At 39.7% G+C, this 72089-nt stretch overlaps 6 protein-coding genes and 1 pseudogene across 6 annotated transcripts; all 7 read right to left on the minus strand.

Moving 5' to 3' along the window:
* Positions 1-3138: 3138 nt before the first annotated feature.
* Positions 3139-4095, minus strand: LOC139037221 (olfactory receptor 1L8-like). Its single transcript, XM_070473714.1, has one exon. The coding sequence runs from the start codon at positions 4081-4083 to the stop codon at positions 3139-3141; it is 945 nt and encodes a 314-aa protein (XP_070329815.1). The 5' UTR covers positions 4084-4095.
* A 7931-nt stretch (positions 4096-12026) lies between these two features.
* Positions 12027-12983, minus strand: LOC139037222 (olfactory receptor 1L8-like). The gene has a single exon (XM_070473717.1). It carries the CDS (start codon positions 12969-12971, stop codon positions 12027-12029), a length of 945 nt encoding a protein of 314 aa, XP_070329818.1. The 5' UTR covers positions 12972-12983.
* A 10006-nt stretch (positions 12984-22989) lies between these two features.
* On the minus strand, positions 22990-23931 carry LOC110146680 (olfactory receptor 1L8-like). The gene has a single exon (XM_020907617.2). The coding sequence runs from the start codon at positions 23917-23919 to the stop codon at positions 22990-22992; it is 930 nt and encodes a 309-aa protein (XP_020763276.2). The 5' UTR covers positions 23920-23931.
* Positions 23932-32670: 8739 nt separating this feature from the next.
* Positions 32671-33615, minus strand: LOC110146656 (olfactory receptor 1L8-like). Its single transcript, XM_020907581.2, has one exon. The coding sequence runs from the start codon at positions 33613-33615 to the stop codon at positions 32671-32673; it is 945 nt and encodes a 314-aa protein (XP_020763240.2).
* A 6739-nt stretch (positions 33616-40354) lies between these two features.
* Positions 40355-41299, minus strand: LOC110146678 (olfactory receptor 1L8-like). Its single transcript, XM_020907616.2, has one exon. The coding sequence runs from the start codon at positions 41285-41287 to the stop codon at positions 40355-40357; it is 933 nt and encodes a 310-aa protein (XP_020763275.2). The 5' UTR covers positions 41288-41299.
* Positions 41300-50647: 9348 nt separating this feature from the next.
* Positions 50648-51585, minus strand: LOC110146657 (olfactory receptor 1L8-like; annotated as a pseudogene).
* Positions 51586-69152: 17567 nt separating this feature from the next.
* LOC110146688 (olfactory receptor 1L8-like) lies at positions 69153-70085 on the minus strand. Its single transcript, XM_020907625.2, has one exon. The coding sequence runs from the start codon at positions 70083-70085 to the stop codon at positions 69153-69155; it is 933 nt and encodes a 310-aa protein (XP_020763284.2).
* Positions 70086-72089: the final 2004 nt, after the last annotated feature.

Consider the following 72089-nt stretch of genomic DNA (forward strand, 5'->3'; position numbering starts at 1 on the left):
AACCATTAGCAAGACTCATTAAGAAACAAAGGGAGAAGAACCAAATTAACAAAATTAGAAACGAAAATGGAGAGATCACAACAGACAACACTGAAATACAAAGGATCATAAGAGACTACTACCAGCAGCTCTATGCCAATAAAATGGACAACTTGGAAGAAATGGACAAGTTCTTAGAGAAGTATAACTTTCCAAAACTGAACCAGGAAGAAATAGAAGCTCTTAACAAACCCATCACAAGCAAGGAAATCGAAACTGTAATCAGAAATCTTCCAGCAAACAAAAGCCCAGGACCAGATGGCCTCACAGCTGAATTCTACCAAAAATTTAGAGAAGAGCTAACACCTATCTTACACAAACTCTTCCAGAAAATTGCAGAAGAAGGTAAACTTCCAAACTCATTCTATGAGGCCACCATCACCCTAATTCCAAAACCAGACAAAGATGCCACAAAAAAAGAAAACTACATGCCAATATCACTGATGAACATAGATGCAAAAATCCTTAACAAAATTCTAGCAAACAGAATCCAACAACATATTAAAAAAAATCATACACCATGACCAAGTGGGCTTTATCCCAGGAATGCAAGGATTCTTTAATATCCACAAATCAATCAATGTAATACACCACATTAACAAATTGAAAGATAAAAACCATATGATGATCTCAATAGATGCAGAAAAAGCCTTTGACAGAATTCAACATCCATTTATGATTAAAACTCTCCAGAAAGCAGGAATAGAAGGAACATACCTCAACATAATAAAAGCTATATATGACAAACCCACAGCAAGCATCACCCTCAATGGTGAAAAATTGAAAGCATTTTCCCCTGAAATCAGGAACAAGACAAGGGTGCCCACTCTCACCACTACTATTCAACATAGTTTTGGAAGTGTTGGCCACAGCAATCAGGGCAGAAAAAGAAGTAAAAGGAATCCAGATAGGAAAAGAAGAAGTGAAACTCTCGCTGTTTGCAGATGACATGATCCTCTACATAGAAAACCCTAAAGACTCTACCAGAAAATTACTAGAGCTAATCAACGAATACAGTAAAGTTGCAGGATATAAAATTAACACACAGAAATCTCTTGCATTCCTATACACTAACAATGAGAAAACAGAAAGAGAAATTAAGGAAACAATACCATTCACCATTGCAACAAAAAGAATAAAATACTTAGGAGTATAGCTACCTAAAGAAACAAAAGACCTATACATAGAAAACTATAAAACACTGATGAAAGAAATCAAAGAGGACACAAACAGATGGAGAAATATACCATGTTCATGGATTGGAAGAATCAATATTGTCAAAATGGCTATACTATCCAAAGCAATCTATAGATTCAATGCAATCCCTATCAAACTACCAACGGTATTTTTCACAGAACTAGAACAAACAATTTCACAATTTGTATGGAAATACAAAAAACCTCGAATAGCCAAAGTAACCTTGAGAAAGAAGAATGGAACTGGAGGAATCAACCTGCCTGACTTCAGACTATACTACAAAGCCACAGTCATCAAGACAGTATGGTACTGGCACAAAGACAGAAATATAGATCAATGGAACAGAATAGAAAGCCCAGAGATAAATCCACGAACCTATGGTCACCTTATCTTCGACAAAGGAGGCAAGGATATACAATGGAAAAAAGACAACCTCTTTAACAAGTGGTGCTGGGAAAACTGGTCAACCACCTGTAAAAGAATGAAACTAGAACACTTTCTAACACCATACACAAAAAGAAACTCAAAATGGATTAAAGATCTAAATGTAAGACCAGAAACTATCAAACTCCTAGAGGAGAACATAGGCAAAACACTCTTCGACATAAATCACAGCAGGATCCTCTATGACCCACATCCCAGAATTTTAGAAACAAAAGCAAAAACAAACAAATGGGACCTAATGAAAGTTAAAAGCTTTTGCACAACAAAGGAAACTATAAGCAAGGTGAAAAGACAGCCCTCAGATTGGGAGAAAATAATAGCAAACGAAGCAACAGACAAAGAATTAATCTCAAAAATATACAAGCAACTCCTCCAGCTCAACTCCAGAAAAATAAATGACCCAATCAAAAAATGGGCCAAAGAACTCAACAGACATTTCTCCAAGGAAGACATACAGATGGCTAACAAACACATGAAAAGATGCTCAACATCGCTCATTATCAGAGAAATGCAAATCAAAACCACAATGAGGTGCCATTATACGCCAGTCAGGATGGCTGCTATCCAAAAGTCTACAAGCAACAAATGCTGGAGAGGGTGTGGAGAAAAGGGAACCCTCTTACACTGTTGGTGGGAATGCAAATTAGTACAGCCACTATGGAAAATAGTGTGGAGATTTCTTAAAAAGCTGGAAATAGAACTGCCATATGACCCAGCAATCCCACTTCTGGGCATACACACCGAGGAAACCAGATCTGAAAGAGACACGTGCACCCCAATGTTCATCGCAGCACTGTTTATAATAGCCAGGACATGGAAGCAACCTAGATACCCATCAACAGACGAATGGATGAGGAAGCTGTGGTACATATACACCATGGAATATTACTCAGCCATTAAAAAGAATTCATTTGAATCAGTTCTAATGAGATGGATGAAACTGGAGCCCATTATACAGAGTGAAGTAAACCAGAAAGATAAAGACCATTACAGTATACTAACACATATATATGGACTTTAGAAAGATGGTAACGATAACCCTATATGCAAAACAGAAAAAGAGACTCAGATGTATGGAACAGACTTGTGGACTCTGGGAGAAGGCGAGGGTGGGATGTTTCAAGAGAACAGCATCGAAACATGTATATTATCTAGTGTGAAACAGATCACCAGCCCAGGTTGGGTGCATGAGACAAGTGCTCGGGCCTGGTGCACTGGGAAGACCCAGAGGGATCAGGTGGAGAGGGAGGTGGGAGGGGGGACCGGGATGGGGAATACATGTAAATCCATGGCTAATTCATTTCAGTGTATGACAAAAACCACTGCAATGATATAAAGTAATTAGCCTCCAACTAATAAAAATAAATGGAAAAAAAATGTTAATCTCCAAGAGCTTACTTGATCATCAAGAGCCAGCAGAAGCCAGATTCAAATGGGGACGATTCCTTTGTGTGTACATCAAGAGGGTGTTGTCTGGGGTTTCCTCCTGCCCAGCAGCTTCCTCAGACCCTGATTCAGGTCTTTGTTTCTTAGACTGTAGATAAAAGGATTGAGCATGGAGGACAGAACTGTGTAGACAATTGTAGCCACGTGGTCCCTGATGGTGTAGGTGGACACAGGCTGTAGATAGACATAGAAGATGCTTCCATAAAAGAGTGTTACCACAGTGAGGTGCGAGCCACACGTGGAGAAGGCTTTGCGTTTCCCAGAAGTTGAGGGAATTTTAAGAACTGCAATGAGGATCCGTATATAAGAGAAAGTAATGCATAGGAAAGGGGTCACTAAAATAAAAGATCCTTCTATCAATATCACAATTTCGTTGACAAATGTGGGGGAGCAGGACAGTTTTATTAGAGGGCTGAGGTCACAGAGAAAGTTATGGATAACATTAGAGTCACAGAAGGTGAGCTGATTCAGCAGAAGTGTGTGTAGGAGTGAGTGGAAGTGAGGCAATGAACAGGAGAAGGCCACCATCAGGACACAGCAGCGGTGGCTCATGGTGGTGACATAGTGGAAGGGGTCACAGATGGCCACATAGCGGTCAAAGGCCATGACTGCCAGAAGGCAGCTGTCAGTGTTGCCCAGAGCATATATAAAATACATCTGAGTCAGACACCCAGCATAGGAGATGGTCTTATGTGACAGGAAGTTCACCAGCATCCTGGGGACAATGGTTGTTGTGAAGCAAATGTCAGTGAAAGACAGGACACTCAAGAAGAAATACATGGGGGTGTGCAGTTGGGGGTCAGAGCAGATGGCCAGGATGATGAGCAGGTTCCCTGTTATGGTGACCAGGTACATTGTGAGGAAGAGGATGAAGAGTGGCTTCTGGTCGTCAGGCCGGGAGGAGAGTCCCAGGAGGATGAACTCAGAGACACTGCTGGTTTGGTTGAGTCTTTCCATTGACTCGGGTCTATTAATAGTTATATACAAGAAGGTTTATTATTTCACATGCTCCGATTCTGTATCCCAAATCATGATAACCCAGAAAGTCTTTGTTCTCTCTATTTGGTCACCATTAGTCACTCTGCAGGGAAAGCATGTTACCATTATTGTTCTTGATGTGATCCTTCCTTCCCAAATCCATGGGCATCCAAGAGCCTTATATTGCAAGCTGGAGGGACAGAAGAAGAGTTTTACTTTAACAAATATTGAGGTGAACTTCTTTGATTCTAGTTCCTTAATTCCTATTCTGGAAAATTCCTATTTCCTTCCTGGGAATATAGCGATAAAACAGATGTTTCTCTTGAGTTTGTTCATTTTGTATTTTGGGAGACAGATCATCAGCAGAGTAGGTAATATTATATCATGTAGGGATACATTTTTTTACAAAATACAAGAAGATGGAGGTGACTGGGGAATAGAGAGTATTTTAGATATTGAAGTCACAGTACCCTCATTCCTTATCAAAGCAAATTCAGTTGGTATACTAGGTCTTGGGTGGAAATAACCATTTTCCAAAATAACCAACAGGGCTAATCTCAAAGGAATGTTGAATACAGTGCAGTAGTGTTTTTTCCTCTTGTCTGCACACAGAATAAGAGGTTCTCCCTCCTTAGCTCGTGGGATATGACTGTCGTCTATGCAGGTCTTCCCTCTTTTGTAAATCAATTTTCCTTTTTTAAACTCCTATTGTAAATCACATGTGTATAGTACGGACATCCATTTTTGGCTCTTCAATGTATTTCCTTAAAAATTCCTCTTTCATATGTTTATCCAAAAATAGCTGTGAGAAACATGTCTACATACCTGGTTTTTTGGTCATATCTAGTCACCCAGCAATGGACATCAGAGCCTCTGTTTCTTACTACTGCAAAAGTTCTATAATGAGAGATCATGTATCTACAAAGTGCTCTAACAAAGCGCTTTAAATCAAGATTTCAGAGTCAGCATATCCCCTTATACCTTGTGAATAGACATATCCCTTAGGGAGTTTGATACGTTTTGAGACATTTGGGTATTTTTACATTCTTGGCTACAGTAAAAATCTCAACATACATACTTTCATATCATATATGACATGAAACACACAAATCATCAAAGTGTTTAAAATAATTTCTTTAGAGGCAGCATACCCTTTCAGACATTTTGAATGCACATTGGTGTAAAAGTACATTGATATATTATCATATTAATTAATTGAAAAAATAAGTGCTTACATTTTAGTTTTAAGTTGCCCCAAACATTTTTAAACCTCAGTTACTTCATGTATGATATTGGACAAAAACATCCACATTCTCATGAAGGGTTAGTGAGATAGCACATTTCAAATACCTCAAGACAACCATATTATGAACACTCAGGAGAAGCTGCTGATACTCATCAATCCCTGTGTCACCCTCCCTCATCTTCTATTTCTAGAAGGTCTCAAAATCAACTCGTTCACATGTGTAAAATATCACATTCTGCACTGCCAAATTTTCAGGCTAATTTTTTGATTTTGTAAGATTTTATGGAAGAAAGGAAAAGACCCTGATGCTGGGACAGATTGAGAGCAGGATGAGAAGGGGGTGACAGAGGATGAGAGGATTGGATAGCATCACTGACTCAATGGACATGAGTTTGAGCAAACTCAGGGAGACAGTGATGGACAGGGAAGCCTGGTGAGCTATAGCCCATGGGATTGCAAAGAGTCAGACACGACTTAGTGACTGAACAACAGCAATGGAAGAAATATTTGTTTTGTTTCAATGCATTGAGCTTTGAGTGCATCAGCATTTACAGTTAATTATAATAAATCAATATTTGTTGAAAATTTATTACATGTCAAGCTTATGACATTCATCTCACTAAATTTCATGATAAGAAATTGGGAAGCACGTGTTATTAAATGGGAGAATGAGGCTTATAGAGGTGAAGCAATTTGCTCAATGTCACTAAGGAATTGAATTGCAATCAGGATTTGGACATATTCAGATTTCTGACTCACTCTAAGCTCATGCTTTCAAGCGTTACACTACCCCTCCCCTGGGTTTGGTATATTTATCGTCTGTCACTGCTGCTGCTGCTAAGTCGCTTCAGTAATGTCTGACTCTATGAGACCCCATAGACAGCAGCCCACCAGGCTCCCCCGTCCCTGGGATTCTCCAGGCAAGAATAGTGGAGTGGGTTGCCATTTCCTTCTCCAATGCATGAAAGTGAAAGGTGAAAGTGAAGTCGCTCAGTCGTATCCAACTCTTTGTGACCCCAATGGACTGCCGCCTACCAGGCTCTTCCATCCATGGGATTTTCCAGGCAAGAGTACTGGAGTGGAGTGCCATTGCCTTCTCTGATTGTCTGTCACAATCAATCACAAACAATCAATCATGCACTATTTCCTTCATTTTGACAGTTTCCTAACATGAAATATCTCCCTATTGTCCTTAATCGACAAGCTTTCTTCTCCCGTGTTCTGAATCTATCCTTGTAGTTGCAAGAGAGGTGATCCAGCTTTCTTTGTTGCTGAGATGGTAGAATTTGAGTATTTGAATATTCACGATTAACTTACCAAAGTCATGGGCCTTTATGACTCTGATGTGTCTGGAGTATGGAGCTGTGGCCATGCAGTCACAGTACCCTGAAGACAAAAAGTGGGGTTTGATTTGCGCTGTGTTACCTGCTCACAAGCTGGTTTTTGATGTTTTAAGAATAACAAGGGAGACACCATGTCTGCAAAGCAGTTTGTCACACACAAATCAATATTCAAATATGAGTTGTTTGTGAAATGGCTCCCTGGGGGAATGTGGAATACAAAAATTAGTGGCAATTTGGTGAATTATTTAAATTGGATGCTCCAGGTCATAGACGTGAAGAACACTCAGGCTAGAAAAAAGGAGGAAGGTTTTGGATCTGAGAACCTGGGAGAATAGTTCTAAAAGCACAGTGTGAGTGGATCAGAATAGAAATACAATAGTTTTTTTTTTTCCTCTTGTTTTCTGCTGAAGCACTTTGCTTTCACCAAAACTTATGTTATAGGTAGCCTAATAGTCCAACAGGATGGACTTACAACCAAGTGCCACATGGTAGTTCTACTTGGACTTTATGACTTCTCAATCCATAAAATATTTGAAAGTATCCAAAGAGAAAACAGTAAGGTAATAAGCTGAGTTAGAGTATCCCAGTGGGTGGTCAGTTTCCTGAAGCTCACTTACATGTCCGGATGCTTTTCTTTCATTCCCAAACTCCCCAGAAGCTGATCTGCACCATGTCTGTTCATCAGGTCATAGATTGATTCTCAGCCAAAGCCACACTTCCTCATGTGTCTCCCATGAAATGGGAGATGCCCTGACTCAAGTAGGAGGACTCTCCTTGATTGTGGAAGCCTAGCCATCTTCTCATGAGTCTGAAGGCTGCTCTGCTAGCCTCTGGGGTGCTTGTTAGGTTGAGGAAGTTGTGGTGTGATGACTTCTCAGGGGATTTCATCCTGGAATCTCTGTAGGCAGAGAAAGCACAAAGAGAATCAGAGTTAGCCCAGCTGACTTCAAGGGGACAGGGGACCCCTGAGGCTTCCTGTTTAGCTGTTGGGACTAATCTCAGAGCTAATGAACCTCAATGCACCATCTCAAGGTCAGGCTTCAACTGTATTTTATCAAGGGTAGAAAAATATTCTTGTGGGTGAATATTTTCATTTTATTGAAAATAGGTGTGGACCAAGGTATATTCTAGAACCAGACAGATCATAGATAAATGAATATGCAGCATTTTCCAGTTTTAAGGGGGTCAATTGGTGGAGAGCAACGGTGTGTATGTGCTTTCCTGTATCTGGGGAGGCATGTGGATTAGATTTTTTTTTTTAAGTGTGGGATTAGGCTAATGTGAATTTACGTATGTTTAAAATCACCGGGTCAGGCAAATGTTGTCATATTTAGCAAAGGGGCTTTGAAAAACATGTATGTATTTAAGAGTTTAGGCTCAAATCAGTGATTTGAAGTTGTATTGAGGGAAATGAGATACTTATTAGAATGCTGAGTTGCTTTTAACAAGAGACTTAGCCTCTTTGAGCCTCACTTTCTTCATCTGAAAAATAGCAGTTCTTTCTGGCGCTAAAACCAGAAATAAAGTTTTCTTTTGAGCTTTATATAGACAATATTGTGTATTTTGTTAAACATCATCCACAAATATAGGAAATACAACACATTCTGCTACTGCTCTCAGGGTAAACCACTGTCTCACACAAAACATCTGCGTCTTCGTCCTTACCTTTGAGTAGAGAGTAGAAAGTTTAATCTACTTACCAAGAGTAAATTCTACTGAGGCAGAAACCCCTGGGTTTGAGTCCTGCATCCTGCACCTACTTTTCATGTGGCCTTCATCTTTCTCTTGTTTCTGTTCATTCACCCAACAAATATTTAATTATTATTTTCCAGCTTTATTGAGATGATTTACATATATCATTATGTAAGTTAAAGGTATACAACACAGTTGTTTGAGACTTATTTATTAAGCACAGTAATTACCACAATAATGTTAGTTAACACATCCATAACCTCACATAGCTACAACTTACTTGTTTTGGTGAGAGCATTTTCTCTTGCACAGTCTGGTAAATTTTCTTATTTTCCTTAAAAAATTTTTTTTATTAGAGTATATTTGATTTACAATATTGCATTAGTCAGATGTAAGCAGAATGAATCAGTTATGCATATACATATATCCACTCTGTTCTAGGTTCTTTTTCCATATAGGCCATTACAGTGTGCTGAGTAGAGTTCTATGTGCTATTGGTGGGAACTTTTGAATTTGCCCTCTCAGCAGCTGTCTTTCTTTAAAAGAAATTTAAAAACCGAGGTGTACTTGATGTGCAATGTGGTAAGTTTCAAGTGTACCATGTAGTGATTCTCATTTTTAAAGATTGTACTCCATTTATAGTTATTATAATATAAACTATATATATCTGTGCTGAACAATACATGCTTGTATAAATAGATCATTTGTTTTATACATGGTGGTTTGTACCTCTTAAACCTCTATCCCTATTTTGCCCTTTTTCTGCTCTGTCTCACTGTTAACCTAGAGTTTGTTCTCTATATCTGCTTTTTTTTTTTTTCTATTTTCAGTAGTTTCTTTTATTTCTACATTCTACATATAAGTGATATTATACAGTATTTGTCTTTCTCGGTTTTCTTTTTCTTAGTGGGAAGTTGTTTTACTTAGTTTTTCTTTGTTCATTCAATGAAAGAGTCTTTCAATTCTATAGTGCTTTACAATTTTCAAAAGTTTCACATACATGATTTCTTATAACCCCACAACTGCCCTTTTTAAAATTCCCTGCTCCTATATTCCCCTTCATGGATCACAGCCTTGTCATCACAAAGGGTTTTGTGTGACTCAAGAAATTATTAAAGAGATGGGACTACCAGGCCACCTTACCTGTCTCCTGAGAAATCTGAAAGCGGGTCAAGAAGCACCAGTTAGAACCAGACATGGAAGAGCAGACTGTTTCCACACTGGGAAAAGAGGACATCACAACTGTTCACTGTCACCCTGCTTACTTAACTTATATGCGGAGCCCATCATACGAAATGCCAGGCTGAATAAATCACAAGCTGGAATCAAGATTGGTGGGAGAAATGTCAACAACCTCAGCTATGCAGATGATACCACTCTAAAGGCAGAAAGTGAAGAGGAACTAAAGAGCCTCTTGATGAAGGTGAAAGAGGAGAGTGAAAAAGCTGGCTTGAAACTCAACATTCAGAAACCTAAGATCTTGGCATCTGATCCCATCACCTCATGGCAAATAGGAGGGGAAAAAGTGGAAGCAGTGATGGACTTTATTTTCTTGGGCTCCAAAATCATTGAGGATGATGACTGCAGCCATGAAATTAAAAGATGCTTGCTCTTTGGATGGATAATTACAACAAACTTAGACAGCCTATTAAAAAACAGAGATGTAACTTTGTTGACAAAGGTCTATATAGTCAAAGCTATGGTTTTTCCAGTAGTCAGGTATGAATCTGAGAACTGGACCATAAAGAAGGCAGAGTGCCGAAGAATTGATGCTTTCAAGTTGTAGTGTTGGAGAAGACTCTTGAGAGTCCCTTGGGTAGCAAGGAGATCAAAGCAGTCAATCCTAAAGGAAATCAACACTGAATATTCATTGAAGGGACTGCTGAAGCTGAAGCTCCAAAATTTTGGCCACCTGATGCAAAGAGCTGACTCACTGGAAAAGACCCTGATGCTGGGAAAGATTGAAGGCAAAAGGAGAAGGGAGTGACAGAGGATGAGATGGTTAGATAGCCTCACTGACTCAAGAGACATGAGTTTGAACAAACTCCAGGAAATAGTGGAGGCCAGAGGAGCCTGGCGTGCTGCAGTCCATGGGGTCGCAAAGAGTTAGACATGACTCAGTGACTGAACAACAACAAAAGGGAGGTGATCACATTAGAATGACCTCTTGATTCTCACTGAAAACACTTGATGCAGTAGAACAATCAGATATGTCCTTAATGTTCCAGAAGTTTTGATACCTAGAATGCTGTATCCTATCAAATTATGATTCAAGTGAAAGAGCTTGTTTGGATGTTTTTCATATTTGCAAGCACCTAAAAAGTTTCTCTTCAGCTGGTATTTTACAAACAGTCTTTCATCATTGCGTTGGTCATTTCATTTATTAATAGATTTCAATTCCATGAGCTATAAATATTTATTTATACAAATTTAGATGAATGTGTATAAAGAAGTGCAATTTCTCTCCCTCTGTGTCCCTCCCTACCCTTACACTTCCATTATTATTCCAGTGACTATATAGATATATAACATATTATTTTGGAAACTAAAATGAATTCATACTTTCATACTCAGGTCTACTTAATATTTCTATTTAATGACATTTCAAGAAAATAACAGAAACCTGCTTGATATTTTCTGCCTGCTGCATACTGTTATATTCAATAATTAGTCACAATTAGTTTCTCCATCCTTATTGATAGGATTTTACGTTTTTCCCAAATTTTTATCTTTTATAAAATTGATTGACAAAATTGTCTGGAATCAATATACACTTGTGATATTAATAATATACCTTCAAGTCAGACTCAAGCTGGAGTTTCTAAAATACAGTTTAAATCATGTATTTTAAACATGTAGGTTTAAGGTTAGACAGAAGTAAGAAATGTTTCAATATCCATACTATGCAATGGATAATTTTATGTTATCATTCATGATTCTCATTCTTTCTGGCCATTAGCATTTGGCAGTTGTGTGCTAAAAAGATAAGAAACTGGAAAGATATAAAACCATAGAAATATAGTAAATCAGGAGAAAGATAAGAGAATAGTAAAAGTGAAAACTTAATGTGTAAGCCAAGAAAAAGTTTTGGAAGAGAAAATTAAGGTGTTATAAAAAATCCTGATATTGAGATAATTAAATAAAATATACTCCATCTTCTCCTTTTCCTTTTCTCCATTCATTATCTTCTCTTTCAAACATTTTCAAAGACAATCAGCAGCTATAAATTAAGTAATTAATTTTAGCAATTTACTGAAATTTGAAGAATTTTGGAGGATAATTCTTTTTTTTAATGTGATAAAAGCAGGTAATTTTTCATTTATTATATAATTTTTACACACAGTAGGAATGATAAAAGACAGAAATTAGTCCAGGAAATATCTGTGAGAAAAGGCTTATCTCAAAGCAGTATTTCTAAGATGCAATGTGATGAATCTTCATAGAAAAGAGGAGAAATGGTGAGGGGGTGTATCATGATTTAAGCTGAGGCAGAGCCAATTGATGGGTCTTCATCAATGGATGTAACTGACCACAATTCCTATTCTCACATGGGTTAAAAATGCTAACCTCCAAGAGCTTGCTTGTTCACCAAAAACCAGGAGAAACCAGATTCAAATGGGGAAGATTTCCTTGTGTGTTCATCAAGAGGGTGTTGTCTGGGGTTTCCTCCTCCCCAGCAGCTTCCTCAGACCCCGATTCAGGTCTTTGTTTCTTAGGCTGTAGATAAAAGGATTGAGCATGGAGGACAGAACTGTGTAGACAATTGTAGCCACATGGTCCCTGATGGTGTAGGTGGACACAGGCTGTAGATAGACATAGAAGATGCTTCCATAAAAGAGTGTTACCACAGTGAGGTGCGAGCCGCACGTGGAGAAGGCTTTGTGTTTCCCGGAAGTTGAGGGAATTTTGAGAACCATGATGAGGATCCGTATATAAGAGAAAGTAATGCATAGAAAGGGGGTCACCAAAAGAACAGGTCCTTCTGTCATTATCACAATTTCATTGATTAATGTGGGGGAGCAGGACAATTTCATCAGAGGGCTGATGTCACAGAGAAAATGATGGACAACATTAGAGTCACAGAAGGTGAGCTGATTCAGCAGAAGTGTGTGTAGGAGGGAGTGGAGGTGAGGCAATGAACAGGAGAAGGTCACCATCAGGACACAGCGGCGGTGGCTCATGGTGGTGACATAGTGGAAGGGGTCACAGATGGCCACATAGCGGTCAAAGGCCATGACTGCCAGAAGGCAGCTGTCAGTGTTGCCCAGAGCATATATAAAATACATCTGGGTCAGACACCCAGCATAGGAGATGGTCTTATGTGACAGGAAGTTCACCAGCATCCTGGGGACAATGGTTGTTGTGAAGCAAATGTCAGTGAAAGACAGGACACTCAAGAAGAAATACATGGGGGTGTGCAGTTGGGGGTCAGAGCTGACAGCCAGGATGATGAACAGGTTCCCTATTACGGTGACCAGGAATATGATGAGGAAGAGGATAAAGAGTGGCTTCTGGTCCTCGGGCCGAGAGGAGAGTCCCAGGAGGATGAATTCAGAAACACTGCTGGTTTGGTTGAGTCTTTCCATTGGCTTGGGTCTGGGTAAATACAAGAAAGTCTGCTATTTCACATGCTATCATTCCATAGCCCAAATCATGATAACCCAGCAAGTCTTTATTTCCTCTATTTGGTCACCATTACCAGCTATTCAGGCATGGTTCTTGATGTGGACCTCCCTTCCCAAACCCATGGGCATCATAAGTGCTTTATGTTGAAAGTTGGAGGGAGAGAATAAGAGCTTTCCCTTAGAAGTCATCAGAGGTGGACCTATCTGATTCAAGTTCCTTAGATCCCAATCTGGGGAAAGCACTGTTTCCCTACTGGGAACATAGCAATTCAACTGAGAAATCTTTGCCTTTTGTGCCATTCATATTGTAGTTTGGGTGACAGATCATCAACAAACAGAATATGTAATATAATATTATGAAAAAACTCTACATCTGCAGAGTGTTTTAAAAAAGTGTTTTATGTCAACTTCTTAGAGTCAGCACATTCACCCCTGCCTTCTCTATAGACAAATTCCATAAGAATTTCAATCATTTTTAGATATTGGTTATTTATAGATGCTTGGTTACCATAAAAATCTCTACAGTGAACATATTGTATCAATAAAATGTTTAAAATCTTTTTTTTTAGAGGCAGCACACTCTTTCACACATTTTGAACATACATTGGTATACTGTGCACGCATGCTCAGTCACTTCAGTAGTGTCTGACTCTTTGAGACACTATGGACTATAGCCTGCCAGGTACCTCCATCCGTAGGGTTCTCCAGGTAAGAATATTGGAGTAGTTTGCCATTTCCTTCTCCATTGTCATAGTACATTGATGCATTAATATATTACTTCATTGAACAAATAGATACTTACACTTTAGTTGTAAGCTACTAAACAATTTTTAAACCTCAGTTACTTCATATGTAATATTGAACACAAATATCTACATTCTCATGGAAGTTTAGTGAGAGAAAGCAGTTAAAACACTTGGAAGAAAGACAAGCACATTGTAAACATCCACAAGAAGATGTTGATACTCATCAATCCCTGTGTCATCGTTCCTTATGTGCTATTTCCAGATGTTCTCATACTCAGTTAATTCACATGTATAAAATACCCCATTCTTCATTGCTGAATTGTCAGGCTAATTTCAGGATTTTCCAAGATTTTATGGAAGAACACCTTGCTTATGCCTTGAGCTTTGAGTGAATTAGTAGAATTAATAATAATATCCAATTATTTATTGAAAAGTTATTACATGCCACATTTATGCTAAGCACCTCACTACATCCCCCAGAAAGAGGAATGGAGAGGCATGTGTTTTTATCAGGAGACTGAGGCTTATGGAGGTGAAGTGGTTTGCCCAAGGTCATGAAGGAAGTGAGTAGGAATCAGGATTTGAATCCTACTCTGATTTCAGACACACTCTAAGCTCCCAAATGTTATGCTACCCTCCTCTAGTTTTGGTATACTTATTATCTGTCACAATTTGGCACAGGCACTGTTTTCCTCATTTTGAAAATTTCCTACATGAATTATCCTTCTACCCTTTTAAACTGACAGGTCTTTCTTCCTCCATGTTCTTATAGTCGCAAGAGAGTTGACCTATCTTTCTGTGTTGAAGAGATGGTGAAATTTGAAAATTGGAATATCCTTGATTAAAGAGCCCAAACAAGGCAGAAATAATGAGCCATGCTTGACTGGGGTGTGCCTGGTGTGTGGAGTTGTGACTGTGCCATGGACAGTACCCTGAAGACCAAAGTATGAATTTGATTTATCTTGCATCACCTGCTCACAAGCTGATTCCTGATGTTTTATGAATAGTCAGGGAATATCATGTGCCTAAAGAAGTTTATCACACACGGACCAGTATTCAAAAATGAGTCACTTGTGAAAGGTCTGCTTGGGGAATGTGGAATATTAAAAATCAGTGGTGATCTGCTGAATTAATAAGATTGGAGCCTCCAGGTTGTAGGTGTGAGGAACACCCAGGCTGATGACTAGAAAAAGAGGAAGATTTTGGATCTGAGAATCAGGAAGATTAGCTCTAAAAGGACAGGGTGTATGAATGATGCTGGGAATACAACTCTTTCTTTCGTCTTATTTCTATTGAAGGATTTTGCTTCCACCAAAACATATGGTATAGGTGCCTAGAAGTCCAGCTTGATGGATTTAAAACCAAGTGACATATGGAAATGTTACGTGGATCTTATGACTTCTCAATCCATAAAATATTTGAAAGTATCAGGGAGAAAAGAGTAAGGTGCCAAGCTGGGTTGGAGTAGCCAAGTGAGTGGCCAGCTTCTGAAGCTCACCTCGTTGTCCAGATGCTTTTCTTTCCTTCCCAGCCACTCCAGAAGATGATGTGCACCACATCTGCTCATCAGGTCAAATCTGCTTCTCAGCCAAAGTTTAGCTTCTGCATGTGTCTTCCACATACTTCTGGGCTGATTGACAAGGACAGAAGTAGGGATGGAGGAGGAGCTGACATACTACTCCAAAGGGATAACACATTTCCCTTTCCTGACTCAACCTCCATTTCTTCCCTAATGCCTGGCTCCTAGCATGATGCTTCTCCTCCCAGCTCCAGATCTCAGAAGGCAGAGATGCTCTGACTCAAATTGGAGGACTCTCCTATTTGTGGAAGCCCAGCCAGCTTCTCATGAGCCTGAGATCTTTTCTGCTGGTCTCTGTGGCATTTATTAGGCTGAGGGAGTCATGATGTGAGGACCTCTCAGAGGAGTTTGTCTTGAATCTCTGTAGACAGAGAAAGCAAATGGGAATCACAGCCAGCACTGCCGACTCCAAGGGGACAGAGGACCCCTGAGGCTTCCTGTTAAGGTGTTGGCACTAATCTCAGAGTTTCTGAGCCTCAGTACATCATCTCAAGACTATGCTTCAGTTTCACTATGGGCTTTCATGAGTGGATAAATATTTATGTGGGTGAGTACTTTTATTTCAGGGGATTCAGGTGTGGACCAAGGTGTAGTCTAGATTTGGCAGATCATAAGTCAGTATGGGAACACTGTACTTTTCAGGGGATTCAGTTGAGGGAGATCAATGGTGTGTATGTGCTTGCCAGAGTCTGCGGAGGCATGTGGATTAGATTTTTTCTGTGTGGGATTAGGTTAATATTAATGTATCTTTAATGCACAGGGTCAGGCAAAATTTATTGTCATATTTAACAAAGGAGCTTCAGAAAAAATATATGTATTTCAGAGTTCATGTGGTATGCATACAAAATAGAATATTACTCAGCCAGGAAAAATGAAATCTTGCCCCTGGCAACAACATGGATAGACCTAGAGCAGTGTTTTGAGGTTAAGTTCTTTATTTAATTTTTTTAAATTGAGGAATGGTTGATAAACAATATTATGTAAATTAGGGTATCCAACATAGTGAGTCACAATTTTTAAAGGTCATACTGCATTTACAGCTATTATAAAATATTGGGTATATTTTCTGTGCTGAACAATATGTCCTTGTAGCTTATTTATTTTCTACATAGTGGTTTGTACCTCTTAATTCTCTACCCCTATCTTGTCTCTTCCCTCTCTCTTTGTCTACTGCTAATCTATAGTTTGGTGTATGTATCTATGAGTCCGTCTTTTTAAAATTTTCAGTAGTTTGTCTTTTAATAGTCTATATATAAGTGATATCATATAGTATTTGTCTCTGTTGTTTTTTTAGGGAAATTGTTTCATTAAGTGTTTTTTTTTTTTAATTTTTATTAGTTGGAGGCTAATTACTTTACATCATTACAGTAGTTTTTGTTATACATTGATATGAATTAGCCATGGATTTACATGTACGCCCCATCCCAGTCCCCCTTCCCACCTCCCTCTCCACCCGATCCCTCTGGGTCTTCCCAGTGCACCAGGCCCGAGCACTTGTCTCATGTACCCAACCTGAGCTGGTTATCCGTTTCACCCTAGATAATATACATGTTTCAATGCTGTTCTCCTGAAACATCCCACCCTCGCCTTCTCCCAGAGTCCACAAGTCTGTTCCATACATCTGTGTCTCTTTTTCTGTTTTGCATATAGGGTTACCGTTACCATCTTTCTAAAGTCCATATATATGTGTTAGTATACTGTAATGGTCTTTATCTTTCTGGCTTACTTTGCTCTGTATAATGGGCTCCAGTTTCATCCATCTCATTAGAACTGATTCAAATGAATTCTTTTTAATGGCTGAGTAATATTCCATGGTGTATATGTACCACAGCTTCCTCATCCATTCGTCTGCTGATGGGCATCTGGGTTGCTTCCATGTCCTGGCTATTATAAACAGTGCTGCGATGAACATTGGGGTGCATGTGTCTCTTTCAGATCTGGTTTCCTTGGTGTGTATGCCCAGAAGTGGGATTGCTGGGTCATATGGCAGTTCTATTTCCAGCTTTTTAAGAAATCTCCACACTGTTCTCCATAGTGGCTGTACTAATTTGCATTCCCACCAATAGTGTAAGAGGGTTCCCTTTTCTCCACACCCTCTCCAGCATTTATTGCTTGTAGACTTTTGGATAGCAGCCATCCTGACTGGCATGTAATGGTACCTCATTGTGGTTTTGATTTGCATTTCTCTGATAATGAGTGATGTTGAGCATGTTTTCATGTGTTTGTTAGCCATCTGTATGTCTTCCTTGGAGAAATGTCTGTTGAGTTCTTTGGCCCATTTTTTGATTGGGTCATTTATTTTTCTGGAGTTGAGCTGGAGGAGTTGCTTGTATATTTTTGAGATTAATCCTTTGTCTGTTGCTTCGTTTGCTATTATTTTCTCCCAATCTGAGGGCTGTCTTTTCACCTTGCTTATAGTTTCCTTTGTTGTGCAAAAGCTTTTAAGTTTCATTAGGTCCCATTTGTTTATTTTTGCTTTTATTTCTGAAATTCTGGGATGTGGGTCATAGAGGATCCTGCTGTGATTTATGTCGGAGAGTGTTTTGCCTATGTTCTCCTCTAGGAGTTTGATAGTTTCTGGTCTTACATTTAGATCTTTAATCCATTTTGAGTTTATTTTTGTGTATGGTGTTAGAAAGTGTTCTAGTTTCATTCTTTTACAGGTGGTTGACCAGTTTTCCGAGCACCACTTGTTAAAGAGGTTATCTTTTTTCCATTGTATATCCTTGCCTCCTCAGTGATTCTTTAAATTCTATAGTGCTTTACAACTTTTAAAAGTTTCACTTACACAATTTCATATAATCCCACAGTAACCCTTTTTAACAAGTTCCCTACCCCTATGTTTCCCCTCCCCTTCTCCTTCTCCCCACTGGTAACTACTAGTTCTTTCTGTATACTTGTGAGTCTGTAACCATTTGTTCTATGCAAAGTTATTATAATAGTATTGACCTTATTTCTTAAGATGTACATCTCCACAAGTTATTTATTTATAACTAGAAGTTTGTATCTTTTAGTGCCCTTCAACTATACCCTCTCCCCTTCAAAGTCCATCTCCTCTGACTACCACCTGTCTCTTCTCTGTATATGTGAGACTTTTCATTTTGTTTTGCTTGTTTTGTTTTTGAGATTCCACATTAAAGTGAGATCATATGATATTTTTCTTTCTCTGTGTGATTATTTCACTTAGCATCATACCCTCTAAGTTCATCTGTGTTGTTGCAAATGGCAAGATACCATTTTTTTTTTCTGGCTGAGTAATATTCTATTTTGTATGCATACCACAGTGTTTTAAAATCTATTTATCTACTGATGGATACTTAATTAGCTTTCATATTTCCTCTATGGTAAACAATGCTTCAGTGAACTTTAGGGTGCACTTTTTTTTTTCCACTTAGTGTTTGCTTTCCTCAGGTAAATGATCAGAAGTGAAATTGCTGGATCATGTGTCAGTTCTATGTTTAACTCTTTGAGTTCCTTCCAGTATAATTTCCCACCCAATTTAAATCTGCTGTAGTTAAAAGACCAATTAGATTCCAACATATAGGGTGGAGGACCGCAGCATGTCTCTCTTGTACTCAGGTGCCTGCTTTAACCAAGGTGTCATCCTGGTTACAGAAACATAAAGCAGCAATTGCTCACTGACAGTCACAGTATGTCACTGATGTTCAAAGGCAGGTACCCTCTCTTAGTGCTACAGCAAATGTAACAGCAATATGTGACTAAAGTGATAATCCTAACTTACTATTGTCTAGGCAGGTCTTTAAGAAACTCATTAATATCTTCTCTCTAAATTGTATACAAAATGTCTTAGGAAATTATTATAGTTTGGCTTTGGCTCAATACTTCATCTCTTGGAAAAATGAACCCTGGAAACATTCTGTATTGGCCCTGACTCATCAGTACACATTCGAGAGGCAGTTAAAAGCACTACAATATTGTAAAGTAATTAGCCTCCAACTAATAAAAATAAATGGAAAAAAAAAACTTAAAAAAAACCCTACTATACTCTTGCTTTGACATAGTTATGTAATAAAGGTATATTGAATCCCTTTCCTGCCTTTATTTTTCATTAGGTGATCTCACTTCAGCTGCCTTAGTTCTTTCACTTTTTCCAATTACTACCTGTCCTAAAACTAAGATCATGGCATCCGGTCCCATCACTTCATGGCAAATAAATGGGGAAACAATGGAAACAGTGAGAGACTTTACTTTTTTGGGCTCCAAAATCACTGCAGATGGTGATTGCAGCCATGAAATTAAAAGACACTTGCTCCTTGAAAGAAAAACTGTGACCAATTTAGACAGCACATTAAAAAGCAGAGACATTACTTTGCCGACAAAGGTCTGTTTAGTCAAAGCTATGGTCTCCCCAGTAGTCATGAATGGGTGTGAGAGTTGGACTATAAAGAAACCTGAGCAGCAAAGAATTGATGATTTTGAACTGTGGTATTGGAGAAGACTCTTGAGAGTCCCTTGGACTGCAAGGAGTTCAAACTAGTCAGTCCTAAAGGACTAGGCAGCATATTAAAAAGTAGAGACATTACTTTGCTAGCAAAGATCCATTTAGTCAAAGCTATGGTTTTCCCAGTAGTCATGTATGGATGTGAGAGTTGGATTATAAAGAAAGCTGAGTGCCAAAGAATTGATGCTTTTGAACTCTGGTATTGGAGCATACTCTTGAGAGTCCCTTGGACAGCCAGGAGATCCAACCAGTCCATCCTAAAGGAAATCAGTCCTGAATATACACTGGAAGGTCTGATGCTGAAGCTGAAACTTCAATCCTTTGGCCAACTGATGCGAAAAACGGACTCATTGGAAAAGACCCTGATGCTGGGAAAGATTGAAGGCAGGAGGAGAAGGGGATGACAGAGGCTGAGATGGTTGGGTGGCATCACTTACTCAATGGACATGAGTTTGAGCAAGCTCCAGGAGTTGGTGATGGACAGGGAAGCCTGGCTTGCTGCAGTCCATGGGGTCACAAAAAGTTGGACACGGCTGAACGACTGAACAGAACTGAGCCTATTCTAACCCAGACCGCACCTCTCTGGATAATCAGCTCTGGTTCAACTCTACTGCCTTCTGTAGGCATGCAGAAAGATGAGGCTCTCCGGAGCTGCTTCTTTTGTCCATTTGTAGAAAGAAGTGCAACACTAGTGACTCATATGGTAAAGAATCTTCCTGCAATGCAGGAAACCCAAACTTGATCCCCAGGTTGAGGAGATCCCCTGGAGAAGGGAATGGCTACCCACTCCAGTATTCTTGCCTGGAGAATCCCATGGACAGAAGAACCAGGCAGGCTACAGTCCACGGGATCCCAAAGACTTGGACTTGACTGAGTGATTTCAAACCAGAAGACCAGAAGGAAGTAGAAAGACAAAGAATGATGGGATTTTCTCTAAATAGAGGGACTGAGGCATTACCCATGATCAGTCTTAATTTGGCCCAGCTAGAGGAAGTCATGCTCCAGAACATTTTTCCTTTAGAAGTAGGCACAGTCAAAATTTGTTGTTGTTGTTCAGTTGCTAAGTCATGTCTGACTCTTGGAGACCCCAAGGACTGTAGCACACCAGGCTCCTTTGTTCCTCATTATCTCCTGGAGTTTGCTCAAATTCATGTCCATTGAGTCAGTGATGCTAACTAGCTCATCCTCTGCTGACCGCTTCTCCTCTTGCCCTCAATCTTTCCCAGCATCAGGGCCTTTTCCAATGAGTCAGCTCTTTACATTAAGTAGCCAAAGTATTGGAGCTTCAGCTTCAGCACCAGTCCTTCCAATGAATGTTCAGAGTTGATTTCTTTTAGGATCGACAGATTTGATCTCCTTGCTGTCCAAGGGATTCTCAAGAGTCTTCTCCAGCACTGCAGTTCAAAAGCATCAATTCTGTGGTGTTCAGCCTTCTTTATGGTCCAACTCTCATGTCCATATGTGACTGCTGGAAAAACCATAACTTTGACTACACAGGCCTTGGCAGGCAAACTGGTTGGAATTTAAACATAATTTTCAGCAGCATTGTCTCCTTTGGTATGGACATGTAAATCATACCCTTAACTTAAATCAATTGGATTCCCAAGACAAAGAGTAAACTGGTGAAAGTGTTCATTGCTCAGTTGTGTCCAACCCTTTGTGACCCCATGGAACTGTAGCCCACCAGGCTCCTCTGTCCACGAAATTCTCCAGACAAGAATACTGGAGTGGGTTGCCATACCCTTCTCCAGGGATCTTCACAGGATCGAACCTGGGTCTCCTGCATTGCAGGTAGGTTCTTTACCGTCTGAGCCACCACATGAGACAAAGAGAAAGTTGGTGAGTTGAAGGTAAATTTTGTGAGGTGAAGGGTAACACTACCCTTGACCCTCTCATTCCCTTGTAGTCAGATGAAGCACACATTTGGCTGGTATTAATCTTTATTGTGCAACAGTGATGAATCATCCCCAAAGCCTTTGCTTATTATCCCCAGGTTCCCAGCTTTTTTTTTTTTAACTGATGCATCATTTTTATTTAGTAAAATGACAAATATTATGTGTACAGCTTTTTACTGATGACTTGGTCATCTATTTCTTATTGATGACCATTTAATTTGTGCTTAGTTTTTCCTAATATAAAATACTATGAATATTTTTGGGTTTTTAATAAATATAAAGTACATAAAATGCAGAATTTCCACACTGCTTTCTAAAGTGGTTGTGTAATTTTATATTACCGATCACTGCCTCTAGGTCATGAGGTTATGGTTATTTTTAAATTTTTACTTCAAAATTCTTTGTATTATGTTTCTATACTAAAAAAAGACTTGAAGTTTCTAGAAGAAATATTAAATTACATATTTTAAAAATATAGTGTAGGAAGAGATGGAGGAAAGAATGGTTTCAACATTCCTATTGTGGAATGGGTAATTTCTTGGTTTTTGTTCTTTCTGGTCATTAGCAATTTTTAATTGTTTGGAAAAAATGAGGAAATTGTAAAGAAAGAAAGACATAGCAATATAATAAAGGAGGAATGGAAAAGCAAGAGAAGAGAAAAAGTGAAAAGTTAAGTTTTAAACAAGAAAAAAATTTGAAAGAGAAAAATGAGGAATTATGAAAATCTTCAAATTGAAAATCAGCAAAAATGTATTTTCTCCTTCTCCTCCTCCTCCCTCTCTCCTTTCTTCCTTTCCCTTTTCAAATGTTCACAAAGGCATCCAAGAACTACAAATTAGGAAATTATTTTTAGCGATGTACTGAAATGTGATGAATGTTGGTGGATAAGTCTTGAAAAGAGAGCAATTTGTTCAGGAAGTACCCATGGGAAAAGGATTAGTTTAAAGCATCTCATTTGGAAGATTCAGTGTGATGACTCTTCATAGGAAAGAGGAAAAATAGAGAGGGAAAGTATCTTGATTAGGCAGAGGCAGAGCCAACTGAAGGATCATCATCACTAGATGTAATTATTCATAATGCCTCTTCTCACATGGGTTAAATAAATCCATGGCTGATTCATGTCAATGTATGACAAAAACCACTATAATATTGTAAAGTAATTAGCCTCCAACTAATAAAAATAAGTGGGGAAAAAAAAAAAGCTAACCTCCAAGAACTTTCTTGTTTACCAAGAATCGGCAGAAACCAGATTCAAGTGGAGCAGAATCCACACGTGTGTTCCTCACGCGGGTGCTGCCTATGGTTTCCTTCTAACCACCAGCTTCCTCAGGCCCTGTTTCAAGTCTGTGTTTCTCAGGCTGTAGATAAAGGGATTGAGGGTGGAAGTTAAAACTGTGTAGACAATTGTAGCCATGTGGTCCCTGACAGTGTAGGTGGATACAGGCTGTAAATAGACATAGAAGATGCTTCCGTAAAAGAGTGTTACCACAGTGAGGTGAGACCCACACGTGGAGAAGGCTTTGCGTTTCCCAGCAGCTGAGGGAATTTTGAGAACCGCAAGGAGGATTTGTATATAAGAAAAAGTAATGCATAGAAAAGGAGTCACCAAAAAAACAGATCCTTCTATCATCATAACCATTTCATTGATAAATGTGGAGGAGCAGGATAATTTCACCAGAGGGCTGAAGTCACAGAGGAAGTGGTGGATAATATTAGAGTCACAGAAAGTGACCTGATTCAGCAGAAGTGTGTGTAGGAGTGAGTGGAGGTGAGGCAATGAGCAGGAGAAGGTCACCATCAGGACACAGCAGCGGTGGCTCATGGTGGTGACATAGTGGAAGGGGTCACAGATGGCCACATAGCGGTCAAAGGCCATGACTACTAGAAGCCAACTGTCAGTGTTGCCCAAGGCATATATAAAATACATCTGGGTCAGACACCCAGCATAGGAGATGGTTTTATGTGACAGGAAGTTCACCAGCATCCTGGGGACAATGGTTGTTGTGAAGCAAATGTCAATGAAAGACAGGAAACTCAAGAAGAAATACATAGGGGTTTGGAGCTGGGAGTCAGAGTGGATGGCCAGGATGATGAGCAGGTTCCCTGTTATGGTGACCAGGTAAATGATGAGGAAGAGGATGAAGAGTGGCTTCTGGTCCTCAGGCCGGGAGGAGAGTCCCAGGAGGATGAACTCAGAGACACTGCTGGTTTGGTTGAGTCTTTCCATTGACTTGTGTCTAGTTATACACAAGAAGGTTTGTTATTTGTCCTGTTCCAATTCCACAGCCCAAATCATGAGACCCCAGCAAGTCTTTGTTTCCTCTATTTGGTCACTATTAGCAGCTGTGCTGGGAAAGCTTGTCCAGCTTATGGTCATTGATGTGGTCCTCCCTTCCCAAATCCATGGGCATCATAAGGGCCTAATATTGCAAGCTGGAGAAACAGAGGAAGAGTTTTCCTTTAGAAATTGCCAGAGGTGGTCCTCTTTGATTCAAGTTCCTTAGTTCCTATTTTGGGAAAAGTCCCATTTCCTTACTGGGAACATAGCAATAAAACTGAGCTATCTTTGCCTTTGTAGTTTATGTTGTACTTGGGAGATAGATAATCAGCAAACAAATACGTAATATAATATCAGGTAGGGATAAATTTTGTTAACCAAATACAGCAACATAAGAGAATGGAGCTGACTGTGGAGTGGAGGTGGAGGTATTTTAGATAGGGAAGTCAGAGGGCTCTCATTTTATATTAAAGCAAATTCTGTTACATAATTCTAAAGTTTTTCTTTGCATTGTTTTGGATAGAATAAGAACATTTGTGAAAATAACCAACAGGACAAATCTAGGAGGAATGGTGAATGTAGTTCAACAGTATTTTTTCCTCCTCTTGGCAGAGAATGAGAGGTTCATCCTTCTTAGCTCATGGGATGCTATCATCACCAGTCTGTGCAAGTTGTACAGAATTGTTCCTTTCTTTAATTTCCCTGTCCTAAATCTCATGCATACAGGATGGGCATCCTTTGTTGATTATTCATTTAAAAGATTCCTCTTTCATATGTTTATTCAGAAAACATATGAGAAACATATTTATATACATTTTTTTTTCAATCATATCCAGTTGTCCAGCAGTGGATATTGAAAAAGTCTGTTTCTTGGTAATGTAAAAAACTAGGTAATGAGAGATCTTACACCAGCAAAGTGCTTTAAATAAACTTTTTTAGAGTCATAATGTCCACCCATGCCTTGTGAATAGACATATTTCAAAGGGATTTTCAAGCATTTTGAGACATTGCTTGTATATTTTTGGTTACTGTAAAAATCTCTACAATACTTACTTACATTATCCCTCACTGTCAAATTATCAGGCTAATTTCAGATTTTTACAAGATTTTATGAAAGAAATGTTTGTTTAGGCATTTAGCTTTGAGTGAATCAGTATTTATTACTTAAAGCTCAATGCATAACCAATATTTCTTTCATAAAATCTTGTAAAAACCTGAACACGTCCTGATGGTTCAGTGGGTAATGAATCCTCTTGCAATGCAGGAGATGTAGGAGATGCGAATTCGATCTATAGTTTGAAAGATCCCCTGGAGAAGTAAATGGCAATGCACTCCAGCATTCTTGCCTGAAAAATCCCATGGGCAGAGCAACTTGGGGGGTTACAGTCCCCCCAAGTTTGCAGAGTCAACACGACTACTGAGCGACTAAGTGAGCAAATGAAGTGACTATTGTTATTAACCAATATGAAAAGTTTTTTAGATGTTGTGCTTATGCTAAACATCTCACTAAACCCCGCAATAAAGAATTGGGAGACATGTGTTGTTATCAGGTGCCTGAGTTTTATGGAGATGAAGCAATTTGCCCAAGGTCGCTAAGGAAGTGAATAGCCATCAGGATTTGAACTCCACTCTGATTTCAGACTCACTTTAAGTGTATACTCTCAAACTAAATCTCTTCTAGTTTTGGTATATTAATTTTCTATCGCAATCAGGCAAGGTTCTCTTTTATCATTTTGATAATTTCCTACATGAATGACCTTCCATTCCCCTTAACTGACAATGTTTCTTCTCCCATACTCACTTGCAAGAGAGGTGAGTTATCATTCTGTGTTGTAGAGATGGTGGAATTTGAAAATATGAATATCCATGATTAACTGGCCATAATCAGGCAGAAATAATTGGCCATGCATGACCGGGATGTGTCTGTATGTGGAGCTGTGGCCCTGTGGTGGACACTGCACTGGGTTGAAGACAAAAAGTAAGGGTTTGTTTTGTCCTGCATCACCTGCTCACAAGGTGTTTCCTGATGTTTTGTGAATAACAAGGGAGACACCTTGTTTTTGTCTGTAAAGCAGTTTATCACACACAAATCAATGTTTAAAAAAATGAGTCATTTGTGAAAGGGCTGCTTGGGGAATGTTCAATGAACAATTAGTGGAGATTGGGTGAATGCATGGGGTTGAGTGTTCCAGGTTGTAGATCTGAGGAACACTCAGGCTGATGACTAGAAAAAAGGAGGAAGGCTTTGGGTCTGAGAATCAGGAAGAACATTCTAAAGGCACAGGGTGAGTGAATGAGGCTGGGGGTACAATAGTTTTTGTCTTTATTCTACTTATGGGCTCTGCTTCCATTAAAACATGTGGTATAGGGAGACTTCTCTGGTGGCCCAGTGACTAAGACTTCATGCTGCCAGTGCAGGGGGCTTGGGTTTGATCATTGATCTGGGAACTAGATCCCACATGACATAATTAAGAATTCATATGCTACAACTAGGAGTCTGCATGCTGCAACTAAGACCTGGTGAAGCCAACATTTAAAAAAATGTGGTATATAATCAATTCATGTATTTTGATGAATTTGGCCATATGTATATCCCATGGTACCATCATCACAATCAAAGTAATAAACATATTTTTACATGTTAAGTGGCAAGAAGACAACATGGAATTTACCCTCTTAACAAGACTTTACGTACACAACACCATAATTTGTTAACTACAGGCATTATTCATCAGTGTAATTGATTATGTACAACTTTAAATATTAAATATTCCCCAATGAAAGTGAGCAAAAACAAACAAACAAAAAAACCTACATGCTTTTCTACCTTCTGTAACTTGTTTTTGCTTAACTTTTAGAGATCCATTCTATTGCTTGAAATTTAGTTTTGAAGCTTTCCAATAAAATTTGTTATGATTAAAAAAAAATAAAAAAATAAAAAATGTGGTATAGATAGCTTAGAAGTCCAACTGGATGGATTTAAAATGGCATATGGAAATTTTACTTGGACCTTATGATTTCTCAATCTATGAGATATTTGAAAGTATCTGGGAGGAAAGAGTAAGGTACCAAACTGGATTGGAGTAGCCAAGTGGGTGGCCAGTTTCCTGAAGCTCACCTCCATGTCCAGATGCTTTTCTTTCCTTCCCAGCCCCTCCAGAAGCTGATCTGCACCACTTCTGTGCATCAGGTCAAGTCTGCTTCTCACACAAAGCTCAGTTTCTTCATGAACTTCTGGGCTGATTGACAAGGAGAGAAGCTGTGATGGAGAAGGAGCTGATATGCTACTCCAAAGGGATAACACGTTTTCCTTCCCTGACTTCAACCCCCTTTTATTCCCTAACACCTGGTCCCTAGCTCACTGCTGCTTCTCCCAGCTCCAGGTCACAGAAGGCAGAGATGCTCTGGCTCAAGTGGGAGGACCCTCATGATTGTGGAAGCCCAGCCAGCTTCTCATGAGTCGGAGGTCTGCTCTCCTGGCCTCTGGGGCACTTGTTAGGCTGAGGGAGTTGAGGTGTGATGACCTCTCCAGGGAGTTTGTCCCCACAGAGGGAGTAGAGAGTAGGCAGAGAAAGCAGAATGGGACTCACAGTCAGCACTGCTGACTCCACGGGGACAGGGGGACCCCTGAGGCTTCCTGTTTAGATGTTAGGACTAATCTCAGAGCTTCCAAACCTCACTGCGACATCTCAAGGGCATGCTTCAGTTTCCTCTACTATGGATTATCAAGAGTGGACAAATATTTATGTGGGTGAATACTTTTATTTTTGGAGACTCGGATGTGGACCAAGGTGTATTCTAGGTGTTGGGAAGGCATAAGTCGATGTTAAAGGCTACCGTTTTCAGGGGTTTCTGTGGGGGTAGATCAATGGTGTGTGCATGCTTTCCACTGTCTGTCTGCATGTGGACTAAATATTTTACTAGGTGGGATTGCTGCTACTACTGCTAAGTCCCTTTAGTCATGTCCGACTCTGTGCGACCCTATAGACTGCAGCCCACCAGGCTCCCCTGTCCCTGGGATTCTCCAGGCAAGAACACTGGAGTGGGGTGCCATTGCCTTCTCCGTAGGTGGGATTAGGTCAACATTAATGTATATTTAAAGGGCAGGCTCTAGCAAAAGTTACTGTCACATTAAGCAAAGGAGCTTTGGAAAAAAATGTGTGTATTTCATAGTTTAGACCAAGAGCAGTGTTTTGAGGTTAAGTGTTGGGGAAAGGAGATATTTACTAGAATATTGGCTTTGTTACTTAGTAGTTGCTTTTAATAAGCTTCTTTGCCTCTATGAGCTAATCTGACAAATCAGTGTAACAATTCTGGCACCAAAACATGAAATGAAACTTCCTTTTGAGTTCTATACTGAGAATATTGTATATTAAAGTGAATAATACCTACAACAATATTATAGGAAATAAAACACATTCTGCTACCACCCTCAGAGTACCACTGCCTCACACAGAACATGTATCTTTTGAAGAATGATCACTACAGTAATGTTAGTTAACACGTCCATACACTTACATGGTTACAACTTATTGACTTGTTTTGGTGAGAACTTTTATATCTGCTCACTCAGAAATTTAAAAAAAAATTTTTTTCAAATTGAGGTATAGTTGATGTACAATATTATATAAGTTTGGGTATCCAACACAGTGATTCATAATTTTTAAAGTCATATTCCATTTATAGTTACTATAAAATAGTGTGTATATTCCATGTGCTTAACAATATGTCCTTGTAAGTTACTTATTTTCTGCATAGTGGTTGGTAACTCCTAATTCTCTACCCCTGTCTTGCCTCTTCCCTACTGCTAACCTATAGTTTGTTCATGTATCCATGAATCTGTGTCTTTTTTTCAGTAGTTTTTTTCAGCAGTTTATATATAAGTATTATCAGACAGTACTTGTCTTTCTCTGTTTTATTTTTTAAGGGGAAGTTGTTTTATTTAGATCCTTATTTTTATTCAATGAAAGATTCTTTAAATTATATAGTGCTTTACAATTTTGAGGTTTCACTTACATGATTTCATATAATTCCATAATAACCTTTAAAAAAATCCCTAACCCTATATTGCCCCTCCTCTCTTCCCTCTCACCAGTGGTAGCCACTAATTTGTTCTCTGTATCTGTGAGTCAGTAATCATCTGTCCTCATACAGAGTTATTACCTTATTATTGACCATACTTCTTATGATGTATATTGCATCTCTGCAGCTTATTTATTTATAACTGGAAGCTTGTATCTCTTAATCCCCTTCCACTTTCCCCCTTCCCTCCAAATCCCCTCTGGCTGTCACCCATTTGTTCTCTGTATTTATGAGTCTGTTTTCATTTTGTTTTGCTTTTTAGATTTCATATTAAAGTGATATCATATGGTATTTTTCTTTCTCTGTGTGACTTATTTCACTTAGCATAATATCCTCAAGTTCATCCATCTTGTTGCAAATGGCAAGATTTCATTTTTTATGGCTGAGTAATATTTCATTTTATATGCATGTTACCAAAAGATATGTAGGGTTTGGCTGCTCACCTCTCAAAAGTCAACAGACAGACCAGGTTGGTGGAAAGGAAAGTTTGCTTTATTTCAGGTGCTGGCAACAGCGGGGGAGGGTGGCCAACATCTGTCCAAAGGCCGACTTCCACCCCTCCCCCAACAAGCAGGGGGTGAGAGCTTTTACAGACTGAGTGGCAGGGGACTGGAGGGGTGGGAGGGGGTGGGGTGGGAGTGGGGTGGGGTGGGAGTGGGGGGTGCGGGAGTGGGGGTGAGCTACATATAGAAACAGCATAGTCATTTTCAAATTGGTCATCAATGGTCTGACCAGCATCATCTTGGTTGTCTTAGGTACAGTTAATCTTCAGTTTCAAGGTCCATATGTGCCCTTTTTTTCCCAGCCAGTTCTCAGAATTGTGGCTCCTCATGTTCTGGGTGCAGTCTGGTCATCAAGTAGTTAACTTCTCCCGGTGGTATTCTAGTATCCATAAGACAGCTCACAGGATGTGGCTCATAATATTATCTACAGCCCTCGAGAAAGAACTAAAGGTCCTTGACTTTAGTTCATGCTTAATGACCACATTATTATTTGGTCTCCTGTGACTGTTTTCTTTTGTTTCTGTGTTTCTTCTCTGATTAAACTTATTCTTTGATTAAATTTTTCCATAGACAAAAGGCAGGCAGAGGACATGGTGGTGGTGGGGGTGGGCACCTCCCAACAATAGCATCCTGCTCTGTTTCATGCATACCACATCTTGTTTAAAATCTATTCATCTACTGATGAGCACTGAGTTAGCTTTCATACCTTCTTTATTGTAAATAATGCCTCAGTGAACATCAGGGTGCATTTTTTTTTTTTTTTTGGATTAGTGTTTTTGTTTTATTCAGGTAAATACCCAGAAGTGAAATTGCTGGATCATGTAGCAGTTCCATTTTTAACTTTTTAAATTCCTTCCAGTATAGTTTTCCATTCACATTCAAATCTGGTGTAGTTAAAAGACCAAATTTGATTCCAATGTGTCAGGCAGAGGACAGTAATATGTCTCTCTCATAATCAAGTACTTGCTTTAACCAGGGTATTATTCTGGTTACAGAAACATAAAGTAGCAGTTACTACCTGACAGTCACAGTATGTCACAGAGGTTCAAAGGCAGGCATCCTCCTAACGTAATAGCAAATGTAATAATACGTGACTAAAGTGATAATCCCAAATTACTATAGTTTAGGCAGGTCTTTAAGGAACTCATTGACATCGTCTCTCTAAATTGTACGTAAATTGTATATAAAAGGTCTCAATGGACATGAATTTGAGCAAACTCCAGGAAATAGTGAAGAACAGAGAAGCCTGGCATGCTGCAGACCATGGGGTCTCAAAGAGTCAGACACAATTTGGCAACCTGAACAACAAAATAAAAGGTCTCAGAAAATTGTTTTAGTGCAGGTTTGGTCCAATTCTTCCTCTGATGGAAAAATGAATCCTGGAACATCTCTTGTATTGGCCATGACTCAGCACTACACATGAGATCAACAGTTAAGAACACTACACTCTTGCTTTGAGGTAGTTTTTAAGAAAGGAATATTGAATCCCTTTCCTGCCCATATTTTTCATTAGGTGATCTCTCTCAACTGCCTAAGTTCTTCCACCTTTTCAGATTATTACCTGTCCTAACCCAAACTGGGCTTCTCTGGATAATCAGCTCTGGTTCATCTCTACTGCCCTCTATAGTCATGCAGCAAGATGAGGCTACCAGAGTGCTTCTTTTGTCCATTTCTGCTGAAGAATTGATGCTTTCCAACTGTGGTGCTGGAGAAGACTCTTGAGAGTCCCTTGGATAGCAAGGAGATCAAACCAGTTAATCCTAAAGGAAATCAAACCTGAATATTCATTGGAAAGACTGATACTGATACTGAAGCTGAAGCTCCAACACTTGGCCAGCTGCTGTAAAGACCTGACTCACTGGAAAAAACTGATGTTGGGAAAGATGGAAGGCAGGAGGAGAATGGGGCAACAGAGGAAGAGAAGGTTGGGTGGCATCACCTACTCAATGGACATGGGTGTGAGCAAACACCAGGAGACAGTGAAGGACAGGGAAGCCTGACATGCTGCAGGTCATGGGGTGGCAGAGTTGAACATGAACAACAACAATTACCAAATAAGTCACTATCTGTCTGCTACTTGGGGTTTACACTGTTTTTATTATGATGGGTTGGAAAAGTTTTCTGCCTTGAAGATCAGACCTCTGGCTTTTTATGGATGCACACTAGTATTTGAAACACAAATATCTCCCATTCTCCTATCTATTACAGCCCTTACACATTAAAACAATAATGCAATTAATCATAATTGATTTATTTCCTATTAATAAGATTTTATGTTTTGGCCTATTTCTATATTAAAAACTGAGATTCACTCAAATAAAATCTCTATACTCAACATACAGTTATGGTAATATTTCTGTCAGTGAGATTCTAAAGACTTGAAGTTTCTAGAATAAGTATTAAATTATATGTTTTAAAGCATACTTTAGTGATAGATAGAGGGAGGAAAGATTTCAACATTCCCCTGGGGAATGGATAATTTCTTGGCTCTTATGCTTTCTGGTCATTAGCAATTTTTAGTTGTTTGGTTACAAAATGATGAAATTGAAAAGAAATAGAGTCATAACAATATAATGAGGGAGGAATAGAAAAACTAAGAGAAGAGAAAAAGTGAAAACTTAAGTTTTAAACACGAAAACATTTTTGAATGAGAAAAATGAGGAATTATAAAAATATTCAAAGTGAAAGTTAGCTAAAATGGGCTCTTTCTCCTCCTCCTTTCCTTCCATCACCCCTTTCAAATGTTTGCAAAGGCATCTAACAGCTACAAATTAAGTAATTATTTTTAGCCATATACTGAAATGTGAAGGATTTTTGAGGATAAGTCTTGAAAAGAGAAATTTGTTCAGGAAATATCTGTGGGAAAAAGATTGGTTTAGAGCATCTCATCTGGAAGATGCAATGTGATGAATCTTCATAGGAAAGAGGAGAAACAGTGAAGAACATCGTGATTTAAGCAGAAGCAAAGTCAAATAATGGGTCTTCATCAATGGATGTAATTGACCACAATTCCTATTCTCACATGGGTTAAAAATGCTAACCTCCAAGAGCTTGCTTGTTCACCAAGGGCCAGTAGAAACCAGATTCAAATGGGGAAGATTCCCTTGTGTGTACATCAAGGGGGTGCCACCTGGGGTTTCCTCCTGCCCAGCAGCTTCCTCAGACCCTGATTCAGGTCTTTGTTTCTTAGGCTGTAGATAAAAGGATTGAGCATGGAGGACAGAACTGTGTAGACAATTGTAGCCACATGGTCCCTGACGGTGTAGGTGGACACAGGCTGTAGATAGACATAGAAGATGCTTCCATAAAAGAGTGTTACCACAGTGAGGTGCGAGCCACATGTGGAGAAGGCTTTGCATTTCCCAGAAGTTGAGGGAATTTTGAGAACCGTGATGAGGATCCGTATGTAAGAAAAAGCAATGCATAGAAAAGGAGTCACCAAAAAGGCAGATGCTTCTGTCATTAACACAATTTCATTGACAAATGTGGGGGAGCAGGATAATTTCATCAGGGGGCTGAGGTCACAGAGAAAATGATGAATAATATTGGAGTCACAGAAGGTGAGCTGATTCAGTAGAAGTGTGTGTAGGAGTGAGTGGAAGTGAGGCAATGAGCAGGAGAAGGCCACCAGCAGGACACAGCAGCGGTGGCTCATGGTGGTGACATAGTGGAAGGGGTCACAGATGGCCACATAGCGGTCAAAGGCCATGACTACTAGAAGCCAACTGTCAGTGTTGCCCAGAGCATATATAAAATACATCTGGGTCAGACACCCAGCATAGGAGATGGTCTTATGTGACAGGAAGTTCACCAGCATCCTGGGGACAATGGTTGTTGTGAAGCAAATGTCAGTGAAAGACAGGACACTCAAGAAGAAATACATGGGGGTGTGCAGTTGGGGGTCAGAGCAGATGGCCAGGATGATGAGCAGGTTCCCTGTTATGGTGACCAGGTATATGATGAGGAAGAGGATGAAGAGTGGCTTCTGGTCCTCAGGCCGGGAGGAGAGTCCCAGGAGGATGAATTCAGAGACACTGCTGGTTTGGTTGAGTCTTTCCATTGACTTGGGTCTAAGTTATATGCAAACTGTTTTGTTATTTCACATGCTCCAGTTCCATTGTCCAAATCAGGAGAACCCAACAAGTCTTTATTTCCTCTTTTTGGTACCATTAGCAACTGTACTTTCCCAAAGCATCTGTCTGCAATGCAGGGGACCTGGGTTCAATTCCTGGGTTGGGACGAGTCCCTGGAGAAGGGAATGGCTACCCACTCCAGTATTCTTGCCTGATGAATTCCATGGACAGATGAGCCTGTTAGGCTACAGTCCCATGGTTCCACTAACACTTTCACTTTCACAGCAGGTGTGCAGAAAAAGCTTGTCATACTCATGGTCCATGATGTGGTCTTAGCTTCCCAAATCCATGGGCATCATAAGGACCTTATATTGCAAGCTGTAGGTACAGAAGGAGAGTTTTCCTGTAGAATCCATTAGAGTGGTCTTCTTTGATTCAAGTTGCTTAGTTCCTACGCTAGGGAAAACACTGTTTCCTTAATGGGAACATAGCAAAAAAATAATATTTGCTTTGTGTAGTATTTTGGGAGATAGATCATCGACAAACCGAATATATAATATTATACTAGGTAAAGAGAAGTTTTGTTAACAAAATAGGATATTATAAAGACAATGGAGATGGCTGGGGGGTGTGAATGGTGAAACACAGAAGTCACAGAACCATCATTCCTTCTAAAGCACATTCAGTTGTTATCCTATTGGATTTAACTTTGCATGTCTGGGAAACTGGTAAGGGTTTGCCGAAACAACCAACAGGGCAAGTCTAAGAAGAATGGTGGAGCTAGGTCAACGTTGTTTTATTTTCCTTGTTTGGGCACAGAATGGGAAGCTAATCCTCTTTATCTCATGGCATGGTATCATTTTGCAAGATTTTATGGAAGGAATAGTTGTTCATGCATCTAGTGATTTGAGTGTATCAGTAGTTAAAGCAAAAAGTAACAACCAGGGTTTACAAATACAAATACATATTCCCTATGAAACTGATGCTAAGCATTTGACTAAATCCCATGATAAGGAATTGTGAAGCATGCATTGTTTCAGGAAACTAAGGTTTGCAGAGGTGAAGCGGTTTGCTCATGGTTACTAAGGAGTTGAATAGCAATCAGGTATCGAACACCAAGCTTATGCTCTGAAGCTTTATGGTACCTCTCCTCTAGTTTTGGTATATTTACTGTCTATCACAGTCAGGCACAGACACTGTTTTCCTCATTTTGACAGTTTCCTATGTGAATTACCCTTCCATCTCCCTTAACTGACAATGTTTCTTCTTCCATGATCAGAATCCATCCTTGGAGTTGCAAAAGAGGTAGCCTATCTTTCTGTGAAGTAGTGATGGAGGAAGTTGAAATTTTGAATCTCCACGATAAACTGGCCAAAATCAGGTGGAAAAACTTGACTATGTGTGACCGCTGAGTGTCTAGTGATTGGAGTTGGGGTCCTGCAGGGGACAGTGCCCTGGACTGAAATTGAACTGTGGGAGTTTGATTTGTCCTCCATCACCTGTTCGCAAACACATTCTTGATGTTTAATGACTAGCAACTGAGATACTATGTCTGTAAAGCAGTGTATCACACACTGATCAATATTCAAAGGTGAAGTATTTATGGAAGGACTGACTGGGGAATGTGGAATACAAAAATTAGTGGATAGTTAAGTGAATTAATGGGATTGGGTGCTGCAGGTCACAGAGGTGGAGAACATATAGGTTGATGACTAGAAAAAAAGGAGGAAGGTTTTGGATCTGAGAATCAGGAAGAATAGTTCTAAAAACACAGGGTGAGTGGATCAGGCTGTAAATACAATGGGTTTTCTTTTCTTTCCCTTCTACTGGTGGGGTTTTACTTCCAGTAAAACAAATGGTATAAATGGGTTAGAGATCAAACCGGCTGAATTAAAGATCATAAGCCACATGGAAGTTCTGCTTGACTTATGCTGTCTCAATCTGTGAGATATTTGAAAGTATCTGGGAGAAAAAAAGTAAGGTACCAAACTGGGTTGGAGTAGCCAAGTGGGTGGCCAGCTTCTGAAGCTCACCTCTATGTCCAGATGCTTTTCTTTCTTCCTCAGCCTCTCCAGAAGCTGATGTGCACCATGTCCGTTCATCAAGTCGTGTCTGCTTCTCAGTCAAAGCTCAGCTTCCTCATGTGTCTCCCATGAAATTCAGGGCTGATTGATAAGGAGACAAGCAGGGATGGAGGAGGAGCTGATATACTACTCCAAAGGGGTAACATGTTTTCCTTCCCTGACCTCAACCCCCACCCTTCTTTCTTAACGCCTTGTCCCTAGCTAACTGCTGCTCTCCCAGCTCCAGATCTCAGAAGGCAGAGATGCTCTGACTCAAGTGGGAGGACTCTCTTGATTGTGGCAGCACAGCCAGCTTCTCACGAGTCTGAGGTCTGTTCTGTGGCCTCTCAGATGCTTTTTAGGCTAAGGATGTTGTGGTGTAATGACCTCTCCAGAGGGTTTGTCTCCAAGGGGACAGAGGACCCCTGAGGGTTCCTGTTTAGATGTTGGGACTGATCTTTGAGTTTCTTAACCTCTCTGTGACATCTCAAGGGCATGCTTCTGTTTTCCCAACTATGAGTTATGAGGGATGGACAGATATTTATGTAGGTGAATACTTCAATTTGGGGGGATTCGGATGTCGACCAACATGTATTCTAGATCTGGGGAAGACAAGTCAAAATGAGAAGGTTGCAATTTTTAGGATATTCAGTGAGGGGTAGTTCAATGGTGTGAGTATGCTTTTTAGTGTCTGGGGAGGCACATGGATTAGACATTTTTGTATGTGGGATTAGGCTAATGTAAGTTCATATATGTTTAAATCACAGGGTCAGGCAATCGTTATTGTCATATAGCAAAGGAATTTTGGATGAAGTAATGCATGTTTTTTCAGAGTTTACTCTCAGAGCTTTGGGGTTTAGCGATGAGGAAAAGAGATACTTATTAGAATGCTGATCTTGCCTCTTAGTAGTTGCTTTTGAGAAGTTACTTAGCCTCTATGAACCTCAGGTCCTTCCTCTGCTAAATGAAGATACAACTCTTCTTGGCACTGAAATCAGAGAGCAAATTTCCTTTTGGATTTTTTACAGAGAATACTTGTGTATTTGGTGAATATCATTCACAGCAAGGATATAGGGGAAAAAGTACATTCTGCTACTGCCCTCAGGATAAGCCAGTGCCTCATACAACACACGTGTATCTTTTTCCTTACTTGTGAGTTTAATTTAAAAATTTTGTCTACATATTAAGAGTAAATACTATAGAGGCAGAAAGTCCTGGGTTTGGGTCCTGCATCTTCTAATTACTATTCAGGTGGCTGTCTTTCTTTCTATTCATTTAATCTCTTGACAAATACTATCTATTTCCAGTTTATTGAGAAATAATGGACATAGAACATTGTTTAATATGTACAACACAGTGATTTGACAGATGTACTTATTGCAAAATGATGACCACAATAATGTTAGTTAACATATCCATAGTTTTGATTTCTGTAGTGACAACTATTAAAATCTACTGTCATAACAATTTTCAAATGTGCAGCAGTCTTGTTAAACCTAGTCACCTTGCTATATCTTTACTTGAACTATACAGATGATAGCAAATTGTTTCCCAAAGTGACTGTACCAATTTATATTGCTACTAACAGCATAATTTTATATTGCTTCATATTTTCTTAAACTTTTCATATTTATCCTCAGAATTCTAATTTTTGTTATCTGTTGGTTTGCAATGGCTTCCCATTGTGATTTAATTTGAATTTCTCTGATTATTAACATAACACATCATATTTTCATATGATTATTGGTCATTTAGATTTTATTCTCTTTTGTGAAATGTTTATTTAATTTTTTTCCTCGTCCCTCATCTCCCTCAGCCCCCAGCTTTGCCTGTTTTTCTTACTGATTTCTAGGGATCTTTATGTACTCTTAATCTGGATGTTTTAATTGGTTTTATGAATTTCAAATACCTTTTACTATTTTGTTATTTGTCTTTTTCTGCTATGATGTCTTTGATATTAACAGAGTCTAATTTGCAATTTTCTTTTATGATTAGTGCTTACTTTCTGTTTCTTATTAAAGAAATGTTTTCCTATCTTAAGGAGAAAAAGATATTCTCCTATATTACTTTCTAAAAATTTTTTGTTTTTGGTTTTCATATTTAAGTTTGTAATTCATCAGGAGTAAATTTTTGCATATGGTATGTGGTAAGAATCCAGTTTCATTTTTCCATGTGATTTGCCAGCTGTCTTAAGCTGCACTCAAGAAAAGATGTGCCTCATTCATGTCAAGTGTATACCCACAGTGGGCGGGGTGTCTGTGTTTCTGGGCTCTCTATTTTATAGCAGCTGTCGTGTTTGTCTAGTCTTTCACCAATATCCACATAGCCTTCACTACAATAGGTCTATAGTGGGTCTTGATATCTAGTAGACTAGTGATTCTCAAAGTATTTTTCTTAATCAGTATGTGGCATAACCTGAGGACTTGTTAGAAATGAAAATTCTTGGAATTCACTCAGACTGACTCAAGGGACATGGCCACAGCTCCGTGGCCATGCCCAGTCTTGCAGAAAAGTGTAAAGATCAGGATTTTCTCTTCCAAACCCAAAGTGTTGATAGCAAAAACCCTATGTTGTGTAGAAGTGCGATTGTTTCATGCATGGAGTGTTTCCTCCTTATCTAGTTCATCAAAATGAGAATCAGGACATTCAGTGGAGGGTCCCATTGGTGATCCGACCTCTTTTATACCAGCTCTTTCCTATCATGACATGATATTATTGCTACTTAAACAAAACTCAATGATGATGAAAAACAGGGCAATAGATTTTACACTGCTCTTAACAACTGGTGTTTATTTATACAAAAAAATATATGTCCCTGTCTAAAAGTTCTGATGTTAAAAATATGTGCAGACTTGAAAGTACACATTATTTCCTTCTAGTCTTTTGTATAGCGGTATATATATATATATATATATATATATATATATATATATATATATACGTGTGTGTGTGTGTGTGTGTGTGTGTGTGTGTAAGGGTGTATGTTTTCTTACTGGGTATATAATCTCAGCAGATACACAAAAATATACCCCCTCCCACACATATATGCTTTTCTTTTTCACCCTAACAGGTTTACTCATAGACATTTTGGTGTATATTCATAATGGCTTTTCAGGTCAGTCCTAGAAATATACCTCCTTACATATACCTATTACAGATTATTTCTCTCTATGGAAAAATTGAACCCTATTTATCTATTTCTCTATTGATGGGCATTTAGATTATTTTTAATTTTTCTAATTTTTTCTATTATGAAAAATGTTGCAATCAGTGAGTGTCTGTATACATGTAGATTATACACTTGATACATCATTACTGAAGGCATGAGTCCAGAAATACAAATAATGGGACATAGGGAGTGGTCGGGAATTTTCAGTCATGCAGCTTCCCACATAAAGACTAGGTTAGTCTTTTCAATGGGGGTGCTCCTTAAAATGCAAATTCACAGGCCCACATGAGACCTATTGAATAATAGCTCCAGGAAGAACATAGAAGAATAATAAATGATAAAATATTCAGATATAAAATAAAGTATAAAATCACCGAGTAATAATAGAGAATAAAGGAAGAAACAGAAGTGAACAGAATAAAGTCCTTGCCTAGATGACTCTACTTCCCAGAGCACTCAGTATGTCTCTGAATGGTTCTGGAAGTTCCTAGTTATATCTGCCTTTAATGTTCACATGTGGGTTTTAATACTCTCCTTAGAATCATTAATTCTAAGTACATAGAATTAATGTATGTATTTTCTCTGGGAAGAAGACAGATCTGGATGGTTATGATGGTGGCTATGGATAGGGGAATCTCTAGGGGGAACTAAAGCTGAGAGAGGAAACAAGACCAGTGCCTTGAGGCATATTTGAGGCACCAGATGACCAGTGTAGAGACTCAGAGGCAACTCAGCCTCATGCACACTGGCCTGATAATCAGGGCAGTTGTGTGCTGAACTACTAGGTCACCTAGCTAAGCGGGGCTAAGAGTTGGGCTTTTGTTCACTACAGAGCCCAGAACATTGTGCTGTCAAAAATATGGAAGAAGGAAGAGGCACAATCCCTGGATAGCTCTTGCACTAGACACAGTCCTTGTTTGGTGGAAGTTTCCATTTCTTTTTTTTTTTTTTTTTCACAGCCGGGTTCAGCCTCCATCATCACCCAAGTTTCCATTTCTTAAGAGTCTCAATCTTGTCACTCTCTCTCTGCTTCTTCTTTTCTGAATCACTGCAACAACTTTCAAAAAGCTAGTTTATTACAGAAATTACATCAAGAGCCAAATTTGATTAAGGGAATCAAAAGTTATTGAACAGATATATGTTAAGTTCTAGGAAATTTTGTGGGAAACAAAGGTTTCAACAGCATTTGGAGCAATGAAAAAGATGTGGTTTCCTGGAGCAGAGGAAGACAGGAAGAGAGATGCAGATATATGAAAACTGGAAGACAAGATTTTGGTAGACCTTGAGCCTATTACTGAATCATCATAAAGTCTCCATGGTTACTAGTTGTATGTGTAAAGAAGTGGACACAACCCAACATCCATGACACATGTGAGTCGTATCTGCTGACCTACAGGAGTTTATTACATGTATCGAGAACTAGCAGAAACAGGATCTAAGCCTCAGAGAAACCCATGAACATATCCCCAAAAGACTAGGATTTCCTCCTTCTGGCTAGGATTTCCTCCTGCCCATCAGCTTCCCTAGGCCCCTCTTCATGTCTTTGTTTCTCAGACTGTAAATGAAAGGGTTGAGCATGGAGGACAGGACCGTGTAGACAAGTGTAGCCACTCGGTCCCGAACAGTGTAGCTGGACAAAGGCTGTAAATAGACATAGAAGATGCTTCCATAAAACAGGATCACCACAGTGAAGTGGGAGCCACAGGTGGAGAAGGCTTTGTGTCTCCCTGCAGCCGAGGGGATCCTGAGAACTGCTACGAGGATTCGCACGTACGAGAAAACAATGCATAGGAAGGGGGTCACCCAAAACGCCAGTCCTTCCGTCTTTATTGTGAGATCGTTGACAAATATGGAGGAGCAGGACAATTTCAGCAGAGGGTTGATGTCACAGAGGAAGTGGTGGACAACATTGGAGTTGCAGAAAGTGAGCTGATTCAGCAGAAGTATGTGTAGGAGTGAGTGAAAGTGAGGCAATGAGCAGGAGATGGCCACCAGCAGGACACAGGTGCGGCGGCTCATGATGGTGACATAGTGGAAGGGATCACAGATGGCCACATAGCGGTCATAGGCCATGGCTGCCAGAAGACAATTATCAGTGTTGCCCAAAGCACAGAAAAAATACATCTGGGTCAGACACCCAGCATAGGAGATGGTCTTCTTCTCCAACAAGAAGTTCACCAGCATCCTGGGGACAATGGTTGTTGTATACCAAATGTCAATGAAAGACAGGACACTCAAGAAGACATACATGGGGATGTGCAGTTGGGGGTTGGAGTGGATGGCCAGGATGATGAGCACATTCCCTGTTATGGTGACCAGGTATATGATGAGGAAGAGGATAAAGAGTGGCTTCTGGTCCTCTGGCCGCGAGGAAAGTCCCAGGAGTATGAACTCAGAGACACTGCTGGTTTGGTTGAGTCTTTCCATTGCCTTGTGTCTAGTTATGTACAATAAGGTTTGTTATTTATCATGCTCCAATTCCATAACCCAAATTACAAGAACCCAGCAAGTCTTTGTTGTCCTCTATTTAGGCACTATTAGCAGTTGTGCTGGGAAAGCTTGCTACTCTCATAGTCCCTTGATGTGGTCCTTCCTTCCCAAATCCATGTCATCATAAGGGCCTTATGCTGAAATCTGAAGGAACAGAAGAAGAGTTTTCCTTTAGAAACCATCACAGCTGGACCCGTTGATTCAAGTTCTTTAGTTCCTAGTCAGTGAAATCTGTGTCCCTGCTGGGAATACAGCAATAGAACAAAAATTCTTGCCCTTGTGTAATTCATGTAGCTTGGGTGATAAGTCAGAAGATCACAAACAGTATATGTAGTATAATATCAGGTAGCGATACATATATGTAGCTGTACAGAATACTTCAAGGATGTATATTGTCACCCTGATTATTTAACTTATATTAAGATTACACCATGCAAAATGCCAGGGTGGATGAAGCATTAGCTGGAATCAAGACTGCTGGGAGAAATACCAATAACCTCAGATGCCAAGATGATGCAACCTTTATGGCAGAAGGTGAAGAGAAACTAAATGGCCTCTTGATGAAATTGAAACAAGAGAGTGAAAAATCTGACTTAAAACTCAACATTCAAAGAATTAAGATCATGGTATCCAGTCCCATCACTTTATGGAAAATAGATGGGGAAACAATGGAAACAGTGGAAGACTTAATTTTCTTGACTTCCAAAATCACTGTAGATGGTGATTGCAGCCATGAAATGAAAAGATGCTCGCTCCTTGGAAGAAAAGCTATGACCAATCTAGACAGCATATTAAAAAGCTGAGACATTACTTTACTAGGTCCATCTAGTCAAAGGTATCGTTTTTCCAGTAATCATATATGGATGTTAGAGTTGGACTATAAAGAAAGCTGAGCACCAAAGTATTGATGTTTTTGAACTGTGGTGTTGGAGAAGACTCTTGAGAGTCCCTTGGACTTCAAGAAGATCAAACCAGTCCATCCTAAAGGAAATCAGTTCTGAATTTGGAATGACTGATGCTGAAGATGAAACTCCAATACTTTGGCCACCTGATGTGAAGAACTGACTCATTGGAAAAGACTCTCTTGCTGGGAAAGACTGAAGGCAGGCAGAGAAGTGGACAACAGAGGATTAGATGGTTGGATACTGTTACCGACTGGATGGAGATGAGTTTGAGCAAGCTCTGGGTGTTGGAGATGGACAGGGAAGCCTGGCATGCTGCAGTCCATAGGGTTGTAAAGAGTTGGACATGACAGAGCAACTGAACTGAACTGAACTGAGTGATACATTTGTTAAAAATAGAGTATTATTAGTATAAGCAGATAGAGATCATTGGAGGTGGGGAGAATTTCAGATATTGAAGTCACAGGACCCACATTCTTTACAACGGCAAATTCAGTTGTTATAAAACTAGACTTTGCATGTCTTCGATAGAAATAAGCATTTGCCAAAATAATCAACAGTGAATATCTGAGAGGAATATTGAATCCAATTCAACAGTGTTTTTTCCTTGTTGTACACAGAATGAAAGGTTCTTAACCTTTGAAAGGTTAAGCCCCCCTTAACTCATGGCATGCTACTTACATCAGTCTGTGCAAGTCTCCCCTCTTTCGTAAATGATTCATCCCTTCATTAATCCCCTGTCCTAAACCACTTTTGTACAGAAGGGCATCCATTGTTAACTATACAATTCCTGTTTTAAAATTTCTTCTCTCATATATTTATTCAAAGAAACCTGAGAAACATGTAAATATGTGTCTTCCAGTCATACCCAGGTCATCAAGCCTTATGTGTGTGTGTGTGTGCTCAGTCGTTCACTCATGTTCAACTCATTGAGGTCCCAAGGACTATAGCCTGCCAGGCTCCTTTGCCCACGGAATTTCCCAGGCAAGAATACTGGGGTGAGGTGCCATTCCCTTCTCTGGGCGATCATCCCAGGGATTGAATGCTTGTCTCTTACAACTCCTACACTGGCAGGCAGATCCTTTACCACTAGCACAACCTGGGAAGGCCTTAAAGTCTTTTATTATATATTAATTTATTTATTGATATATTAATTTATTTAACATTGTTAAATTAATATATTCCTTCATTTACAATTAACTGCTCATATTTTTATTTGTTATTAAACATCTTTAAGCCACAAGTACTTCACGTGTAATATAGGACACAAATATTCACATTCTCATGAAGATTTGGAGAGATAATGCATGAAAACACTTAGAAGAGAGAAAAGCATATTGTCAGCATGCAGGAGAAGCTGTTGATCCTCATCAGTCCCTGTGTCACCTCCCTTTATCTTCTATTTCTTGATGTTCTCAAAATCAATTAATTTATGTACGTAACATATCACATCCCTCACTGCCAAATTGTCTGGCTAATTTCAGGATTTGGCAGGTTTTTATGGAAGGAATATTTGTTTATGCCTCAAGTAATTGGATGAATCATAATTAAAGCTAATAACAATAACCAATACTTATGAGTAAGTATTATGTACCAAGCTTATGCTAAACATGCCACTAAATCCCAAGGAATTATGAAGCATTTCAGGAGACTAAGGCTTACAGAGGTGAAGTGGTTTGCTGAAGTTCACTAAGGACGTGAGAAGCAGTCATGATTGGAACTCCAAGCTGGCTCACTCTGAGTTTATGCTCTCCGGTGTTAGGCTTCCCCTCCTCTAGTTATGGTATGTTAATCGTCTATCACCATCAACAAAGGCACTGGTTTTATTGTTCTAAAAATTTCCTACTAGAATTGCCCTTATACTCTCTGACACACTTCTCCATATTCAGAATTTACCTTTTTATTTGCTAGAGAGGTGGCCTATCTTTCTGTGTTGTAGAGATGGTGGAATTTGAAAATTTGTGTATCCATGATTAACAGGCCAAATCGGGTGGAAATATTGGCCATGTATGACTGTGGCATGCCTGGTGTGGGGAGCTGGTGTCGTGCAGTGACAGCGCCCTCTGCTGAAGACAAAAAGTGAGGGGTTTGATTTATCCTGCATCACCTGCTCACAAGCTGGTTCCTGATGTTTTATGAATAACAAGGGAGACACCATGTCTGTAAAGCAGTACATCACACGCAGATCAATATTCAAAAGTGAGTCATTTGTGAAAGGGCTGCCTGGGGAATGTGCGATACAAAAATTAGCGGAGATTTGGTGAATTAATGGAATTGATTCTCTAGCTCAGAGAAGTGAGGAACACCCAGGTTGATGACTAGAAGCAGTAGGAGGATTTCTGATGGGAGAATCAGGAAGAGCACTCTAAAAGCAGAGGGTGAGTGGATCAGGTGAAGATTGCAATCTTTTTTTCTCTCTCTCTTTTCTTTCTATTGCTGGGGTTTTGTTTCCATAAAAACAAATGGTATATATGGCCTAGAAGTCCAACAGGCTGGACTTAAAACCAAATTCCAAAAGGAAGTTTTACCACCATGGACCTATGACTTCTCAATCCATGAAATATTTGAAAGTATCAGGGAGAAAAGAGTAAGGTACCAAACTGGGTTGGAGTAGCCAAGTGAGTGGCTAACTTCTGAAGCTCACCTCCACATCGAGATGCTTTTCTTTCCTTCCCAGCCACTCCAGAAGATGATGTGCACCACATCTGTTAATCAAGTCGACTCTGCTTCTCAGCCAAAGTTCAGCTTTGGCATGTGTCTCCCATGTACTTCTGGACTGATTGCCAAGGAGAGAAGCAGGGATGGAAGAGGAGCTTCTAAACCAAAGTGATAACAGGTTTCCCTTCCCTGACCACAACCGCCACTTTCCTAACATCTGGTCCCTAGCTCACTGCTGCTTCTGCCAGCTCCAGATCTCAGAAGGCAGAGATGCTCTGACTCCAGTGGGAGGACTCCCCTGACTGAGGAAACCCAGCCAGCTTCTCACGAGTCTGGGGTCTGCTCTACTGGCCTCTGGGGTGCTTGTTAGCCTGAGGGAGTTGAGGTGTGATGACCTCTCTAGAGAGGTTGTCCTGGGATCTCTGTAGGCAGAGAAAGCAGAATGGAAATCACAGCCAGCACTGCTGACTCCGAGGGGAGAGGGGACCCTTGAGATTTCCTGTTTAGATGTTGGGACTAATCTCAGATCTTCTGAACCTCAGTGCACTATCTTATGGGCATGCCTCAGTTTTCCCAACTATGTTTTATATGGACAAATACTCATTGGGGTGAATATTTTTATTTTAGGACATTCAAATGTGTGTATTCTAGATCCTGGCAGGTCATAGGTTAACATATTGGAAGGTTAAAGCTTTCAGGGAATGCGGTGGTAGATCTATGTGCTCTCAGGGTCTGTGCTTCCCAGTATCTGGGTTGGCGTGTGGACTAGACATTTCTCCATGTGGTATGCAGTTAATGTTTATGTATGTTTAATGCCCAGAGCCATGCAAAGGATATTGTCATATGTAGCAAATGGGTGTTGGATCAAAATGCATGTGTTTTCAGAGTTTATTCTCAGAGCAGTGTTTGAAGTTTAGTGTCGAGGAAAAGAGATATTTATTAGAATACTGCCTTTTTCTGTTAGTAGTTATGTTTAAGAAGTTACTTAGCCTATAGAAGCCTAAAATTCTTCCTTTACTAAATGAGGATAACACCACTTCTTGGCATGAAAATAGGAGAGAAAATTTTATTTTGAATTTTATGTAGAAAACATGGTGTATTTTGGTGACCATCATCCATAGCAAAGTTACAGGAAACAAAGTACATTTGGCTACTGCCCTCAAAATAAACCACTGCCTCATGCAATACCCATGAGTCCTTTTCCTTAGTGGTGAGTTTATTTTTTAAAACTTGAGTCTACATATTAAGAGTAAATAATGTAGAGACAGAAAGTCTTGGCTTTGGGTCTTGTCTCCTCCACTTACTATTCATGTGTCTGTCTTTCTTTCTATTCATTTATCTTCTTGACAAGTATTATTTATTTTTTCCAGCTTTATTGACATATAATGGACACATAACACTGTTTATGGTGTCTAACACAGTGATTTGATAGATGTTTTTATTACAAAATGGTTATCACAGTAAAGATAGTTAACATACATAGTTATGATTTTTGTAGTGACAACTTTTAAAATCCATTGTCATAACAACTTCAGATATACAATACAGTCTTGTTAATTCAAGTCACCATGCTGTATCCTTACCTATACTACAAAGATGATAACAAATTGTTTCCCAAATTGACTGTACCAATTTATATTTCTACTTCCCTGGTGGATCAGATGGTAAAGAATCTGCCTGCAGTGCAGGAGACCAAAGTTCAATCCCTGGGTCAGGGAGATCCCCTGGAGAAGGCAATGGCTACCCACTCCAGTGTTCTTGCCTGGAAAATTCCATGGGCAAAGTAGACTGATGGGTTTCAGTCCATGGGGCCATGAAGAGTTGCACAGGACTGAGCGACTAACACACACACATATTCCTACTAGACCACAAATTTATATTACTAAATATTTTCTTAAACCCTTAATAGTTATCCTCAGAATTCTAATTTTTGTTATCTATTGGTGTGCAATGACTTCCCATTGTGATTCAATTTAAATTTCTCTTGATTATTAATGAAATGCAGCATCTTTTCATGATTATTGGTCATTTAGATTTCCTTCTCTTTTGTGAAATGTTTATTCAATTCTTTTTTCATGGATGCCCATTCCCCTCAACTCCTGGCTTTGCCTGCTTTTCTTACTGATTTCTTGGGGTATTTACGTACTCTTAATCTGAGTGTTTTGTTGGTTTTGTGAATTTCAAATATCATCTACCATTCTGTCATTTGTCTTTTTCTTCTATAACATCCTTTGATTTTAACACAATTTACTATTTTCTTTTATGGTTAGTGCTTGCTTTCTGTTTCTTATTGAATAAATATTTTTCTATCTTAAGGAGACAAAGATAGTCTCCTATATTGTTTTCTCAAATTATCTAGGGTGAAACAGATCACCAGCCCAGGCTGGATGCATGAGACTAGTGCTCGGGCCTGGTGCACTGGGAAAACCCAGAGGAATCGGGTGGAGAGGGAGGTGGGAGAGGGGATCGGGATGGGGAAAACATGTAAATCCATGGCTGATTCATGTCAATGTATGACAAAAACCACTACAATATTGTAAAGTAATTAGCCTCCAACTAATAAAAATAAGTGAAAAAAAAACCTAATAGCTTTTGGTTTTCATATGTAAGTTTGTAATTCATCAGGAGTTCAGTCTGGCACACAGTGTGTGGTAGAAATCCAGTTTTATTTTCCCATGTGAAGGTCCAACACTCTTGGCTCCATTCATGAAAAGATGCTCTTCAGTGCCTCCTTCATAAGTCAAGTGTATACCAACGTGTAGGTGTATTTCTGGGTTCTCGATCATATGCTCGCTGTCTTGTTGTCTAGCACTTCACCAGTATCCACAGAGCCTTAATGACCATAGGTATATAGTGAGCCTTGATGTCTGGCAGACTAGTGATTCTCACAGTATTGTTTCTAAGTATGTCACATCACTTGAGGACTTGTTAGAAATGAAAATTCTTGGACCTCACTCAAACTGACTCAAGGGACGTAGTCATAGGTCCATGGTCATGCTTAGTCTTGAGGAAAAGTGTTAAGATCAAGATTTTCTCTTCCAAAGTCAAAGTGTTGATGTTGATAACTCTGCGTTGTGTAGAGTTGCGATTGCTTCATGCACCGAGTGTTTCCTCTTTCTCTAGTTCCTTCCAGTATGAGAATCAGGACACTGAGTGGAGGGTCCCTTTGCTGATCTGACCTTCTTTCTATCTCCTCTTTCCTCTGCTGACATGACATTCTTGCTGTTTAAATTAAATACTGCAATAAATACTACAAAGACACAGTCATCAAGACAGTATGGTCCTGGCACAAAGACAGAAATATAGATCAATGGAACAAAATAGGAAGCCCAGAAATAAACCCATACACCTATGGACACCTTACCTTTGACAAAGGAAGCAAGAATATTAAATGGAGAAAAGACAATCTCTTTAACAAGTGGTGCTGGGAAAACTGGTCAACCACTTGTAAAAGAATGAAACTAGAACACTTTCTAACACCATACAGAAAAATAAACTCAAAATTGATTAAACAAAATAAAAATGCTGAAGATGAACAAAAAAGCAGCAGATTTTGTTACAATTGTCTTAGTGATTAATGCTTTAATTAGACAAAAAATACATCTCCCCTCAATAAATTCCAACAATACAAATATGCACAAAGTAAAAAGCAAACATTATTTCCTTCTTTCTTAGTCCATTGTTCTTTCCTAGATTTAAATATTTTATTTAAAAATTTAATACAGGTTATTAATTTACATTTTATCCACAAACAGGGAAACACTATATTTAAACATTAAGTCCAACAACATACCTCATACACAATTTTATGGTGTTGAGTTAACTATTTTTAATGGGATGACTTTTTCCTTAATATATTAATAACATATATTGATAATCTCACCAGTAACATTTATATATACTCAAGTGTATATTCACATTCACATATATTTATCTTAGCAAGCGTTCTCTTAAACATTTTGCTTTGTATTCATAAGAGCTTTTCAGGTCAGTGATAGATATACATCTCATTATTTGTAATTATTACATATTCTTTCTATGGAAGAAAGTCACCATTATTTATCTAATTCCCTATTGATGGACATATGGTTGTTTCTAATTTTTCTAATTTTTTACTTTCATAAACAATGCTGGAAGCAGTGAGTGTCTCTTTACATGTAGCTTTATACAGTTCATGGAGTATTAATAGAGGCATGGGTTTAAGAAATTCAAACAATGGGACATAAGGAGTGATCAGAAATTTTCAGTCATGAAGCTTCTCACATAAAGACCAGTTTAGGGTTTTCCTTGGTGGTTCCCGTGGTTAAGAATCCATCTGCCAAGGCAGGGGACACGGGTTTGATTCCTGGTCTGAGAAGATTCCACATGCTGCGGAGCAACAGAGACCGTGCTCTACGATTACTGAACCCACGTGCTCTAGAGCCTGTGTTCTGCAACAAGAGAAGCCACTGCAATGAGAAGCCTGTGTGCAGAGGAAGAGTAGTCCTATTCACAGCAGCTGGAGAAAGCCCATGCAGCTATGAAGACCCAGCACAACCAAAAATAAACAAATAAAATAAATACATCTAAAAAAAAGTCCTGGTTAGTTTTTTCTAGGAATTGCTTATTAAAGTGAAGATTCACAAACCCCACATGTGACCTACTGAATAGTAACCCTGGGAAGAATGTAGGAGAATAGTATTAATAAATGATAAAATACTCTTATGAAATAAAGCCTAACATCACAGAGTAAATAATGGAGAATAAAGGATGAAACAAAAATGAAGAGAATAAAGTCCTTGCCTAGATGACTCTCTACTTCCCAGATCAGCCTAATATATCTCTGCATGGTACTGAGAGCTCTGAGTTATATCTGCCTTCAGTGTTCACATATGAGTTGTAAATCTCAGCTCAAAGCTACTGAGAATAATTCTAAGTACATGTAATTCTTTCCCTGGGAAGAAGACAGATGTGGATGGTTATGATGGTGGAAATAGGGGAATCTCTAAGGGGAACTGAAGCTAAGAGAGGGCACAAGATCAGTGCCTTGAGGCAAAGATACCAGATGATTAGAGACCCAGAGGCAACTCAGCCTCATGCACACTGGCCTGATTATCAGGGCAGTTGTGTGCTGAACTAATAGGTCACTTGACTAAGCAGGGCTAAGAGTTGAACTTTTGTTCACTACAGAGCCCAGAACACTTTGCAGTCAAAAATATGGAAGAAGGAAGAAGCACAATCCCTTGTATAACTGTTGGACCAGACACATTCCTCACTTGATGGAAGTTTAAGTTTTATAAGAATCTCAATCTTGTCACTCTCTGTCTAACTGCTTCTCTTTACTAAATCACTTCAATGATTTTCAAAAAATTAGTTCAACACAGAAATTTACCTAAAAGCAGAAGGATATTAAGGGAATCAAAAGTCATTGAACAGATGTAAATCAGTCACAGGAAATTTGGGGTAAAGAGAAAGGTTTCAACAGCACTTAAGCAAATAAAGATGTGGTTTACTGAAGAAGAGGAAGGTAGGAAGACAGATGCAGATATATGAAAACTGGAAGTCAAGATTCTGAAAGACCTGGATCCTATTACTGAATCATCATAAAGTCTCCATGGTTGATAGTTGTATGTGTAAACAAGTGGACACATTTCAACATCTATGCCACATGTGAGTCATACTTGATGACTTATAAGAGTTTGTTATGTATATCAGAAACCAGCAGCAAAACCCATGAACATGTCCAGGAAGCTTCTGGCTAGGATTTCCTCCTGCCAATCAGCTTCCCCAGGCCCCTCTTCATGTCTTTGTTTCTCAAACTATAGATGAAAGGGTTGAGCATGGAGGACAGGACCATGTAGACTATTGTAGCCACTCAGTCCCGAACAGTGTAGCTGGACAAGGGCTGTAAATAGACATAGAAGATGCTTCCATAAAACAGGATCACCACAGTGAAGTGGGAGCCACAGGTGGAGAAGGCTTTGTGTTTCCCAGCAGCTGAGGGGATCCTGAGAACTGCAAGAAGGATTCACACATAAGAGAAAACATGCATAGGAAGGGGGTCACCAAAACAACTAGTCCTTCTGTCTTTATTGTGAGATCATTGACAAATATGGAGGAGCAGGACAATTTCAGCAGAGGGTTGATGTCACAGAGGAAGTGGTGGATAACAGTGGAGTCACAGAAGATGAGCTGATTCAGCAAAAGTATGTGTAGAAGGGAGTGGAGGTGAGGCAATGAGCAGGAGAAGGCCACTAGCAGGACACAGCGGCAGCGACTCATGATGGTGACATAGTGGAAGGGGTCACAGATGGCCACATAGCGGTCAAAGGCCATGCCTGCCAGAAGGCAGCTGTCAATGTTACCACAGGCATATGTAAAATACATCTGGGTCAGACATCCAGCATAGGAGATGGTCTTCTTCTCTGACAGGAAGTCAACTAGCATCTTGGGGACAATGGTTGTTGTGAAGCAAATGTCAGTGAAAGACAGGACACTCAAGAAGAAATACATGGGGGTATGCAGATGGGGGTCAGAGTGGATGGCCAGAATGGTGAGCAGGTTCCCTGTTATGGTGACCAGGTATATGATGAAGAAGAGGATGAAGAGTGGCTTCTGGTCCTCAGGCCAGGAGGAGAGTCCCAGGAGGATGAACTCAGAGACACTGCTGGTTTGGTTGAGTCTTTCCATGATCATGGAGCCAACTAAAGTAGAGAAGATTGCTACAGTGTAACACACATCTCCATGACTAAAACCACAAACAAGCCAACAAGTCTGTGCTTCTTCCTACCTTCACTTTCTACCTATAGGTTTGTGACTAGCTGCCACATAGGCAACTTGTCACCTTTGTGGTCCTTGAACTTGCCCTTCCTTCTCAACTCTAAGACTTCTCATGCTTCTTGTGTTGATAGCAAGAACTTTTGAGGAAGAGCAGAGTTCAACCTTCATTAATTTACTTTTAAATCTAGAAACAATTGTTTACTGAAGACCTATTCTGCCAAAAATATTCTGGGAGTGGGGAAACAATTGTGAACATGACATAGTCAGGCCTGTTTTTGGGTCTGGTTTCCTAAGGGAAGATCTATCTGTCTGTATATCCATTTATCTTTCTATCTATCTATGGATCTATCTATCTATCATCAGCTATTTCTGCATTTTATAAAGAGAGATAAAGCCACATAAGGGTATAGAGATAGACAGAAATAAGGTGGGGAATTTATTATTTCAGATAAGGTGGTTTGATTTTTCTCTATATATAAAATCAAATTTTCAGTGGTGGCACATTAAAATTTATCTTTGAATTTCCTTTCCAAACAGGGGGCTTGGTAAAAATAATTAACAGGTAAATCAAAGGAACAATAGACCTCAGCCAACAAAGTTTTACTGTTGTGCTTGTTTTACCCTCAGAGGCACTTATATAGAAGCTACTACTTCTTAGTGAACATCCAATTATACTACCAGTCCATACAAATCTTTATTCTTATATTGACGTTGTTACTTAATTTTCCCTCAAGCTTCTTAAACTTAATCATGTGCTCACATCTTGGGCCCCCAACTGTTAAGCAAGCACGTCCTTAAATGCCATCAACCACCTGTTTCTTGATCTGTGTTTATAGCTTGAAAGGGCTTCCCTAGTGGCTCAGATTATAAAGACTATGCCTGCAATGCCGGAGATGAAGGAGACTTGGATTTGGTCCCTGGGTTGGAGAGATCCCCCAGTGGAAAAAATGGCAACCCATTCCAGTATTCTTGCCTGGGAAACGCTACAGACAGAGGAGCCTGGTGGGCTATAGTCCATGGGGTTGCAAAGAGTCAGACACAACAGAAGCAACTGAACACACACAGGCATCTCCTTGTAAAACATACACTATTGCTTTATATGTGTGCTTTTATTCCATTTACTTTAATAATGCTGTGGCATGTATCTCATTCTGTTTTTCTCTCTTTATACACAGTTTTTTTTGGGGAGAACTATCTATGTTCTGGTTCTTTAAGATTATTTTCATTGTAGATATGCAGCACACTTGATTTAACACATTTCTCTAGATGTCTATGTCCATGCTACAGTGAAAAATGTTTATTCAAATACCCTCATGTTCACAAAGTGTTTCAAATGTTTCATCCAGAAAGTGAGAAAGGGCTCATTGGATAGGTATTTTTTAATAGTAGTTCCAGAAATCATCCATCCATCCATTCATTCATGCAACAATTAAATGCTTACTTTCCAGCTGGTTATTATCAGGCAAGTTATTAAATATCCTGAAACTTCAGTTTTCTCATTGTAAATAGAACATACTAATATTTACCCTGTGGATCTCCCAGGTGGTGTTAGTGTAAAGAATCTGCCCGCCAATCCAGCAAGTGCAGTAAACATGGTTTTGATCCCTGTGTTGGGAAGATTCTCTGGAGAAGGAAATGGCAACCCACTCAAGTATTCTTGCCAGGAGAATCCCATGAACAGAGGAGCCTGGAAGGCTACAGTCCATGGGGTTGCAAAGAGTTGGATATGACTGAGCATCTTAGCACACAGAACAATAGTTAGTTTATAAGATTTTTATGAGGTTTTCACAATAGCTTGTGCTTAAAGCACTTACAATGGTGCCAGGGACACAGTAAACATGTGATACCACTGTCTTCTCCCCATTGTCATCATTGCCAGTGACTTTGTCCCCAACCAAGCATTTGTTCATGTTCTCAAAATCAATGAATCTGATAATTAAAATGACCCTAGCTCTCACACTCTAATGCTCGAATGGTCAAATGAACTTGGTTATGAGTTTACAACACCTTTTTAGATGGTACTTTTGTTCATGCTTTGAATAATCTGAGAGTGAACTGTAATCAAGCCCTTCCTTTGTATAGGATGTACTTTAATTCTCATGACAACCTTGTCAGGCATAAACTATTATTCTTCTCATTTTGTTTCCAATGAGGAAACAGGTATAGAGACAAAGTAATAGGCCATACATCAAGTATATAGGAGACATAGGAATCAAACTCTAAATTAACTGTAAGTCTCAAAACTTAACCACTATGCCATTTTTTTCATATTTTCATAAAACTAAATTGATAGGGCCTACATGGGGGCTCATTGTTAACATGGCTCATTATGTTAACCTTGCAAACAAAGATTCAAATCACAGTGATCCTTGAGATTGACGGAATTGCCCAAAGGACATTCTCTTTTCCCACTGGCAGCTCCCTTCTCAGGGCTATGAGACCACTGGATCCCAAACCTCTGGCTAAGTGGCTGCAGACTCAGCTACAAGCTAAAAATTAACCATCCCTTCAAAGAATTTTTCATTGGCAGCGTATAAGAAAGACCCCATCAGAAAGGGAGGATGCTGGTTCCCCTTAAGGGCCAGTCACTCTCATTTCCCTCTAATCAATTTCCCTTTTCTTGCCGGACTGCCCGGCTCACTCTCTATTTCTCCACACTTGCCTTACATATACAAGTATATATCTGAAACAGTCATGCTTAAGATCAATTTTTCCCGGTTTAGTTATTTTCTGTTTTGACATATACACATTTTTTTTCTTTAAATGTTTTTTGTCCCACATTAAGAACATGTCTTTGCTGTTACAATGGGAAACCTATGTTTTCTGTGTTGGGCAGATTGTAGCATTTGATAATTCTAATAAGCAGGATTCATTGACAACAATAAGGGAGAATTTGGTCTTTGATGGCTGGAACATTAAATGTGTATATGATTGAGGGTTTAGTAGAAAGTGCACTGAACTTAGGAGCAGAAGGTGGGGTTTTGTGTGGACTTTCATTACTTACTCACTGAGCAATCTTAGGTATTCTAAAGAGATAATAATATAGCATGTATAAGTGCAGTTTATAAAACATACATCCTCAAAAAATGTTGTTTGTGAAGGAAATGCCTGGGGGGTGTGAGATGAAGAAGATTCAAAATGGTGAAGTAAGATTGGCTCTCCCGTGCTGAGTACTTTAAAAAACTGAAATGAAATTTTGAAAGTGAGAATTTGAGGAAATCATTCTAAAAGCCTGGGATGTGTCTGTGAGGGGAAACTTTTTTTTTCTACTGAGTTCCCCTTATCCACTTATTGGGGACCTGCTTCCTCAAGAACCACAGGATAACAACAGACCCTGGCCCAGTAGTCATATGGGGTGGTCATAACATACAAAGTTAGTCTTACATGTTAGGCTGAACTCTGTTTTATACAGTGTCCATGTGATTTTGGGGAATGGAATTAAATTCAAAACTGAATATTGAAGCTGAAATAAGTACCTGATTGAGGCGAATGTTTAGGCGGGTAGTCAGTCTACTGATGTTCACTTTCCATATCCAGATATCTTCTCATCTTGCCCAGTATTTTTTAAAAAAAATCTGGTCTTCTTTCTGTACCAAATTGGTTAAATTCACATATCAGAAAGGTGATCTTTTTGACCTCTAGCCAGTGATATGCCACAAGAGTTGAGAGGAAGGACAAGAGCAGATTGCTCTAGGTTCTAAACTGGTCAAGCATTTTCCTGATACTGCCTCACATCCCTGCTTCTTTCTTGGCCTCTGTCTCAGTACTTTTCTGATTTCTCTGTTTCCCATTGCAGAAGGCAGAACTGCCCAGACTCGCCTGTGGCAGGAACTCTCTTGGTTGGGGAAGCCTGTCTGCTAGCCTCTCAGGGGTTTGAGCCAGCTCTCCTTGGCCTTTTCTGGGTCCCTGCTGGTAAGGGAGCTATGATGTGCTTATTACAGCCTGCCTCCCTAAAAGAGTCTGCTCTGTGACTTCGCTAGATCCAGAAATCCCAGGGGGCAGCAAAATTGAGTTCAACTGCCCTAAAGGAGTCAGGGGACTCCTGAGGAGTCCTTCTGAAGACAGAGGCTATTTTCAGAGCCTTTTAAGCTTAGCATGAAGTCTCCAGGACATGCTTTAAGTAAAGTGTTAGTCACTCTGCCATCTGATTCTTTACTATCTGAGCCATCAGGGAAGCCCATAGTTTCCTCAACTGTGGGTAATCAGAGGTCATATAATGTTGTGTGTGTGTGTGTGTGTGTGTGTGTGTGTGTGTGTGCGGTGAATAGGAAATGGGTTATATAGGAAGGAGACTTTGAGATGGAGATTAGCATGGAGAATGTTTATTAGGGAGTGCTTTTGGGTGGGGCTTTCCAGGTGACACAGTAGGAAAGAATCCAACTGCCAGTGCAGGAGATGTGAGTTCAATTCCTGTGTTGGGAAGATCCCTTGGAGTAGGAAATGGAAACCCACTCCAGTACTCTTGTCTGAAAAAATCTAATGGACAGAGGAGCTGGTGGGTTACAGACTATGGAGTCATAAAGCATTGGACACAACTGAGCGACTGGGCATGCACACTCTTGCATTAGCTTTTTAATCTTTTCTTTTGGCCACATCACAAGGCATGCAGAATCCTAGTTTCCTGACCAGTGATGGAACTGGCATCTCTGCAATGGAAGCATAGAATCATCCGCTGGACTGCCAGGGAAGTCCTTTGGGGGTGCTCTTGGGATCGACATCTGTGGTTGACTAGAGGTTGAAGTTGTGTTGTGATGAAGTCCCACTGAAGATCCCAGCTGACCCTACTGGGAACTCTGGAGCTAGGATGTCAAGGAGTATGGTTCTTTAGCTGACAAGATGTAGACTGTCCTGGAAGGAAGCATTTCCTTTGGTGAAGCAATTTCTTTCAGCCAAGATCATCTCTAGAGAAAGCTTAAAGCTGAGGACTCTCTTACAAAGCAACTGTTGATGAGCTACAGTTAGTCATTGTTCATTTTTGACCTGCCCTTACAAGGCGAGCTGACCCACTTGCAAACCATATTCAGGCTTTCTCCTTTCTGTCAGCTGGTCATAGGGAATACTCTCTGAGGCCATAGATTTCTGATTCTTCTCTTAGATCATAGGTCCTAAAAATGACACTGATGTGAAGGGTTCCCCTTATTTTTGTAGTGTTTATCTCCCACCTTCAGGATTGTATGTGTCTTGCTAAAGCTCCAAAGTGTTAGCAAATTCCTGATTTTCTGGCCCATTACCATGGTGTCAGTGATGTAGTGGGACAGTATTATCTTCTGCATAATATCCAGATTGTCTACGTCTTTTCAAAGTATATAGTATACATAATATATGTGTTGTTGTTGTTCAGTCACTAAGTCATGTCTGACTCTTTGCAATCCCACGGAGTGCAGCTTGCCAGGCTTCCCTGTTCTTCACCATGTTCCAGAATTTGCTCTAACTCACGTCCATTGTGTCAATGATGCCATCCAACTATCTCATTTTCTATTGCCCCCTTCTCTTCTTGCCCTCAGTCTTATTCAGCATCAGGGTCTGTTTCAAAGAATCAACTCTTCACATCAGGTAGCCAAAGTATTGAAGTTCAGCTTCAGCACCACTCTGTCCAATGAATATTCAGGGTCAATCCTTTAGGATTTATTGGTTTTATCTCCTTTAAGTCCAAGGGACTCTCAAGAGTCTTCTCCAACACCACAGTTCAAAGTCATCAATTCTCGGCCCTCAGACGTTTTTATGGTCCAACTCTCACATCCATACGTGACTACTGGAAAAACCATAGCTTTGATTATATGGACTTTTGTCTGCAAATTGATGTCTCTGCTTTTTAGTACACTCTCTAAGCTTGTCATAGCTGTTCTTCCAAGGAGCAAGTGTCTGTTAATTTCATGGCTGCAGTCATTGTCTGCACTGATTTTGGAGCCCAAGAAAATGAAATCTGATATTGTATGATCAGTATGCTACTGAAAATCCACATTTTCCTCATCTATTTGCCATAAAATGATGGGACCGGATGCCATGAACTTCGTTTTTTGAATGTTGTTTTAAGCCAGCTTTTTCACTCTCCTCTTTCTCCTTCAACGGGGGGCTCTTTTTCTTCACTTTCTGCAGTTAAAGTGGGATCATCTGCATATTTGAGGTTGCTGATATTTCTTCCAGCAATCTTGATTCCAACTTGTGATTCACCCAGCCCAGCATTTCACATGATGTACTCTGCACATGAATTAAATAAGCAGGGTGACAACGTATAGCCCTTACTTACTCCTTTCCCAATTTTGAGCCTGTCCATTGTTACATGTCTAGTTCTAACTGTTGCTTCTTTTCCTGCATACAGCTTCCTCAGGAGGCAGGTAAAGTGGTCTGGCATTCCCATCTCTTGAAATATTTTCCAGTTTTTCATGATCCACACATTCAAAGGCATTAGCATAGTCAATGAAGCAGAAGTAGATGTTTCTTTGGCATTCCCTTGCTTTTCCTATGATCCAGCATATGTTGGCAATTTGATCTCTGATTCCTCTTCCTTTTCTAAATCTAGCTTGTACACCTGTAAGTCTCTTGCTGGCATGTGAAATGAATGCAATTGTACAGTTTTTTGAACATTCTTTGGCTTGCCTTTCTATGGGATAGAAATGAAAACTGATCTTTTCCAGTCCTGTGGCCACTGCTGAGTTTTCCAAATTTGCTGACATAATGAGTGTAGCACTTTAACAGCATCATCTTTTAGGATTTGAAATAGCTCAGCTGGAATTCCATTACATCTACTAGCTTTGTTCATGAGAATGTTTCCCAAGGCCCACTTGACTTCACAATCCAGCATGTCTGGTTTTAGGTGAGTGACCACACCTTCGTGGTTATCTGGGTCATTAAGAGCTTTTTTGTACAGTTCTTCTGTATTCCACCTTTTCTTAATCTCTTCTGCATCTGTTAGGCCCTTGCCATTTTTGTCTTTTTTTGTGCCTATCTTTGCATGAAATTTTCCTCCAGTATCTCCAATTTTCTTGAAGAGAACTCTAGTCTTTCCCATTCTATTGTTTTCCTCTACTTCTTCACATGTTCACTTAAGGCTTTCTTGCCTCTCCTTGCTATTCTCTGGAATTCTGCACTCAGTTGGGTATATCTTTCCCTTTCTCCTCTGCCTTTTGCTTTTCTTCTTTCTAAGCTATTTTTAAGGCCTCCTCAGATGACTGCTTTGCATTCTTCCATTTGTTTTCTTTGGGGATAGTTTTGGTCATCACCTCCTGTACAATGTCACAAATCTCCATCCGTAGTTCTTCAGGCACTCTGTGCACCAGATCTAGTCCCTGAATCTATACATCACTTCCACTGTATAATCATCAGGGATTTGATTTAGGTCATACCTGAATGGCCTAGTGGTTTTCCCTACTTTCTTCAATATGAGCCTGAATTTTCCAATAAGGAGCTGGTGATCTGAGTCACAGTCAGCTCCAGGTCTTTTTTTTACTGACTATATAAAGCTTCTCCACCTTTGGCTGCAAAGAATATAATCAATCTGATTTCGGTATTGACCATCCGGTGGTGTCCACGTGTAGTCATCTCTTGTCTTGTTGGAAGAGTGTGTTTGCTGTAATCAGTGCATTCTCTTGGCCAAACTCTGTTATCCTTTGCCCTGCTTTGTTGTGTGCTATATAGATGATAGCCAAGTTTCCCAAATTGACAATATCAATTTATATTTCTACTAACAGCATAATTTTATATTGCTTCGTATTTTCTTAAACCCTTAATATTTATTCCAAGAACTTTAATTTTCATTATCTGTTGGTGTGTGGAGGCCTCCCATTGTGATTTAATTTCAATTTCTCTGATTATTAATGTAACACAGCATATTTTCATATGATTATTGGTCATTTTGATTTTCTTCTCTTTTGTGCAATGTTTATTGAATTCTTTTTCAGAGAGCCTCATTTCCTTCAACCCCAGCTTTGCCTGTCTTTCTTACTGATCTCTAAGGATCTTTATATATTCTTAATCTGAGTGTTTTGTTGGTTTTATGAATTTCAAATATCTTTTACTCTTCTGTTACTTGTCTTTTTCTTCTATGATGTCTTTTGATATTAATGTAGTCTAATTTATAATTTTCTTTTATGGTTAGTACTTTCTTCCTGTTTTTTATTAAGGAAATTTTTTTCTGTCTTAAGGAAAACGAGATATTCTTTTATATTACTTCCTAAAACCTGTTAGTTTTTGGTTTTCCTATGTAAGTTTATAATTCATCAGGAACTAATTTTTGCATATAATGTGTGGTAAGAATCCAGGTTCATTTTTCCACGTGAATTTTCAACTGTGTTATCTGCATTCAAGAAAAGATGTGCTTTATTCATAGGTTAAGTGTATAATAATGGGGGGCAGAGTGTGTGTGTTTCTGGGCTCTCTATTTATGGCAGCTGTCTTGCTTGTCTAGTCTTTCACCAATATCCACATAGCTTTCACTACAATAGGTCTATAGTGGGTTTTGATATCTAGTAGACTAGTGATTCTGGAAGTATTGTTTCTTAATCAAGAAACAATGTGGCATTGTATGTGGCATCACCTGAGGACTTGTTAGAAATGAAAATTCTTGTACCTTGCTCAGATTGACTCAAGGGACATGGTCACAGCTCCATGGCCATGCCCAGTCTTAGAGAAAAGTGTAAAGATCAGGATTTTCTCTTCCAAACCCAAAGTGTTAATAGCAATAACACTAAGTTGTGTAGATACGGGGTTGCTTCATCCACTGACTGTTTGCTCTTTACTTAGTTCTTCTCCAAAATGAGAATCAGGGCATTCAATGGGAGGGTCTCACTGGCGATATGATCTCCTTTATATCACCTCTTTCCTATAAACACATGATATTATTCCTGCTTAAACAAAATAAAACTCAATGATGGTCAGCAGAGCAAAAGATTTTATTGCACTTTTTTTAGCGATTGTTTTATTTATACAAAAAATATGTCCGTGTCTAACAAATTCTGGTGATACAAATATGCACAAAATATTTTGTGCAAAATATTTCTAGTTTGTTGTATAAGAATAAATGTGTGTGTGTGTGTGTGTGTGTGTGTGTGTGTGTGTGTGTCCAGCTGCATGGTGCTGGAGTGACTGTGAAGAGATACCCCATGTCCAATGTCAGGAGCAGTGGCTGTGCTTCCTTGGAACGGCTGTTAGTAGATACCCCACGTCCAAGGTCAGAGAAACCCCAGTAAGATGGTAGGCACTGGAGCAGCTGTGAGGAGATACCCCATGCCCAAGGGCAAAGGAGAAGCCCCAGCAAGATGGTAGGAGGGGCGAATTCACATTTACACTCAAACCCCATTCCCACCAGAGACACTCCAAGGGCTCAAGCAAGCCTTGTGTGCACCAGGACCCAGGGACACCACACAGAATGAGATAGAACTGTGTTTGAGCATCTCCTGTGGAGGTCCGGGTCAGCAGCAGACTGCTCTATGCCACAGGGACAGGGGCTCTGGGTGCAGCAGACTTGGGTATGGCATAAGCTCTCTTGGAGGAAGTCACCATTAACCCCACCATAGAGCTGCCAGAACTTACACAGGACTGGGAAATAGACTCTTGGAGGGCACAAATAGAACCTTGTGTGCACCAGGACCCAGGAGAAAGGAGCAGTGACCCCACAAGAGACTGACCCAGACTTGCCTGTGAGCGTCCAGAAGTCTTCAGTGGAGGCATGGGTCAGTGATGGCCTGCTGCAGGGTTGGGGGCACTGAGTGTAGCAGTACATACATGGAATCTTTTGAAGGAGGTCACCGTTGTCTTCATTACCTCCATCATAGTTTGGCCCCAGATAAATAGCAGGAAGGGAACACAGCTTCACCCACCAACAGAAAATTGGATTAAAGAATTACTGAGCATGGCCCAACATGGTTTACAGAACTAAAGAGCTGGAGCAGCAAGCTGCGGCTGCATGGCACTGGAGCGGCCAGCAGCCAAGAGGACATACCCACGTCCAAGTTCAGGAGCGGTGGCCAAAAGGAGATACGTCACTTCCAAGGTAAGGAGCAGCGGCTGCACTTTGCTAGAGCAGCCGTGAAGAGACCCCAAGTCCAAGGTAAGAGAAACCCCACTAAGACGGTAGGTGTTGAGAGAGGGCATTGAGGGCAGACAGACTGAAACCACAGTCACAGAAAACTAACCAATCTAATCACACGGACCACAGCCTTGTCTAACTCAATGAAACTAACCCATGCGTGTGGGGCCACCCAAGACGGACGGGTCATGGTGGAGAGGTCTGACAGAATGTGGTCCACTGGAGAAGGGAATGGCAAACCACTTCAGTATTCTTGCCTTGAGAACCCCATGAACAATATGAACAGTATGAAGGAAGCAACACTAAAATCAGATTAATTATGTTCTTTGCAGCCAAAGATGGAGAACCTCTATACAGTCAGCAAAAACAAGACCAGGTGCTGACTGTGGCTCAGATTATGAACTCCTTATTGCCAAATTCAGACTTAAGTTGAAGAAAGTAGGGAAAACCACTAGACCACTCAGGTATGACCCAAATCAAATCCCTTATGTTTATACAGTGGAAGTGAGAAATAGATTTAAGGGAATAGATCTAATAGAGTGCCTGATGAACTACGGATGGAGGCTCACAATATTGTATAGGAGACAGGGATCAAGACCATCTGCAAGAAAAAAAAATGCAAAAAAACAAAATGGCTGTCTGAGGAGGCCTTACAAATAGTTGTGAAAAGAAGAGAAGCAAAAAGCAAAGGAGAAAAGGAAAGATATACCCATTTGAATGCTGAGTTCCAAAGAATAGCCAGGAGAGATAAGAAAGCCTTCCTCAGTGATCAGTGCAAAGAAATAGAGGAAAACAATAGAATGGGAAAGACCAGAGATCTCTTCAAGAAAAATAGAGATACCAAGGGAACATTTCATGCAAAGATGGGCTCGATAAAGGACAGAAATTGTATGGACCTAACAGAAGCAGGAGATATTAAGAAGAGGTGGCAAGAACACAGAAGATCTGTATAAAAAGTATTTTCATGACCCATATAACCACAATGGTGTGATCACTCACCTAGAGCCAGACATCCTGGAATATGAACTCAAGTGGGCCTTAGGAAGCATCACTACAAAAAAAGGTAGTGGAGGTGATGGAATTCCAGTTGAGCTATTTCAAATCCTAAAAGATGATGCTGTGAAAGTGTCACATTCAATATGCCAGCAAATTTGGAAAATGCAGCAGTGGCCACAGGACTGGAAAATGTCAGTTTTCATTTCAATCCCAAAGAAAGGCAATGTCAAAGAATGATCAAACTACCACACAATTGCACTCATCTCACATGATAGTAAGGTAATGCTCAAAATTCTCCAAGCCAGGCTTCAGGAATATAAGAACTGTGAACTACCAGATGTTCAAGCTGGTTTTAGAAAAGGCAGAGAAACCAGAGATCAAATTGTCAACATCTGCTGGATCATCGAAAAAGCAAGAGAGTTCCAGAAAAACATCTATTTCTGCTTTATTGACTATGCCAAAACCTTTGACTCTGTGGATCACAATAAACTGGAAAATTCTGAAAGAGATGGGAATACCAGACCACCTGACCTGCCTCTGTATGCAGGTCAGGAAGCAACAGTTATTACTCAACCATTAAAAAGAATTCGTTTGAATCACTTCTAATGAGATGGATGAAACTGGAGCCCATTATACAGAGTGAAGTAAGCCAGAAAGATAAAGACCAATACAGTATACTAACGCATATATATGGGAATTTAAAAAGATGGTAACAATAACCCTATATACAAAACAGAAAAAGTGACACAGATGTACAGAACAGTCTTTGGGACTCTGTGGGAGAAGGCGAGGGTGGGATGTTCTGAGAGAATAGCACTGAAATAAGTATACTATCAAGTGTGAAACAGATCACCAGCCCAGGTTGGATGCATGAGACAAGTGCTTGGGCCTGGTGCACTGGGAAGACCCAGAGGGATGGGTTGGGGAGGGAGGTGGGGGGGGGCATCAGGATGGGGAACACATGTAAATCCATGGCTGATTCATGTCAATGTATGGCAAAAATCACTACAATATTGTAAAATAATTAGCCTCCAACTAATAAAAATAAATGGGAAAAAAAAAAAAAAAAGAAGAACTGGACATGGAACAACAGACTGGTTCCAAATAAGAAAAAGGAGAACATCAAGGCTGTATATTGTCACCCTGATTATTTAATTTATATGCAGAGTGCATCATGAGAAACGCTGGGCTGGATGAAGCACAAGCTGGAATCAAGATTTCTGGGAGGAATATCGATAACCTCAGATATGCAGATGACACCACCCTTTTGGCAGAAAGTGAAGAAGAACCAAAGAGCCTCTTGATGAAAGTGAAAGAGGAGAGTGAAAAAGTTGGCTTAAAGCTCAACATTCAGAAAACTAAGATCATGGCATTGGGTCCCATCACTTCATGGCAAATAGATGGGGAAACAGTGGAAACGGTGGCTGGCTTTATTTTGGGGGGATCCAAAATCACTGCAGATGGTGACTGCAACCATGAAATTAAAAGACACTTACTCCTTGGAAGAAAAGTTATGACCAGCCTAGATAGCTTATTAAAAAGCAGAGACATTCAGTTTTGTGCTAGATAAAAGAAAAAAAAATTTAGTAAAACCATTGCACATTTTTTCCAAGGTAAAAAGCTGATTTTTAAAAAATGTTTTCTGTGGCTATAATACTGAAATGTTTGTGAATAACATAGTACCTTATGTATTTTGGTTTGACACAGATTTTTTTCTTAACCTTGAAACTTTACATCTTCTTTACAAAGTCCATTTACTTAATCTGTTACACAAATAATCCTCATGTTTTCTTTCAACCAAGTTTAATTCCGACCCTATGAAAGGTATTCTAGTAAACACCTGTAAGAGAATAAAGCAGAGAGAAGTTTAACAACTGTGCAGACGGACAGGAGAAACATGACTTGAATGTAATTCGGGGAAGAAATAACTTATACTGCTTCTGTTGCAGTCCCGCGTGCCATGTAGAGCTGCTGGGGTTAGGAAGATGCAGTGGTCATAATGAAAAAATTTATTATGCATGAGTTAATTCCCTTATGTTGTATCTGGAACATGTTGTGCTTGGTGGTAGGGGACTAGTGGGAATCAGAGTTTTAAGTTCTTTTTCTGTGACCTTAAAATAAATCAGAAGTTAGATATGATAAAAAAAAAAAAAAAAAAAGCAGAGACATTACTTTGCCAAGAAAGATCCATCTAGTCAAGGCTATGGTTTTTCCAATGGTCATGTATGGATGTGAGAATTGGACTGTGAAGAAAGCTGAGCACCAAAGAGTTGATGCTTTTGAACTGTGGTGTTGGAGAAGACTCTTGAGAGTGCCTTGGACTGCAAGGAGATACAACCAGTCCATCCTAAAGGAAATCAGTCATGAATATTTATTGGAAAGACTGATGTTAAAGCTGAAACTCCAATTCTTTGGCCACCTGATGTGAAGAGCTGACTCATTTGAAAAGACCCTGATGCTGGGAAAGATTGAAAGCAGGAGGAGAAGGGAACAAAAGAGGATGAGATTGTTGGATGGCATCACCGACTCAACAGACATGAGTTTGAGTAAATTCTGGGAGTTGTTGATGGACAGGACTGGCATGCTGTAGTCCATGGGGTCACAAAGAGTTGGACATGACTGAGCGACTGAACTGAATTGTGTGTGTATAAGGGTATGTGTTTTCTTAGTTGGTATATAATTCCACTGGATACACAAAAATGTACCCTCATACACACACACACACACACACACACACACAGACAAACACACACACACACACACACATATATATACTTTTATTTATTTATTTTTTACCATAATAGGTTTACTTATAAACATTTTGGTGTATATTCATAATGCCTTTTCAAGTCAGTGCTAGAGATATACCTCCTTATTTGTACCTATTATATGTCATTTCTTTCTATGGAAAAAATGGAACCACTATTTATTTCTCTATTGATAGGCTTTTAGATTATTTCTAATTTTTCTTTTTTCTATTATGAAAAATGCTGCAATCAGTGAGTGTCTGTATACATGTAGATTATAGGATTACTGAAAGCATGAGTCCAGAAATACAAACAGCAGGACATAGGGAGTGGTCAGAAATTTTCAGTCATATGCTGGAGAGGGTGTGGAGAAAAGGGAACCCTCTTACACTGTTGGTGGGAATGCAAATTAGTACAGCCACTATGGAAAACAGTGTGGAGATTTCTTAAAAAGCTGGAAATAGAACTGCCATATGACCCAGCAATCCCACTTCTGGGCATACACACCAAGGAAACCAGATCTGAAAGAGACACGTGCACCCCAATGTTCATCGCAGCACTGTTTATAATAGCCAGGACATGGAAGCAGCCCAGATGCCCATCAGCAGACGAATGGATGAGGAAGCTGTGGTACATATACACCATGGAATATTACTCAGCCATTAAAAAGAATTCATTTGAATCAGTTCTAATGAGATGGATGAAACTGGAGCCCATTATACAGAGCGAAGTAAGCCAGAAAGATAAAGACCATTACAGTATACTAACACATATATATGGACTTTAGAAAGATGATAACGATAACCCTATACGCAAAACAGAAAAAGAGACTCAGATGTATAGAACAGACTTGTGGACTCTGGGAGAAGGCGAGGGTGGGATGTTTCAAAAGAACAGCATTGAAACATGTATATTATCTAGGGTGAAACAGATAACCAGCTCAGGTTGGGTACATGAGACAAGTGCTCGGGCCTGGTGCACTGGGAAGACCCAGAGGGATCGGGTGGAGAGGGAGGTGGGAGGGGGGACTGGGATGGGGAATACATGTAAATCCATGGCTAATTCATTTCAATGTATAACAAAAACTACTGTAATGATGTAAAGTAATTAGCCTCCAACTAATAAAAATAAAAAAAGAAAAAAAAAAAGGAAAAAAAAAGATAAAAAAAAAAAAAAAAAAAAAAGAAATTTTCAGTCATGTAGTTTCCCACATAAAGTCCAGATTAGTCTTTCTAGGAGGTGCTCCTTAAAATGCAGATTCACAGGCCCACATGAGACCTACTGAATAATAGCTCCAGGAAGAATGTAGGAGAATGATAAATGATAAAATATTCAGATTAAAAAATAAAGTCTAAAATCACTGAGTAATAATAGAGAATGAAGGAAGAAACAAACGCGAACAGAACAAAGTCCCTACCTAGATGACTCTACTTCCCAGAGCACCCCAGTATATCTCTGTGTGGTTCAAGAAGCTCCTAGTTTTGTCTGTGTTTAACATTCACTTATGAGTTTTTAATACTTTCCTTAGAATAATTAATTCTAAGTTCATACAACAACTCTTTCCTGGGACACAGGCAGATCTGGATGGTTATGATGGTGGTAATAAGGGAATCTCTAAGGGGAAACTGAAGCTAAGAGAAGGAATAACACCAGTGCCTTGAGGCACATACCAGATGACCAGGGTAAAGGCCCAGAGGCAACTCAGCCCCACGAACCCTGGCCTGATTATCAGGGCAGTTGAGTGCTGAACTACTAGGTCACTTGGCTAAGTGGGCCTAAGAGTTAGGCTTTTGCTGACTACAGAACCCAGAACATTCTGCTGTCAAAAATATGGAAGAAGGAAAAGGTACAATCTCTGTATAACTGTTGCACTAGACACTTTGCTCATTTGGTGGAAGTTTCAGTTTTATAAGAGTCTCAATCTTGTCTCTGTCTCTCTCCTTCTCTCTTTCTGAATCACTGCAATGACTTTCAAAAAGCTAGTTTATCACAGAAATTACACTGAAAACTGAAGGATATTAAGGGAATCAAAAGTCATTGGTCAGATATAAATCAGTTTCAGGCAATTTTGTGGGAAGACAAAGGTTTCAACAGCACTTAGAGCAAATGAATACAACTGTGGGTTCCTGGAGAAGACAAAGGTAGTAAGAGTGTTAAGCCTTGATAGGGAGTGTGAAAAAGTTGACTTAAAACTCAACATTCAGAAAACTAAGATCATAGCATCTGGTCCCAACACTTCATGGAAAATAGATGGGAAAACAATGGAAACAGTGACAGACTTTATTTTTGGGGGCTCCAAAATCACTGTAGGTGGTGACTGCAGCCATGAAATTAAAGGACGCTTGCTCCTTGGAAGAAAAGTTATGACCAACCTACACAGCCTATTAAAAAACAGAGACATTACTTAGCCAACAAATGTCCATGTTGTCAAAGCTATGATTTTTCCAGTAGTCATGTATGAATGTGAGAGTTGGACTATAAAGAAAGCTGAGCACTGAAGAATTGATGCTTTTGAACTGTTATGTTGGAGAAGACTCTTGAGAGTCCCTTGGACTGCAAGGAGATCCAACCTATCAATTTAAAGAAATCAGTCCTGAACATTCACTGGAAGGACTGATGCTGAAGCTGAATCTCCAATACTTTTGCCACCTGATGTGAAGAACCGACTCATTTGAAAAGACTCTGATGCTTGGAAAGATTGAAGGTGGGAGGAGAAGGGGACGACAGGATGAGATGATTGGATGGCATCACCAGCTCAATGGACATGAGTTTGAGTAAACTCTGGGAGTTGATGATGGACAGGGAGGCCTGGCTTGTTGCAGTCCATGGGGTTGCAGAGTCGGACACGACTCAGCGACTGAACTGAACTGAACTGAGGAAGGCCGGAAGTCCCCAAAAGGCAGGAGGAAACAAACTGCAAGTGGCAGACACTTTTTTTTCCTTCTCTACACAAAATTAAAGAAATTCTTTTAATTCTGTGTTGCCATGGTGACAACTGGTTCCACCTGAACTTAACTTTATCTCAAACCTTGAGCTAACCAATGCATTTTTCTTATGTAAATGTCTTTCCTTAGCTTGTTAATAAACTATGTATTTTCTTAGAAATCTGCCTTTCTTCAAGATTCATGTCAATTGTTTTATGGCTGGGGATGACTCACCTTGTGCTAATGCTATCTTAAAATGCATGTTGTGGGTGAGGGGCCTGGTGTGACTCTCTCAGGTTTGAAGTGTTTCCTCTCTCTAATTAGCAGTTTGTTAATAGGTGTATACTAACCCTAACCCTTTGCTGAAAACTAACAAGGGGGCACTCTTTCTGTCTTCTTCTGATGTCTATGTCAGAAGCTTTATCTTTTTCACACATTAATAAAAGTTTATTACACAGAAGCTTCTAGTGATCAAATCTCATCTCTGGTCCCAGATTGAATTCTCTCCTGCAGAGGCATGAGTCCCAGCATCACACATGGCTCGTGGCATGTGCAGCCTTTCAATAAGAAGAGAGATGTAGATATATGAAAACTGGAATCAGGATTTTGGTAGACCTGGAGCCTATTACTAATCATAATAGAGTCTCAGTAGTTGATAATTGCACATGTAAAGAAGTGAGCACAATCAAACATCTATGACACATGTGAATTACACCTGCTGACTTACAAGAGTTTGTTGTGTATATCAGAAACCAGCATAAACACCCATGAACATGTCCAAAAAGTTTCTGGCTAGGATTTCCTCCTGCCAATCAGCTTCCCCAGGCCCCTCTTCATGTCTTTGTTTCTCAAACTGTAGATGAAAGGGTTGAGCATGGAGGACAGAATTGTGTAGACAATTGTAGCCACTCGGTCCTGAACAGTGTACCTGGACAAGGGCTGTAAATAGACATAAAAGATGCTTCCATAAAACAGGATCACCACAGTCAAGTGGGAGCCACAGGTGGAGAAGGCTTTGTGTCTCCCTGCAGCTGAGGGGATCCTGATAACTGCTACAAGGATTTGCACATAAGAGAAAACAATGCATAGGAAGGGAGTCACCAAAACAACCAGTCCTTCTGTCTTTATTGTGAGATCATTGACAAATATGGAGGAGCAGGACAATTTCAGTAGAGGGTTGATGTCGCAGAAGAAGTGGTGGACAACATTGGAGTTGCAGAAGGTGAGCTGATTCAGCAAAAGTATGTGTAGGAGTGAGTGGAGGTGAGGCAATGAGCAGGAGAAGGCCACCAGCAGGATACAACGGTGGCGGCTCATGATGGTGACATAGTGGAAGGGATCACAGATGGCCACATAGCGGTCATAGGCCATGACTACAAGAAGACAGCTGTCAATATTAGCCAAAACATATATAAAATACATTTGAGTCAGACACCCAGCATAGGAGATGGTTTTCTTCTCTGATAGGAAGTCAACTAGCATCTTGGGGACAATGCTTGTTGTATACCAAATGTCAGTGAAAGACAGAACACTCAAGAAGAAATACATGGGGGTATGCAGATGAGGGTCAGAGTGGATGGCCAGGATGGTGAGCATGTTCCCTGTTATGGTGACCAGGTATATGATGAAGAAGAGGATGAAGAGTGGCTTCTGGTCCTCAGGCCGGGAGGAGAGTCCCAGGAGGATGAACTCAGAGACCCTGCTGGTTTGGTTGAGTCTTTCCATGATCACAGAGCCAACTAAAATACAGAAGATTGCTACAGTGTAACACACATCTCCATGACTGAAACCATCAACAAGCCAACAAATTTATGCTTCTTCTTACCTTCACTTTCTACCTATAGGTTTGTGACTAGCTACCACATAGGTACCTTGTCCCCTTTGTGGTCCTTGAACTTGCCCTTCCTTCTCAACTCTAATACTTCAAATGCTTCTGGTATTGATAGCAGAACTTTTGAGGAAGACCAGAGTTGAATCCTCTTTAAAAATGAAAAGTGAAAGGGAAGTTGCCCAGTTGTGTCCGACTCTTTGGGACCCCCATGGACTGTAGCTTACCAGGTTTCTCTTTCCATGGGATTTTCCAGGCAAGAGTACCAGAGTGGGTTGCCATTTCCTTCTAGGGGATCTTCCTGACCCAGGGATAGAACCCAGGTCTCCTGCATCTGCAGGCAGATGCTTTACCTCTGAGCCACCAGGGAGGCCCAGGAATCTTCCTTAGTCAGTTTAATTTTAAATCTAGAAATAATTGTTTACTGAGTACCTATTCTGTGAAAAATATTCTGGGAGTGGGGAAACAGTTGTGAATATGACATAGGCAGGACTGTTTGTGGATTTTTCATTGTAATAGAGGATCTATCTATCTATGGATCTATCTATCATCAACTAGTTCTGCATTTTATAAAGAAAAATAAAGCCACATAAGGGTATAGAGAGGGCTTTGCAGGTGGCACTAGTGGTAAAGCACCCATCAGCCAATGCAGAAGACTAAGAGACCTGGGTTCAAGACTTGGGTTTGATCCCTCAGTTGGGAAGATACCATGGAGAAGGGCACGCAATCCATTCCAGTATTCTTGCCTGGAGAATCCTATGGACAGAGGAGACTTTCAGGCTGTGGTCCATATGATCCCAAAGAGTTGGACACGAATGAAGTGACCTAGCACAACATGGCATAGCACAAACATATAGAGACCAATAGAAATAAGGTGGCAAATTTATTTACTTCAGATAAGGTGGTTTGATTTTTCTCTGTATATCAAAACAAATTTTCAGTGGTGGCATGTTCAAATGTGTCTTTGAACTACCTTTCCAAAAAGGGGACTTGATAAAGTAATCAACAGAGAAATCAAAGGAATAATAAACCTAAGTCAACAAAGTTTTACTGTTGTGCTTGTTATACCTTCAGAAACACTTATTTAGAAGGTAATAATCCTTTGTGAATATCAAATTATACTACCACTCCATGAAAATCTTTATTTTAAATTTTAATTTGTTACTTAGTTTTCCCTCTAGTTCCTTAAACTTTATCATGTTCCCAGATCTTTGTTACCCAACTGTTAAGCAAGCACATCCTTCAATGCCATCATCCATTTGTTTATTTACCTGTGTATATATCCTTGAAAGGGCTTTCCTAGTGGCTCAGATGGTAAAGAATCCACCTGCAGTGCAGGAGACGCAGGAGACATAGTTTTAATCCCTGGTTTGGGAAGGTCCCCTGGAAGAAGGAAATGGCACCACACTTCAATATTCTTGCCAGGAGAATCCCATGGACAGAGGATACTGGCAGGCTACAGTCCATGGGGTTTCAAACAGTCCGGTATGACTGAGCTTCTGAGCACACAGAACAATATTTATAAGGTTTTCATAATAGCTGGTGTTTAAGCACTTAGAACAGTTCCAGGACAGAGTAAACATTTGATACCACGGTTTCTTCTCCACATTATCATCATTGCCAATGACTTTTCCCCCATCAAGTATTTCTACATGTTCTCAAAATTAATGAATCTGATTAAAATTACTCCAGTCTTCACACTCAAATGCTCTAATGGTCAAATTAACTTGGTTATCAGTTTACAACACTTTTTTAGATTGTACTTTTGTCTATGCTTTGAATAATTTGAGAGTGAACTGTAATTAAGCACTTATTTGTATAGGTTGTACTTTAATTCTCATGATAACCTTGTCAGGCATAGACTGTTATTCTTATACTTTTCTGATGAGGGAACAGATATA

Source organism: Odocoileus virginianus, chromosome 2 (genome assembly GCF_023699985.2).
Source record: "Odocoileus virginianus isolate 20LAN1187 ecotype Illinois chromosome 2, Ovbor_1.2, whole genome shotgun sequence".
Taxonomy (NCBI): domain Eukaryota; kingdom Metazoa; phylum Chordata; class Mammalia; order Artiodactyla; family Cervidae; genus Odocoileus; species Odocoileus virginianus.

Bases quoted from the DNA above. Each gene is read 5' to 3' on its own strand.
- LOC139037221 (XM_070473714.1), bottom strand. From the start codon at position 4,083: ATGGAAAGACTCAACCAAACCAGCAGTGTCTCTGAGTTCATCCTCCTG.
- LOC139037222 (XM_070473717.1), bottom strand. From the start codon at position 12,971: ATGGAAAGACTCAACCAAACCAGCAGTGTTTCTGAATTCATCCTCCTG.
- LOC110146680 (XM_020907617.2), bottom strand. From the start codon at position 23,919: ATGGAAAGACTCAACCAAACCAGCAGTGTCTCTGAGTTCATCCTCCTG.
- LOC110146656 (XM_020907581.2), bottom strand. From the start codon at position 33,615: ATGGAAAGACTCAACCAAACCAGCAGTGTCTCTGAATTCATCCTCCTG.
- LOC110146678 (XM_020907616.2), bottom strand. From the start codon at position 41,287: ATGGAAAGACTCAACCAAACCAGCAGTGTCTCTGAGTTCATACTCCTG.
- LOC110146688 (XM_020907625.2), bottom strand. From the start codon at position 70,085: ATGGAAAGACTCAACCAAACCAGCAGGGTCTCTGAGTTCATCCTCCTG.